Genomic DNA, 72,089 nt, shown 5'->3' on the forward strand with positions numbered 1-72,089 from the left:
TTGCATCAGAACAGCTCCTATACCTTTTCCAAAAGCATGAGTCTCTAATACAAAAGGCTGAGAAAAATCAGGTAGTGCCAAAACTGGAACAGAGATCAATGCTTTTTGTAATTGCGTGAATGTTATATCTTGTGCTGACTGCCAAGAGAATTTCCCCTTTTTAATACATCATGGAGGGGTCTACAGATTAATCCATACCCCTTGATGAACCTCCTGTAGTAACGAGCTAAACCGAGGAAACTTCTGAGCTTTGTGACATTATCAGGCATAGGCCACTCAGTAATAGCACATATTTTCTTTGGATCTGTGGCTACTCCTTCAGCAGATATGATGTGGCCCAAATATTCCACTTGTTGAGCAGCAAAAACACACTTAGATAGTTTGGCAAACAGGCTCTGTGCTTTTAGTGTATCAAGTACAATTTTTATATGTTCCAAATGTTCCTTGAGGTTTTTGGTGAATATCAAGATATCATCAAAAAATACTAGCACAAACTTTCTCAAGTGAGCAAAGATGGTATTCATTAGTTCTTGGAATGTGCCAGGAGCATTTGATAGTCCAAAGGGCATCACCAAATATTCAAAATGGCCTAAGAAAGTTCTGAAAGCAGTTTTGTGTATATCTTCAGGCTTCATTCTGATTTGGTGGTAACCTGATCTCAGATCCAATTTAGAAAAGTATGTAGCTCCATGTAACTCATCTAATAGATCTTCAATCCCATGTATATGGAATTTTTTTTTAACTGTTAGTGCATTGAGCCTTCTGAAATCAGTACACAGTCTCATAGAACCATTCTTTTTCTTAACTAAGATCACAGGGGTTGCATAAGGACTCTGACTATGCCTGATGAAGTGAGCATCTAACAACTTCTTAATTTGATCCTCCATTTCTTGCTTCTGGTGTTGGGGTACTCTGTAAGGTCTAACCTGAGGAGGAGTAGCCCCTGGTACTAAAGGAATAGTATGATCCAATGTTCTATGGGGAGGCAGGGGTTTAGGTTCCTCAAAAAGATCAGCATACTCCAACAGCAACTTTTGAACTTGTGGTGGTGTTTTGCAGCCCTCAAGAGCATTCATCATAATATTCTGAATCTGCACCAAGAAGACTTCCACTCCTTTATCCAGCAACTTATTCATTTTCTCTGATTTCACTTCTTTTACAGTAGCAGAATTTGTAAACATGGCAGTAATGACTGTCTGTTGTTCTTGCACAGTGAAACTGAATTGTTGCTTTGGTATATCAAAATAAACATGACTCACACGTGCAAACCAATCATACCCTAGAATAGCATCATGACTAGGGAGTGAGATGATTCTGAAATTGTGCTGTAGTTTAAGTCTGCCCAACTGAAACTCACAATTTGGTGATACTGCATGAGAAACCAAAGTTCCTCCCCCAGCTACAGATATGGTCCTTGGCTTTACTGGTATTAACTGACAATTAGCTTTGACTACAAAATCTTGATTGAGGAAAGAAGATGTGCTACCAGAATCAAGTAATGCCACAGCCTTTTTCCCATTTATGTGAATCACTACAGTAGGTGTAGGAACAGTCATTTAGTGTCCCATAGCAAAAGCAGAAATAAACATGACTTGTTCTCCTTCTGAAACAGTTTCAAGTTGATCTTGATTGTGAACCTCTTCCACATCTTGTGACATTTGCTCTTCTGTTTCTTGTTGCATCATGTGTACATTAGGCACCAGTTTGCATTTATGTCCATGCATCCACTTATCTCCACATCTCCAACACTCCCCCACTTTTCTGATCTTTTGATAGGTATCACGTTGTTTTGTTGTAGTTTGTGATCCAGTTGTTGTTGACACAGTAGAGAATTGTCTTCCCACATTGCTAGTGTTAGGTTTTTGATAGAAGTTGGAGTAAGATAAACCAGTTCTCTTGGGCACATTAGAAATAGGAGGGTGACAAGGTTCCACATCTTTGGCCAGCTAATAAGCATCAGTGAGAGATTGTGGTCTCAATGATCTAATCTGGAACTTGATTCCCTCTCTCAGACCATTAACATAGCATCTTACAAACCATAATTCATTAAGCTCAGGATTCTCTTCTTGAACATCAACCATTAAGTCCTCAAACAGTTTGGTATACTGCTACTGCAACAAAAGACCTTCCAACGGTGCCAGAAATAGGAGTGTTGCTTGATACTCCTCAGCAACGGCACCAGGAATCCTTCAGCTGCGGCTACGCCTTGAGGGACTTCCTAGGCAAGTATGCAAAGGATTTCCCACGTGGCCTTGGAGCCTTGCGTTGGTGTTCCCTCGAATCGGAAAGGGTGATGTAGCATAGCGGTGGTAAGTACTTCCCTCAGTTTGAGAACCAAGGTATCAATCCAGTGGAGGAGTATCTCAAGATCCTGGACAAACACAAAAACTTGCTCCCAACGCTATGAATGGGTTGTCAATCCCTTATAGATTGTTTGCCAAGCGAGAACTGAAAGCAACAAAGTAACAAACGAAAGTAAAAACGGAGGTGTAAATGATGGATGTGAATAGACCCGGGGGCCGTAGTGTTTACTAGTGGCTTCTCTCATGAAAGCAAGTAGATGGTGGGTGAACAAATTACTGTCGAGCAATTGATAGAACCGCGCAAAGTCGTGACGATATCTATGCAATGATTGTTTCTATAGGCATCACGTCCGAAACAAGTAGACCGATACTTTCTGCATCTACTACTATTACTCCACACGTCGACCGCTATCCAGCATGCATCTAGTGTATTAAGTCCATAAGAACAGAGTAACGCCTTAAGCAAGATGACATGATGTAGAGGGATAATCTCAAATCAATGATAAAACCCCCATCTTTTTACCCTTGATGGCAACTAAATGATGTGTGCCTTGCTTCCCCTACTGTCACTGGGAAAGGTCACCACATGGTAGAACCCAAAACCAAGCACTTCTCCCATTGCAAGAATCATAGATCTAGTTGGCCAAACAAAACCCAAGACTCGAAGAGACTTAGAAGGATATTAAATCATGCATATAAGAAATCATCAAAGACTCAAATATATATCATAGATAATCTGATGACAAATCCACAATTCATCGGATCTCGACAAACACACCGCCAAAGAAGATTACATCGGATAGATCTCCATGAAGATCATGGAGAACTTTGTATTGAAGATCCAAGAGAGAGAAGAAGCCATCTAGCAACTAACTACGAACCCATAGGTATGAAGTGAACTACTCACGAGTCATTGGAGGGGCGATGATGATGATGAAGAAGCCCTCCAACTCCAAAGTCCCCTCCGGCAAGGCGCCGGGAAGGGTCTCCAGATGAGATCTCGCGGAAACGGAAGCTTTCGGCGGCGGAAAAGTATTTTCGAGGCTCCCCTGATTTTTTGCGGAATATTTGGGAATTCATAGGCCAAAGACCTAGGTCAGGGGGCGACCAGGGAGGCCACAAGCCTGCCCACCGCCGCCTCCCCCTGGTGGCGGAGTGGGGGCTTGTGGGCTCCCTGGAGCCCACCTGGCTTGGCCCAAAAGCCCCCTGGTCTTCTTCCGTTCGGGAAAAAATCATTTCGGGGTTTTTCTTCCGTTTGGACTCCGTTCCAAAATCAGATCTGAAAAGAGTCAAAAATACGGAAAAAACAGGAACTGGCACTTGGCACTGAATTAATAAGTTAGTCCCAAAAAAGATATAAAAGGTACATAAAACAACCAAAGAATACAAGATAACAGCGTGAAACCATCAAAAATTATAGATACGTTTGAGACGTATCAAGCATCCCCAAGCTTAACTCCTGCTCGTCCTTGAGTAGGGAAGTGATAAGAATGAATTTTTGATGCTTTCATGCTACCTAGCATAGGTGTCCTTTGTAATTCCTCTTATGTGACGTGAATGTTCAGATCCATTAGATTCAAAACAATAGTTTGCTATTGACGTGGAAACAATAATAATTCAAGCAAACTAGCAAAGTAATCATGAACTTTCAAAATAACAAGGCCAAAAGAAAGTTATCCCTACAAAAGCATATAGTCTGTATATGCTCTATCATCATTGCACAACGAATTTAAATCATGCACAACCCCGGTATTGGCCAAGTAATTGTTTCACACCTTTACTTTCTCAAACATTTTCAACTCTCACGCAATACATGAGCGTGAGCCATGGTATAGCACTATAGATGGTGTGGAATGTAGTGGAGGTTGCAAGACAAAAAAGGAGAAGATAGTCACATTAACTAGGCATATCAATGAGCTGTGGAGATGCTCATCAATAGATATCAATGTGAATGAGTAGGGATTGCTATACAAATGATGCACTAGAGCTACGAGTAAGTGAAAGCTCTTAAAGAAAACTAGTGGGTGTGCATCCAACTTGCTCGCTCACGAAGACCTAAGGCAATTTTGAGGAAGCCTATCATTGGAATATACAAGCCAAGTTATATAACGAAAATTTCCCACTAGCTATATGGTGGTGACAAAACGAGAGACTCTCAATCATGAAGATCATGGTGCTGAATATGCACAAGTGTGGAAAAAATGGTAGCATTGTCCCTTCTCTCTTTTTCTCTCATTTATTATTATTATTTTGGTGGGCTCTTTGGCCTCTTTTTTAATGGGCTTCTTTGGCCTCTTTTATTTCCTCACATGGGACAATGCTCCAATAATGATGATCATCACACTTTCAACTCAAAACTTAGTGTAACGATGACTCTATATGGAATGCCTTCGGTAGTGTGCCGTGGCAATGATCTAGCATGGCATAGACATCAATAGAACATCATGCTAGCTATCTTACGATCGTGCAAAGGCAAAGTAGATGTGGTGGCACATGTCATGGTGGTAGTTGCATGCAGCGTTTTGATTTTCGGTTTGACAATTTTTCCGCCCTAGGCCGAGATGGACGAATTTCGGCCATTTTCAATTTTTTTCGTCCGAAATTTGACCAAAGTTCACCAAATTTGACCACTTTCGGCGGAAAGATAGATCTCGCCCCAGGCCGAGATGGCTGAAATTCGGCCAAAATCCATTTTTTCTGGCCGAATTTCAAAACACAGGTTGCATGGCAATATATCTCGGAATGACTTTGAAAAAGCCAAGTATGGTGGCTGTTTTGAGGGAGGCTAATGGTGGGTTTTGTGCACCGACGAAAGTTGCATGGCACTAAGAAGATAGTGATGGTGGAAGGTGAAAGTGCATCTAAACCATGGACTCAACATTAGTCATGAAGAACTCATATACGTGTTGCAAAAGTTTTATTAGTAATCGAAACAAAGCATTCAACGCATACTCCTAGGGGAAGGGTTGGTAGGTATAAACCATCGCGCGATCCCGACCGCCACGCAAAGGATGACAATCGATATACTAATCATGCTTAGATTTCATCACATAGCGGTTCACCATACGTGCATGCTACGGGAATCACTAACGTCAACACAAGTATTTATAGATCCACAACACCTTACTAGCATGACTTCAATATTACCATAACCACAACTCAAAACTAATTGAGATGAATCAAACTTCTCTAACTATTCAATGCACCTGAAGGTGGAAGTTTTCGTATCCCTTTGGATAACTACCCCTTTTGAGACTACTTTCAAAGCATAGATCAACTACCAAGCCACGCACCGCTGCACTCTAAAAGATATAAGTGAAGCACATAGAGCAAAAGTATCTAGCTCACAAGATATAAGTGAAGCACATGTGAGCTGAATTGTCTACCAAATGATATAAGTGAAGCTCGACAAAATCACGGTGTGTGCATGTCTCTCTCTCTAGGTGTGCAGCAAGGATGATTGTGACACAACAAAAATAAAAGACTCCTACGATACAAGATGCTCCAAGCAAAAACACATAACATGTGGTGAATAAAAATATAGCCCCAAGTAACGTTACCGATGGATTGAAGGCGAGAGAGGGGATGCCTTCCCGGGGCATCCCCAAGCTTAGGCTTTTATGACATACTTGAATCTCTTGGGGTGCCTTGGGCATCCCCAAGCTTGAGCTCTTGCCACTCTTTATCTCTTTGTCCATAAGAACTTCACCCAAAACTTGAAAACTTCACAACACGAAACTTAAACAGAAACTCGTGATAACATTAGTACAAGAAAGCAAACCACCACTTCCTTAGGTACTGTAGCAAACTTAAATTCTACTTGTGCTGATGTTGGGTTACTGTACTTTCAATCTTCCATGGCTAATACCCCCCGATACTATCCATAGTTTCATCAAAATAAGCAACCAACACAACAAAAAACAGAATCTGTTAACAGCAGACCAGTCTGTAGCAATCAGTATGTTTTGTATACCTATGGTACTTCAAAACTTCTGAAAAATTACGAAAGTCTGAAGAATTTGCGTAGAAATCATCAGCAAAAAGAATCAACTCAAAAGATCTTACAGAAAAAAAATTCTTTTCGTGAGCAGAAAGTTTCTGTCTTTTCCAGCATGACCAAACGATCATCCCCAAGACTAATCATAACGGTTTTGCTTGGCACAAACGCAAAAGGAAACACAATCATAACAGAATTACGAAAGTGTGGAAAACACAAAACAGAAAAAAAAGGATAGATTCATTGGGTTGCCTCCCAACAAACGCTTTTGTTTAACGCCCTTAGCTAGGCGAAAGTGATGGAATCACGTATAGTCATCTTTGGTGCTCAAACCATAGGTAGCCCTCATCATAGATTCATAAGGCAATCTTATTTTATTTCTAGGAAAGTGCTCCATGCCCTTCTTTAAAGGAAATTGAAATCTAATATTCCCTTCCTTCATATCGATGATAGCACCAATAGTCCTTAGGAAAGGTCTACCAAGAATAATGGGACATGAAGGATTGCAATCTATGTCAAGTACAATGAAATCCACGGGTACATAGTTCTTATTTGCAACAATAAGAACATCATCGATCCTCCCCATGGGTTTCTTGACAGTAGAATCCGCAAGATGCAAATTAAGAGAACACTCTTCAATCTCATGAAAACCAAGAATATCACAAAAAGACTTTGGAATCGCGGAAACACTAGCTCCCAAATCACACAAAGCATTGCACTCATAGTTTTTTATCTTGATTTTGATAGTAGGTTCCCACTCATCATGAAGTTTCTAGGTATAGAGACTTCTAGTTCAAGCCTCTCTTCAAGAGATTTCATCATAGCATCTACGATATGCGCGGTAAAGGCTTTGCTTTGGCTATAAGCATGTGGAGAGTTTGCAATGGATTGCATCAAAGAAATGCATTCAAACAAGGAGCAATTATCATAATTGAATTCCTTGAAATCCAAAGTGGGAGTTTCATTACTACCCAAAAATTTGACTTCTTCTACTCCACTCTCCACACCTTTATCATCAAGATAGGTGGACTCTGAATCATTGGGGCGTTTTTCAACCAAAGTGGATTCATATCCAGCCCCTCCATAAGTAGGTTTGACACGCGAAAACAAAGATTCAAGAGGAGACACACCAAACACTTTAAGATCTTCGTGATTTGCATCACTAGAACGCACCCTTTTAATCCATTCATGTCTAGCGCGAATTTGGGCGGTTCTTTCTTTGCTCTCATTCATGGAGATACACATAGCTTTCAAAGTTTCATCCAAGTTGATCTTGGGAGGAGCGCATCTAACTTTCAAAGCATCAATATCACAAGACATCCTATCAACGCTCTTAGCCAAATCGTCTATTTTGAGTAGTTTTTCCTCTATGGACGCATTGAAAATCTTTTGAGAGTTGATGAACTCTTTGATATTACTCTCTAGATCAGAGGGTAATTTGTTGTGATTTTCATAAGTGTTGTTGTAGGAATTGCCATAATTGTTAAAGGAGTTACTAGGAAAAGGCCTAGGAACATAGTTTCCTCTAAAAGCATTGTTGTTGCCAAAATTGTTCCTACCAACAAAATTCACGTCCAAACTAGCGTTGCTACTCTCAATCAAAGAAGATAGTGGCATGTCATTAGGATCTACGGTAGCGTTCCTACTAGCAACCAAATTCATCAACTCGTCCATCTTAGCACTAAGCGAGTTAATCTCTTCTATAGCGTGCACCTTTTTGCTAGCACGAGACCTTTCAGTGTGCCACTGAGAGTAGTTGGTCATGATATTGTCTAGGAGTTTTGTAGCGTCTCCTAACATGATTTCCATGAACGTTCCACCTGAGGCGGAGTCCAAGATATTGCGAGAAGCGAAATTCAAGCCAGCGTAAAAGATTTGTATAATCATCCACAAACTCAAGCCATGAGGAGGACAATTTCTAATCATAAGATTCATCCTCTCCCAAGATTGTGCAACGTGTTCATGATCAAGTTGCTTGAAATTCATGATATCGTTACGTAAGGAGATGATCTTAGCTGGCGGAAAATACTTGGATATGTAAGCATCTTTGCATCTATCCCAAGAATCAATACTATTTTTAGGCAAAGAAGAAAACCAAGTTTTTGCGCGACCTCGCAACGAGAAAGGAAAAAGTTTCAACTTAATCACGTCATTATCCACATCTCTTTCCTTCTGCATATCGCAAAGCTCAATGAAGGTATTGAGATGGGATGCGGCATCTTCACTACGAAGGCCAGAGAATTGCTCTTTCATAACAAGATTCGGCAAAGCTGCGTTGATTTCATACGATTCCGCACTAGTGGCGGGAGCAATCGGAGTACTAATAAAATCATTATTATTAGTGCTCGAGAAGTCGCAAAGTTTGGTGTTTCCAGACATGATGTCTTCAACAAACAAACAAGCACACAAGAAAGCAAGAAACCGGCAAAGGAAAACGGCAAAGGCGAAAGGCGAATGAAAACGGCAAATGTGAAGTGGGGGAGAGGAAAACGAGAGGCAACTGGCAACAAAAGTAAATGCAAGAGAAGAGTTTTTGAGACCTACTTGGATAGATCTTGATTTCTCCTCCCCGGCAACGGCGCCAGAAATACTTCTGCTACTGCAACAAAAGACCTTCCAACGGCGCCAGAAATAGGAGTGTTGCGTGATACTCCTCAGCAACGGCACCAGGAATCCTTCAGCTGCGGCTACGCCTTAAGGGACTTCCTAGGAAAGTATGCAAAGGATTCCCCCCGTGGCCTTGGAGCCTTGCGTTCGTTTTCCCTAGAAGCGGAAAGGGTGATGTAGCGTAGCGGTGATAAGTACTTCCCTTAGTTTGAGAACCAAGGTATCAATCCAGTGGAGGAGTATCTCAAGATCCTGCACAAACACAAAAACTTGCTCCCAACGCTATGAAGGGGTTGTCAATCCCTTATAGATTGTTTGCCAAGTGAGAACTGAAAGCAACAAAGTAACAAATCAAAGTAAAAGCGGAGGTGTAAACGATGGATGTGAATAGACCCGGGGGCCGTAGTGTTTACTAGTGGCTTCTCTCATGAAAGCAAGTAGACGGTGGGTGAACAAATTACTGTCGAGCAATTGATAGAACCGCGCAAAGTCGTGACGATATCTATGCAATGATTGTTTCTATTGGCATCACGTCCGAAACAAGTAGACCGATACTTTCTGCATCTACTACTATTACTCCACACGTCGACCGCTATCCAACATGCATCTAGTGTATTAAGTCCATAAGAACAGAGTAACGCCTTAAGCAAGATGACATGATGTAGAGGGATAATCTCAAACCAATGATAAATCCGCCATCTTTTTACCTTTGATGGCAACTACTTGATGTGTGCCTTGCTGCCCCTACTGTCACTGGGAAAGGTCACCACATGGTAGAACCCAAAACCAAGCACTTCTCCCATTGCAAGAATCATAGATCTAGTTGGCCAAACAAAACCCAAGACTCAGAGAGACTTACAAGGATATCAAATCATGCATATAAGAAATCAGCAAAGACTCAAATATATATCATAGATAATCTGATCACAAATCCACAATTCATCGGATCTCGACAAACACACAGCCAAAGAAGATTACATCGGATAGATCTCCATGAAGATCATGGAGAACTTTCTATTGAAGATCCAAGAGAGAGAAGAAGACATCTAGCTACTAACTACGGACCCGTAGGTCTGAAGTGAACTACTCACGAGTCATTGGAGGGACGATGATGATGATGAAGAAGCCCTCCAACTCCAAAGTTGTCACATCCCTAACCCTTAAGCAAGATAGCATTGTGCTCATGTCTTCTTTGCATTTGCATCTAAGAAGTTTCAACAAAAACAACAAAGTGGCAAAGGAAAAACTCAAAACCCTAGCCACCATTTCAAATTAAAGGAAATCTCAAACTAGTTCAAAATCAATGAACCCAAAATGGCCTCAAGAAATGTTCAAACTTTCTGATAAATCATGAAAGTAAATGAGCATTGGAGAAAACTATTTTCTTGACACTTTAAGCTTTTTAAATTAATGCAAAAGCCACTGGTTTCAAATTTAAAATTTGAAATCAGAAACTATAATTTTCCAAAAATGTTGAAAACCTTGGAAATGGTTGGGGATATTATAACAAATATTTCAGGAGGTCTAAAATAGTTTTTACTTTTTGTTTTGGAGCTGAATTAATTAGCAAAACAATAATTAGCAAAACAGAAAAACAAAAACAGAAAAATAAGGAAAAAACCTTACCTGTCGCCTAAGCCTGGCCCGGCCCATCCCTGGCTCGTCCCCTCCCTTGCGCCAGTAGGCAGCAGGAGGTGGCCGCCGCCCCCTCCGGCGCGGCCATGCACCTCCGTGCCTGCCTGGCCGCCGCCTCGCGCTGGCGACGACGGGGATAAGCTCCCCAGAGCCTCCCCTATCCATTCCCCGCCTCGGTTCTCTTCCTCCACCCGGATCTCTTCCTCCTCCCCGCTGCCGCCATTGGAGCCGAGCTCGAGCTCGAGCTGCCCGTGCCCCTAGCCTTAGGATCCCCTCCCAGAGCATGCCATTAGCGCCGCCTCGTCGCCCTGGTCATCTCTACAGAAGCCGAAGCTTCCTCGAGCCCTGCAACGCCCGCAACGCCGTCGTCTTCCACCTCCGGCCGCCGGACCTCTCCCGTCGATTCGCTTCCTCCGGCGCATCCCCGAGCCCCTCTTCAGCACCATCGGAACGGCCGTGAGCTCGTCGTCGTTTCCCCTCTCGCCCCACGCTCTCCCGTGCATCGTATCCTAGTTCCCCACCAAGGCCGAGAGCTTCTCGCCGCCGGCCATGTCGCTGCCGTCGTTGTGATGACTGATCCACGCGCCCGAGCTAGGATTCGAGCTCCTGGAGCCTCCAGGAGCGTGCCGAGCCCTCCAGCTGCCCTCCCCGTGCCCTAGAACCGCCCCTCATAGAAGGCCGAGCTTCGGCCGCCGCTCCGGCTCATCGCCGACGCCTCTTCCGGCGACCCTAGCCTCCCCAGATGGTCCTGCCAGATCGGCCACTTCGCGAGCATGCTGTAGCTGCAAACCGCGTGCGTTTTGGTGTTGTGCAGCGCCGTCTAGGTCGCCTCCGGCGAGCCCTCCGCCGCGGGCCTGGTCGCCGGCGACCACCCTCCGGTGGGGGTCGACGTGGCAAGCTAACCCAGCAGCTTAGGGACCTAATCACTCGCTGACAAGTGGGCCCAAGGCCAAGTCAAACCTCAGTTAGGGCTGGTCAGCGCGGGATTAGTCCCAGAGAGGCTGTCCAGTGGGGCCCCCTGTCAGGTTTGACCTGAACAGGTCGGCTGACCTGTTGATGTCAGCCTGAGGTAATAAATAGAATTTCCAGTATAAAACTAATTCAGGAAATTGCTAAAATTTGTAAAAATCATAGAAATTAATCTGTAACTCCAATGAAAATAATTTATATATGAAAAAGTATCAGAAAAATTCAAGGATTCTGATTATGCTATTTTCAACCATGTTTAAAAAAGTTACAGAACCCTAAATTGTGGAATAAGGAATAATTCAATTCTTTTAATCACTTTATAAATGGAATTTGCAAAAATATTCAAATTTCATTATATATGCAATGATCACACACTGCCCTAATTACAAATCAGTACCATAACATGACATTTCATGCATGTTAACATCAAGTTGATCTGAGCATCAGGTCGAATCAATTAAACCGGTATCCGAGAATACCCCGTTTGAATTGCTATTCGAATGTGATTCAAATCAACTCTAAACCTATTACATGTTGAAACTAATAACTTATCACCCTGCATTCTCATGCCATGCGCATGCATCATTTTGAGTGCATATGATTGTTATTGAATGTTGCCATTCATTTCGGTAGGCTCCGCACCCCCGGATTCCACCGAATATCCGTCTGACGGATATCGTTCCTCCTCTGAGCAACAAGGCAAGCAACCCTTTTGATCATCCCGATAATTCCCATGTTCTTGCTCCTGCATTTATTTATTGCATTAGGATCAAATGCTACAACTGCTTTTGCCACGATAGTTGAACCCACTTCCTTTGCATGACCTAACCTTGTCACAGTAAATAGCCGAACCTTGCAACCTAGCATACCTGGTAGTTGCTTGAGCTATGATGTGCCTTATCCTGCTATGCATGATATGCTTAGAGTTGTGTATGGTCTGTCATCTGGGAGATGAACAGAAATGTGGAATGTTTTCGGTGAGCAAAGGTTGTGTGTTGAACTTGATTTGGTAAAGGTGCCGGTGAAAGGCTGTGTAGGAGTACATGGCGGGTTGTTTCATTGGAACCGTCCTTAGGAACTGAGTTCCGTGTATGTAATCCAAGACTAGATACTACCACATGCTGGGCCCTGAAATATGACCCCGCTCGGCCTATTAATCGCGTAGTACTCGGTCCAGGAGTTGCAAGTAGTTTCTGGTGTTTATAGTAATGCTGGAGGCCGTGCATGGTGCTGACCTGAGAGGTGGGCCGTGATGCGGTAGGCAGTGGCACGGTGTACCAAGTGGCACCTGGATGGTGGGCTTGGGAACCCTGCGCACATCGTTTGAGGCCGTGGCGGAATCCCCGGCCGGACTTTCGTACGGGTTACTCTCAGATAGGCGATAAACCTGGACTAGGTACTGGTGTGGTTAACGGTCGTGGCCGACTCCCTCGCTGGGCTTCCGCTTGAAGGTTGCCGAGGTGCATGACGTGCACATAGCGATAAGTGGCGAGAGCGTGTGTGACGAAGTACACCCCTGCAGGGTTATGATCTATTCGAATAGCCGCGTCCGCGGATATGGACTACTTGGAGACATATGTTGTTCATAGATAACTTCAATGGCTACTCATAAAATGGGCAAGATAAGCGTGAGTGTCGTGGACGGCATTTCCGTATGGAGACGGAATGATTCCACGATAGTGTATTGCTGTGGTGTTAGTGGACTCGTGTGCGAGAAATCAAGTTGTCAAAACTAATTTCAAAATGCAAGTTGTCTAGCCACGAGTCAAATGCTGGCTTCCCGCATGAAACCCCACAATACCTTTTGATACCTTGCATGAGTAGTTAGTTCTCCTAAAGTCTTGCTGAGTACCTTCGTACTCATGTTTGCTTAATAAATGTTGCAGAGGTTGCTAATGACCCTAATGGAGGGTTCTTCGTAGACATCGACGACGACGAGTAGCTGGTGTCCCAGCTACGATCTGGCCCTATGTCGGCTCTGTAGTATAGTCAGGCCATGTGCCTTCTAGTTGCATTGTCTGTACCCAGACAGTCTATAACTCTTCCGCTGGCTTGTATTTGTATGACTGCTATTATGGGTCGAGAGACCTTAATGTGTAATATTATGTGTGTGGCTCTTCCGAGCCTCTTGAATAAAGGTTGTATGTTTATGGTTATGTTGTGATGCCATCGATGAATCTATACATATCGGTATGCCATGCGTACGTGTGTCATACTTGATATGTATGGGGTTCGAATACCTAGTCGTGAACTTTAGTAGCACTCCTTACAAGGAAATGCCCCTTTGTGATCCAACGAGCCTTGGTAGTCCGCTACTGCTCCGGACACATTGGTTGACCGGCATGTGTCCTTCTTAGCTGTTGTGTCCGTCCTCTTTGGGGAAATGTCACGCGACGTAATGGAGTCCTTGTAGCTTGCTACGACTCGTCTACGTTCGCTGATGACCGACACCTGCTTTGTTGGGTCATGTATGCCCGTCCTTGTGCGGAACTGCCACTTTGATTTATGACTAGACATGTCGATGCGGGTTCTTTGACATTGGATTGCTAGCGACACCTATCGCATACGTGAGTCAAAAGACGCAAACGGTCCCGGCTAAGGTAAAGCTGCAGCCGTGGAGTTAACCGTGCGTGAGACCACAAAGAGATGCGATGTGTTACAGGCTGGATTCCTATGGCTTAGGATCGGGGTCCCGACAGCGTTGGTATCAGAGCCTGACTGACTGTAGGATTACTAAGCCAAACTGGTCAAAGTTGAGTCTAGAATTGCTTTAGTTATATATAAGGGAATTGTTTGTGGAAGGGAACGTAAGACTCTTGTTCTCTTCTCAAGTTATTCTATTCTGGTCATCCTCGTCTCTTCTGCGGGAATTAAGGACTAGGTTACTCATCTTCTCCTAGGCTCGTGTTTCCAATCGGTAGCTTATAGGACTACGGGTCGAGAGATATTGGGTTTCTTTTATTCCTAGGAAGCAGGAAGTAAGTTTGGTGACCAGAGAGTTGAACTTGATAGTTGAGTGGTTACGCTATTCCATTTTGGGTTGTCTCAAATTTGTTTTGAGCATTTACAGCCGTTATGCTGCCCAATTTTGCATTCAGAGCTCTAATGCTTTTGCATTACTCTCTATTTACAGATGTCTGGCCGTCCTTCCCGTCAGGTGGTACGTCTGACCAGGTGCATTGATGTACCAGGTCATACGGCCATGCTGGTCAGGGTGATGTCGGTGTGCGGTTACCGCTGGTACCCCGAGTACACAGTGGAGGAACAGTACCGGGACTTCAACCAGAGCCAGTACATCTGCACTGTTAGGGTATTCCTAGACTACCCTGGAGCGGAGAAGCCAATCCATTGGTCCTATGGGTTGGGGGTCACCGTTGACATGGGAGTACAAGATGCTGCCTATTCAATGCTGACTATTATGAGAGCGAGACATGCACTGCTGCAGAATTCAGAGTTCTGCTATGTTCCGGCCTCTCAGTCTGGTGAAGAGGGATACCTCAGTGGAGTCTATTTTGATTCTTCTATGGAGGATCCACTTCTGCAGACCACTGTTGAGATGCTAGAGAACAGAGACAACGATGCTCGTGCTCTCCGCATGGAGCTTTATGCTACTCGTGCCCGTCTGTGGACAGCTTTGACGCAGCTAGCACCGGTAGTCCAGACAGGGTATGGAGAGATGGAGATGCTGAACCCTGTTAGGACCCATCTTCCGGCTCACGTTGACTGGCCAGCTATAGGAGGAGTCACACCTCTTCGGAGACCCCTCTTACCACCAGTCAGGGGACCAAGGCCACATCCGTGTCCTTATGGATCCCAGGGGTCTCAGGCTAGAGTGTTTCCTGATCCGCAGGTTGAGCTTCCAGGTCATGGAGGTAATCTCTATGAGATGTTCTATGCGGATGCCTGAGCTGTGAGCGGAAGGATAGTATGGTAGTAGTCGTACGTTCACAGTCCTGCGTGACTTGTGAAGTATGGTAGTAATGTGAAATGAATTCCAGAGGCCTAGATAAATAATGTATAGGAAGCTTGTAAGCCTCTGATGAGTAGTTCCACCATTTCAGTAGTTTGCTCTTCGGGTAAGTTTGTACTGAACTATGTAAGGGTGTGTATGAACCATGGTGTATATATAGCAGTTGCTTGTTACCATGTTGTTCGGATATTCATTTCCGCATTCCGTGTGTTCAGTACATTCTTAATCCATAGCTAGTATTGATATGATATTGGTCTAAGCTATGAGTTTGTTTGTCAGGATGGTGTTCACCAGGTTGAACCGTGCCCCTGCTCATGAGCAAGGTGAGGGTAGTCAAGCGTCGCAGGAAGACCTGCCTCACCCACCTTCTCTGGTAGAAGTGATGCTTGAGGCAGAAAGAAACAAAAGGGAGACCAACCGACTGCTAGAGCGTATTGAGCAGAATACGGCTCGACAGCCTAGGAATGCTGCAGTGTCCCTCAATTACTTTGGGAAGCTGAATCCTCCAAAGTTTCATCATTCCGTCGATCCCCTCGACGCTGATGACTGGCTGTGCAGCATCTCACGCAAGATTCGCTCGGCGAATGTGTCTGAGGCCGACAAGGTGACCTTTGCGGCGTATTTTCTGGAGGGACCCGCCAATCTGTGGTGGGAGAATTTTGAAGCTATGCGTCCCGCCGAACCAGTGGTCACATGGGCAGACTTCAGTGCAGCTTTTCGTCTGCACCATATTCCAGAGGGCCTGATGGACAGAAAGAGAGAGGAGTTATGTGCCTTCACTCAGGGCAAGTTGTCTGTGGATGCCTATAGCCGCGAGTTCGGTAACCTCGCCCGCTATGCAACAGAGGAGGTGTCTACTGACGCCAAGAAGCAAGCAAGATTCCGTAAGGGTCTGAGCCCTGAGCTCCGTCGAGACCTGCGCCTCCATGAGTGTGCAAGTTTTCAAGCCCTGATCAACAAAGCGATCAGTGCGGAGACTGGTCATACTGACTACGAAGCCACAAGGAAGCACTCCCGTGACTTTGGCTCATCTTCTGGTTCCGCGTTTCCAAAATGCAGGCTGTGGGTTCCAAACAGTTCTCTGCCGCCAAGATACACTCCGAGGCCATCCTACGTGGCGCCTCACATGAATCAGGCCAACCCTCCAGCAAAAGCTTATGGTGGTCCAGCTAGCAATGCTGCACCACGTGCCAACCAGGTGATATGCTACAAGTGTGGAGAACCAGGGCATTATTCCCGTGAGTGTCCTCAGAATGTGGGTGCCAAGCAACCCGCAAAGTCCCTCGGGCAGGCCAACTCGGGCAAACCTTATTATGTGAAGCCAACTCCTGCACGTGGCCGTGTGAACTATGTGTCAGCAGAAGAAGCTGCAGAGGATCCCGACGTCATGCTGGGTACGCTTCTTGTTAATCATCACCCAGCGTCCATTCTCTTTGACACTGGGTCTTCTCATTCCTTCATTTCAGAAAGTTATGCACAGTTGCATAACATGTCGTTTTGTGATATGCCAATCCCATTGGTTGTCCAAACCCCTGGTAGTAAATGGCAAACCTCTAGGATAACCTATGACAATGAAATTCTAGTAGACAGGCTAGTTTTTCTAGCCTCATTGATAGCATTGAAATCTTCGGATATTAATATCATCTTGGGCATGGACTGGATGTCAGCTCACTATGCCAAGATTGACACTCACTCTAGAAATGTCCAGCTTACCCATCCCTCAGGTGAGATAGTAAATGTCTCTACTCGAGTTGCCAAATGCCAGCTCTATTCCCTAAACGCCAACCCTCTTCCGGAACTTGAAGACATTCCGGTAGTCCGTGACTTCCCGGATGTTTTTCCAGAGGAACTGCCAGGAATTCCACCTGACAGAGATGTAGAGTTTGTGATAGATCTTGTTCCGGGAACTGTCCCAATAGCCAGAAGACCTTACAAGATGGCACCCCTAGAGCTAGCCGAACTTAAGAAGCAATTAGATGAGGCCTTGAACAAGGGTTTCATTCGTCCTAGCTCTTCTCCTTGGGCTTGTCCCGTCCTCTTCGTCAAGAAGAAAGACGGAACGGATCGGATGGTTGTAGATTACCGACCAGTTAACCTGGTCACCATAAAGAACAAGTATCCGCTCCCCAGGATCAACGATCTGTACGATCAGCTCGCTGGTTCCTCAGTCTTCTCTAAAATGGATTTGAGGTTGGGATACCATCAAATCAAGATTAAGAACGGGGACATTCCAAAAATGGCTTTTGTTACTCGTTATGGCCAATATGAGTACACCGTTATGTCCTTCGGTTTAACCAATGCCCCAGCCACTTTCTCTCGGCTAATGAACTCAATCTTTATGGAGTATTTGGATAAATTCGTCGTAGTATACCTCGATGATATTCTCATCTACTCAAAGAATGAACAAGAACATGCCGAGCATCTAAGGCTGGTATTGATGAAACTTCGAGAGCATCGCCTTTATGCCAAATTTTCAAAATGTGAATTCTGGTTACCAGAAGTGACCTATCTAGGCCACGTAATCTCTGGTAAGGGTATTGCTGTCAATCCCGAGAGAGTTCAAGTTGTCCTTGATTGGACTCAACCTGAATCGGTTAAGCAAGTTAGGAGTTTTCTTGGTCTAGCGAGCTATTGTCGCCGCTTCGTCGAGAATTTCTCCAAGGTTGCAAAGCCTCTAACTGAACTCCTCAAGAAGGATAAAAGGTTCGAGTGGACACCACAGTGTGAGATAGTTTTCAGGAACTGAAAAGACGCCTGACTTCCGCACCTGTGTTGCTACCACCAGATTTTTCTAAGGACTTTGTTATCTATTGCGACGCCTCGCGACAAGGATTAGGTTGCATTCTCATGCAAGATCGTAATGTGATCGCATACGCATGTCGACAGTTGCGTCCACATGAGGATAATTATCCCACACATGACCTTGAGCTTGCAGCTGTGGTCCATGCACTAAAAACCTGGCGACATTACCTTTTGGGTAATCGCTGCGAAATATTCACTGATCACCAAAGTCTGAAATATATCTTCACCCAGCTGGATTTGAATCTCAGGCAAAGACGGTGGGTTGAGTTGATCTCGGATTACGACTTAGGGATAACTTACACCCCGGGGAAGGCCAATGTTATGGCCGATGCACTAAGTCGTAAATCTTATTGTAACAATTTGATGCTACAACAAGGTCAACCACATCTCCATGAGGACTTTCGGAAGTTGAATCTTCATATTGTCCCTCAAGGATTCCTTTCTACCCTGGTGGCGAAGCCTACTCTTAAGGATCAAATTATAACTGGCCAAAAGCGTGACAAGGGTATATCATGGATCAAGGAGAATATTTTTAGCGGAAACGCTAAAGAATTTTCCATGAATGATCAAGGTGTTGTGTTCTTCCAGAATCGTTTAGTGGTTCCTAAGAACCCACATCTAAGGCAGTTAATCCTTAAGGAGGCTCATGATTCTCCTCTCACCATTCATCCCGGTAGTACTAAGATGTATCAGGACCTACGCCAGAGGTTCTGGTGGACTAGGATGAAGAGAGAAATTGCTGAGTTCGTTGCTAACTGCGACGTTTGTCGCCGAGTTAAGGCAGAACATCAAAGGCCTGCTGGCACCCTTCAACCTTTAGCTATTCCTGAATGGAAATGGGATAAAGTTAGCATGGATTTCATTACCGGATTTCCCAAGACCAAGAAAGGAAATAATGCTATCTTTGTGGTCATTGACCGTCTTTCCAAAGTGGCTCATTTTCTTCCTGTTCGTGAGAGTATAACAGCTAGCCAGCTAGCAGAGTTATATATCTCTCGAATAGTGTATCTTCATGGTGTTCCCCTGGAAATTAACTCGGACCGTGGAAGTATCTTTACTTCTCGCTTCTGGGAAAGTTTTCAGAATGCCATGGGGACTCACTTATCTTTTAGCACTGCTTTCCATCCTCAATCAAGTGGTCAAGTAGAAAGAGTGAATCAAATCCTAGAAGATATGCTCTGAGCCTGTGTTATTTCGTTCGGTATGAATTGGGAGAAGTGCCTTCCATTCGCCGAATTCGCTTATAACAATAGTTATCAATCAAGCTTGGGCAAAGCCCCTTTTGAAGTTCTCTATGGACGAAGATGTCGAACCCCTCTTAATTGGTCAGAAACCGGAGAGAGGCAACTCTTTGGCCCGGACATGATCCAGGATGCAGAAGAGCAGGTTCGCATTATTCGTGAAAAGTTGAAAACAGCCCAGACTCGTCAAAAGAGCCAATATGATCGTCATCATAAGGCTGTGACCTTTGAAGTTGACGAGAAGGCTTACCTTCGGGTTACACCTTTGAAGGGTACCCATCGTTTCGGTATCAAGGGCAAGTTGGCTCCTCGTTACATTGGACCTTTTCGCATTCTTGCCAAACGAGGAGAAGTTGCCTACCAGTTGGAACTTCCTCCGCATGTTTCCAAGGTTCATGATGTTTTCCACGTCTCGCAACTCAGGCGTTGCTTTTCGGATCCTATCCGTGAAGTGGACCACGAAACACTTGATCTACAAGATAACCTTTCTTACCGAGAATACCCCGTGCGTATTCTTGATCAAGCTGAGCGCACCACTCAACGTCGAAACCTTAAGTTTCTTAAAGTTCAATGGTCAAATCATTCTGAAAGGGAGGCAACTTGGGAAAGAGAGGATCGTCTCCGACTTGAATATCCTGCGTTATTCCCGACGACTTCTAAATCTCGGGACGAGATTCTTTTGAGTGGGGATGACTTGTCACATCCCTAACCCTTAAGCAAGATAGCATTGTGCTCATGTCTTATTTGCATTTGCATCTAAGAAGTTTCAACAAAAACAACAAAGTGGCAAAGGAAAAACTCAAAACCCTAGCCACCATTTCCAATTAAAGGAAATCTCAAACTAGTTCAAAATCAATGAACCCAAAATGGCCTCAAGAAATGTTCAAACTTTCTGATAAATCATGAAAGTAAATGAGCATTGGAGAAAACTATTTTCTTGACACTTTAATCTTTTTAAATTAATGCAAAAGCCACTGGTTTCAAATTTAAAATTTGAAATCAGAAACTATAATTTTCCAAAAATGTTGAAAACCTTGGAAATGGTTGGGGATATTATAACAAATATTTCAGGAGGTCTAAAATAGTTTTTACTTTTTGTTTTGGAGCTGAATTAATTAGCAAAACAATAATTAGCAAAACAGAAAAACAAAAACAGAAAAATAAGGAAAAACCTTACCTGTCGCCTAAGCCTGGCCCGGCCCATCCCTGGCTCGTCCCCTCCCTCGCACCAGTAGGCAGCAGGAGGTGGTCGCCGCCCCCTCCGGCGCGGCCACGCACCTGCGTGCCTGCCTGGCCGCCGCCTCGCGCTGGCGACGACGGGGATAAGCTCCCCAGAGCCTCCCCTATCCATTCCCCGCCTCGGTTCTCTTCCTCCACCCGGATCTCTTCCTCCTCCCCGCTGCCGCCATTGGAGCCGAGCTCGAGCTCGAGCTGCCCGTGCCCCTAGCCTTAGGATCCCCTCCCAGAGCACGCCATTAGCTCCGTCTCGTCGCCCTGGTCATCTCTGCAGAAGCCGAAGCTTCCTCGAGCCCCGCAACGCCCGCAACGCCGTCGTCTTCCACCTCCGGCCGCCGGACCTCTCCCGTCGATTCGCTTCCTCCGGCGCATCCCCGAGCCCCTCTTCAGCACCATCGGAACGGCCGTGAGCTCGTCGTCGTTTCCCCTCTCGCCCCACGCTCTCCCGTGCATCGTATCCTAGTTCCCCACCAAGGCCGAGAGCTTCTCGCCGCCGGCCATGTCGCTGTCGTCGTTGTGATGACTGATCCACGCGCCCGAGCTAGGATTCGAGCTCCTGGAGCCTCCAGGAGCGTGCCGAGCCCTCCAGCTGCCCTCCCCGTGCCCTAGAACCGCCCCTCATAGAAGGCCGAGCTTCGGCCGCCGCTCCGGCTCATCGCCGACGCCTCTTCCGGCGACCCTAGCCTCCCCAGATGGTCCTGCCAGATCGGCCACTTCGCGAGCATGCTGTAGCTGCAAACCGCGTGCGTTTTGGTGTTGTGCAGCGCCGTCTAGGTCGCCTCCGGCGAGCCCTCCGCCGCGGGCCTGGTCGCCGGCGACCACCCTCCGGTGGGGGTCGACGTGGCAAGCTAACCCAGCAGCTTAGGGACCTAATCACTCGCTGACAAGTGGGCCCAAGGCCAAGTCAAACCTCAGTTAGGGCTGGTCAGCGTGGGATTAGTCCCAGAGAGGCTGTCCAGTGGGGCCCCCCTGTCAGGTTTGACCTGAACAAGTCGGCTGACCTGCTGATGTGAGCCTGAGGCAATAAATAGAATTTCCAGTATAAAACTAATTCAGGAAATTGCTAAAATTTGTAAAAATCATAGAAATTAATCTGTAACTCCAATGAAAATAATTTATATATCAAAAAGTATCAGAAAAATTCAAGGATTCTGATTATGCTATTTTCAACCATGTTTAAAAAAGTTACAGAACCCTAAATTGTGGAATAAGGAATAATTCAATTCTTTTAATCACTTTATAAATGGAATTTGCAAAAAAATTCAAATTTCATTATATATGCAATGATCACACACTGCCCTAATTACAAATCAGTACCATAACATGACATTTCATGCATGTTAACATCAAGTTGATCTGAGCATCAGGTCGAATCAATTAAACCGGTATCCGAGAATACCCCGTTTGAATTGCTATTCGAATGTGATTCAAATCAACTCTAAACCTATTACATGTTGAAACTAATAACTTATCACCCTGCATTCTCATGCCATGCGCATGCATCATTTTGAGTGCATATGATTGTTATTGAATGTTGCCATTCATTTCGGTAGGCTCCGCACCCCCGGATTCCACCGAATATCCGTCTGACGGATATCGTTCCTCCTCTGAGCAACAAGGCAAGCAACCCTTTTGATCATCCCGATAATTCCCATGTTCTTGCTCCTGCATTTATTTATTGCATTAGGATCAAATGCTACAACTGCTTTTGCCACGATAGTTGAACCCACTTCCTTTGCATGACCTAACCTTGTCACAGTAAATAGCCGAACCTTGCAACCTAGCATACCTGGTAGTTGCTTGAGCTATGATGTGCCTTATCCTGCTATGCATGATATGCTTAGAGTTGTGTATGGTCTGTCATCTGGGAGATGAACAGAAATGTGGAATGTTTTCGGTGAGCAAAGGTTGTGTGTTGAACTTGATTTGGTAAAGGTGCCGGTGAAAGGCTGTGTAGGAGTACATGGCGGGTTGTTTCATTGGAACCGTCCTTAGGAACTGAGTTCCGTGTATGTAATCCAAGACTAGATACTACCACATGCTGGGCCCTGAAATATGACCCCGCTCGGCCTATTAATCGCGTAGTACTCGGTCCAGGAGTTGCAAGTAGTTTCTGGTGTTTATAGTAATGCTGGAGGCCGTGCATGGTGCTGACCTGAGAGGTGGGCCGTGATGCGGTAGGCAGTGGCACGGTGTACCAAGTGGCACCTGGATGGTGGGCTTGGGAACCCTGCGCACATCGTTTGAGGCCGTGGCGGAATCCCCGGCCGGACTTTCGTACGGGTTACTCTCAGATAGGCGATAAACCTGGACTAGGTACTGGTGTGGTTAACGGTCGTGGCCGACTCCCTCGCTGGGCTTCCGCTTGAAGGTTGCCGAGGTGCATGACGTGCACATAGCGATAAGTGGCGAGAGCGTGTGTGACGAAGTACACCCCTGCAGGGTTATGATCTATTCGAATAGCCGCGTCCGCGGATATGGACTACTTGGAGACATATGTTGTTCATAGATAACTTCAATGGCTACTCATAAAATGGGCAAGATAAGCGTGAGTGTCGTGGACGGCATTTCCGTATGGAGACGGAATGATTCCACGATAGTGTATTGCTGTGGTGTTAGTGGACTCGTGTGCGAGAAATCAAGTTGTCAAAACTAATTTCAAAATGCAAGTTGTCTAGCCACGAGTCAAATGCTGGCTTCCCGCATGAAACCCCACAATACCTTTTGATACCTTGCATGAGTAGTTAGTTCTCCTAAAGTCTTGCTGAGTACCTTCGTACTCATGTTTGCTTAATAAATGTTGCAGAGGTTGCTAATGACCCTAATGGAGGGTTCTTCGTAGACATCGACGACGACGAGTAGCTGGTGTCCCAGCTACGATCTGGCCCTATGTCGGCTCTGTAGTATAGTCAGGCCATGTGCCTTCTAGTTGCATTGTCTGTACCCAGACAGTCTATAACTCTTCCGCTGGCTTGTATTTGTATGACTGCTATTATGGGTCGAGAGACCTTAATGTGTAATATTATGTGTGTGGCTCTTCCGAGCCTCTTGAATAAAGGTTGTATGTTTATGGTTATGTTGTGATGCCATCGATGAATCTATACATATCGGTATGCCATGCGTACGTGTGTCATACTTGATATGTATGGGGTTCGAATACCTAGTCGTGAACTTTAGTAGCACTCCTTACAAGGAAATGCCCCTTTGTGATCCAACGAGCCTTGGTAGTCCGCTACTGCTCCGGACACATTGGTTGACCGGCATGTGTCCTTCTTAGCTGTTGTGTCCGTCCTCTTTGGGGAAATGTCACGCGACGTAATGGAGTCCTTGTAGCTTGCTACGACTCGTCTACGTTCGCTGATGACCGACACCTGCTTTGTTGGGTCATGTATGCCCGTCCTTGTGCGGAACTGCCACTTTGATTTATGACTAGACATGTCGATGCGGGTTCTTTGACATTGGATTGCTAGCGACACCTATCGCATACGTGAGTCAAAAGACGCAAACGGTCCCGGCTAAGGTAAAGCTGCAGCCGTGGAGTTAACCGTGCGTGAGACCACAAAGAGATGCGATGTGTTACAGGCTGGATTCCTATGGCTTAGGATCGGGGTCCCGACAGCGTTGGTATCAGAGCCTGACTGACTGTAGGATTACTAAGCCAAACTGGTCAAAGTTGAGTCTAGAATTGCTTTAGTTATATATAAGGGAATTGTTTGTGGAAGGGAACGTAAGACTCTTGTTCTCTTCTCAAGTTATTCTATTCTGGTCATCCTCGTCTCTTCTGCGGGAATTAAGGACTAGGTTACTCATCTTCTCCTAGGCTCGTGTTTCCAATCGGTAGCTTATAGGACTACGGGTCGAGAGATATTGGGTTTCTTTTATTCCTAGGAAGCAGGAAGTAAGTTTGGTGACCAGAGAGTTGAACTTGATAGTTGAGTGGTTACGCTATTCCATTTTGGGTTGTCTCAAATTTGTTTTGAGCATTTACAGCCGTTATGCTGCCCAATTTTGCATTCAGAGCTCTAATGCTTTTGCATTACTCTCTATTTACAGATGTCTGGCCGTCCTTCCCGTCAGGTGGTACGTCTGACCAGGTGCATTGATGTACCGGGTCATACGGCCATGCTGGTCAGGGTGATGTCGGTGTGCGGTTACCGCTGGTACCCCGAGTACACAGTGGAGGAACAGTACCGGGACTTCAACCAGAGCCAGTACATCTGCACTGTTAGGGTATTCCTAGACTACCCTGGAGCGGAGAAGCCAATCCATTGGTCCTATGGGTTGGGGGTCACCGTTGACATGGGAGTACAAGATGCTGCCTATTCAATGCTGACTATTATGAGAGCGAGACATGCACTGCTGCAGAATTCAGAGTTCTGCTATGTTCCGGCCTCTCAGTCTGGTGAAGAGGGATACCTCAGTGGATTCTATTTTGATTCTTCTATGGAGGATCCACTTCTGCAGACCACTGTTGAGATGCTAGAGAACAGAGACAACGATGCTCGTGCTCTCCGCATGGAGCTTTATGCTACTCGTGCCCGTCTGTGGACAGCTTTGACGCAGCTAGCACCGGTAGTCCAGACAGGGTATGGAGAGATGGAGATGCTGAACCCTGTTAGGACCCATCTTCCGGCTCACGTTGACTGGCCAGCTATAGGAGGAGTCACACCTCTTCGGAGACCCCTCTTACCACCAGTCAGGGGACCAAGGCCACATCCGTGTCCTTATGGATCCCAGGGGTCTCAGGCTAGAGTGTTTCCTGATCCGCAGGTTGAGCTTCCAGGTCATGGAGGTAATCTCTATGAGATGTTCTATGCGGATGCCTGAGCTGTGAGCGGAAGGATAGTATGGTAGTAGTCGTACGTTCATAGTCCTGCGTGACTTGTGAAGTATGGTAGTAATGTGAAATGAATTCCAGAGGCCTAGATAAATAATGTATAGGAAGCTTGTAAGCCTCTGATGAGTAGTTCCACCATTTCAGTAGTTTGCTCTTCGGGTAAGTTTGTACTGAACTATGTAAGGGTGTGTATGAACCATGGTGTATATATAGCAGTTGCTTGTTACCATGTTGTTCGGATATTCATTTCCGCATTCCGTGTGTTCAGTACATTCTTAATCCATAGCTAGTATTGATATGATATTGGTCTAAGCTATGAGTTTGTTTGTCAGGATGGTGTTCACCAGGTTGAACCGTGCCCCTGCTCATGAGCAAGGTGAGGGTAGTCAAGCGTCGCAGGAAGACCTGCCTCACCCACCTTCTCTGGTAGAAGTGATGCTTGAGGCAGAAAGAAACAAAAGGGAGACCAACCGACTGCTAGAGCGTATTGAGCAGAATACGGCTCGACAGCCTAGGAATGCTGCAGTGTCCCTCAATGACTTTGTGAAGCTGAATCCTCCAAAGTTTCATCATTCCGTCGATCCCCTCGACGCTGATGACTGGCTGTGCAGCATCTCACGCAAGATTCGCTCGGCGAATGTGTCTGAGGCCGACAAGGTGACCTTTGCGGCGTATTTTCTGGAGGGACCCGCCAATCTGTGGTGGGAGAATTTTGAAGCTATGCGTCCCGCCGAACCAGTGGTCACATGGGCAGACTTCAGTGCAGCCACGAGTCAAATGCTGGCTTCCCGCATGAAACCCCACAATACCTTTTGATACCTTGCATGAGTAGTTAGTTCTCCTAAAGTCTTGATGAGTACCTTCGTACTCATGTTTGCTTAATAAATGTTGCAGAGGTTGCTAATGACCCTAATGGAGGGTTCTTCGTAGACATCGACGACGACGAGTAGCTGGTGTCCCAGCTACGATCTGGCCCTACGTCGGCTCTGTAGTATAGTCACGCCATGTGCCTTCTAGTTGCACTGTCTGTACCCAGACAGTCTATAACTCTTCCGCTGGCTTGTATTTGTATGACTGCTATTATGGGTCGAGAGACCTTAATGTGTAATATTATGTGTGTGGCTCTTCCGAGCCTCTTGAATAAAGGTTGTATGTTTATGGTTATGTTGTGATGCCATCGATGTATCTATACATATCGGTATGCCATGCGTACGTGTGTCATACTTGATATGTATGGGGTTCGAATACCTAGTCGTGAACTTTAGTAGCACTCCTTACAAGGAAATGCCCCTTTGTGATCCAACGAGCCTTGGTAGTCCGCTACTGCTCCGGACACATTGGTTGACTGGCATGTGTCCTTCTTAGCTGTTGTGTCTGTCCTCTTTGGGGAAATGTCACGCGACGTAATGGAGTCCTTGTAGCTTGCTACAACTCGTCTACGTTCGCTGATGACCGACACCTGCTTTGTTGGGTCATGTATGCCTGTCCTTGTGCGGAACTGCCACTTTGATTTATGACTAGACATGTCGATCCGGGTTCTTTGACATTGGATTGCTAGCGACACCTATTGCAGCCGTGGAGTTAACCGTGCGTGAGACCACAAAGAGATGCGATGTGTTACAGGCTGGATTCCTATGGCTTAGGATCGGGGTCCCGACAAAAGTCCCCTCCGGCAGGGTGCCGGGAAGGGTCTCCAGATGAGATCTCGCGGAAACGGAAGCTTGCAACGGCGGAAAAGTATTTTCGAGGCTCCCATGATTTTTTGCGGAATATTTGGGAATTTATAGGCCAAAGACCTAGGTCAGGGGGCGGCCAGGGAGGCCACAAGCGTGCCCACCGCCGCCTCCCCCTGGTGGCGGAGTGGGGACTTGTGGGCTCCCTGGAGCCCACATGGCTTGGCCCAAAAAAACCCTGGTCTTCTTCCGTTCGGGAAAAAATCATTTCGGGGTTTTTCTTCCGTTTGGACTCCGTTCCAAAATCAGATCTGAAAAGAGTCAAAAACACCGAAAAAACAGGAACTGGCACTTGGCACTGAATTAATAAGTTAGTCCTAAAAAAGATATAAAAGGTACATAAAACAACCAAAGAAGACAAGATAACAACGTGAAACCATCAAAAATTATAGATACGTTTGAGACGTCTCATATACTCAGACACAGTGTTGTTTCCTTGCCTAGCAGAGTTAAATTTTTCTGTCAAATCATGAGAACCCTGTTCAGAAAATCTCTTGTTCAGTTCAGCACAAAATTGTTTCCAAGTCAACTATTTCTTGAGGATGCCAGATCTTCTTAACCATGTATTAGCTTCACCAATGATATATAGCTGAGATAGAGATACTTTGTATTCTTCTGGAGCTGCTGACATTTGAAAATACTTGTTACATTGCCTGATCCATCCAACTGGATCTGTTCCCTCAACCTAGGGAAATGTAATTTTGGACCCTTTGTCAAAGACTTCATGAACTGAGCTTGCATGTCTTGTTCATATGTCATGTAATATCCCTGCCACATCTGTCTGTCTCTGTTGGTTTGATAAAACTTGTTGAAAAGAGGAGTCTGACCACCATCTCTTGTTGTCAAAGGTGTTCCTATAGCACTCACATTCTCTGTTCTCTGTTGATTGTCATAACCAGGAGGGACAGTTTGTCTCTGCACCTTAAGAGGTGGCAGATGATGTGTTTGGATATCTTCCATTTGTTTGGTTTTTTCCTTTTCAAGTTCCAATTGTTTTCTCAAAAATTCATTTCTCAGATGTTGTTCTTGCACAGCTTCCTGATGCAGAGTAGGAGAACGAGTTGTCTGACTAGAGCTTGTCAGATTAGTTCCTCCCACATTTTGCCCCGCAGGTGGGATCAAAGTTTGCAGAGCTTGACTGATAGTTGATAGTTGCTTACTCATATCCAATACTGCCTTCTCAATACTGCCAACATGTTTAGATATATCACCTTGTTTGGAATCGATTGAATGCATGTCTTCCTGCAACTTGGATACATCACTGCGCAAACTTGCATTGTCCTTTTGCAGAACACCGAAGTCATCTCGTAGTGACAGTATTTCTTGCACATCGGCCTCATCAAGAGCTGCCTTGCACCCCATCGCCTCGATCTAAGTCACTGGTTAGGAATTTTACCACTGATGAACAACAACCCTTCCTGTAACTCAGATCCTGCCGCCGCCGCGCTCCTCGCCACCCGTAGAAGCATACAGATCAGTGCTCGGATGTGGGATTTTATGAACCGAACAGGGAGTTTGATCAACCACTCCTGCTCTGCGGACCTATGCCCGAACAAATCACCGCCACCAGCGCCACCAGTAACCCGTCGATTTGCCGTACTCCGCCGCCAGCGTCTCCTCGATCTCTCTCTCAAATCAGGGTGGGAAAAGGGTGGGAATCCTAGCTCTTACGAAGAAATTCATCCATGGACCCTCTAACTCCGAGGATCGTTGGCTCTGATTACCAATGTGTGAGGACCCGGTCGATCTATTGGACGATAGCTTGTGGAGAAAGGGGAAAGTTCATCCCAGATGTATAGTATATTCGAAGTATATGCTTGTTCGATGACAAGAGTGCAAAGATTAACGATAACAACTAGCCACAACCCGGCAACTTATATAGGCTAAAGGGTTTTACCGAAAAGGGAAAGCTACAGTAGCGACAATGGTTTTACTACAGTTAATATCCAACGGCCACGACGAAGCGGTACGCGAGGAAGTGATCTCCACCGTTGGCTAACTGAACTTCTGTCTGAACCTGTCTGAACTTCTCTCGATCCTGACAAGTGGCCTGCCTGCTCGCCGGCGCAGCGGCATGTCTGTCCGACGCCCCGGCGGCCTGCGTGCTCGCCGGCGCAGCGGCATGTATGTCCGGCGCCCCGGCGGCCTGCTCGCCGGCGCCGAGCCGGCCTGCCTGCCCGTCGCCGCGACGGCCTGCTCGCTCGACAGCACGGCCTGCCTACTCGTCGGCGCGGCGGCCTGCTGCTCGCCCGGCCAGCTCGAGCGTAGGAAGAGGCTGCTCAAGAAGGCCTCCGAGCTCTCCGTGCTCTCCGACAAGATGTACAGAACCTGTTTGATGTAATGCACATGAGGGTGGAGAGAGGTGGAAGAACTTGGTTGACGTGTGGGCTCTATTTGTAATAACGGTCAAAGTTAACGTTCAACCTGACTTGTGGCCCAACATGTTAGAAAGGCGTTTAGAAGAAGTAAATGAAGCAGTTTTCATAGTTGGTAGTTTTTAGCAACAGATTAGAAAAAATGATAATTTTCAGCACAAATGTGTAAATCGGTAGTTACTGGACACGTTTTCATGAAATATGGTAGTTTTTGGTTAAATACCTCACATGCGAAGGGCCGAAAAATGGGGCAGTCTACCAAACACATCATACGTGGCTAATGGACGAGCGTGCCAAGGACATCCGGTCTATTCATTCTGGTTTGGCATGATCTTGGAATAGGTTAAAGAGGAGGTGTTCTTCCAGGCATATGACTCAAGACATGGCGTAGTGCATTGAAGTGGCACTCTGCTATGTATCAGGGCAATCGTAATGCTACACTGTGTTATATATCATGGACGCCAATGTTGCATGACATCAGCTCCTACTGGCCATTCGAACGAACGGTCATTCGCGCTGGAGGGAGGAACCCAACAAAGGCATGCGAACCCCATGCTCCTTCCGAGACAACCCCGGTTCACCTCCTCTCTTGAGTGGCCATGGGAAATCTGCCCGCATAACACTTGATTTGAGTGTATCAATCGGTTGATCACGCAATCGAGATAATGACCTGCCAGCGTATCGTCCCCAGCCCTCTCAAATTCCACTGATTTCAAGTGAAAAATAAGAAAGAATACAAACCACTAGATTTTCCATGGTGGAAAAAGTAGTTGATTTGCCATGTACCAAACAGGGGAGGGGGCGGAGGAAAAAATGCACGATAGGAGATTTTTGCCATGAGAATTGGCATATATTCTTCATCACATTGCAGTAAATGACTGGGACTAGTGTGATTTGGTAGGGAAAATATAGCATAAATTTTCCCACCACACTATAGCAGCCCCCCACCTCACCCCACCCCAACACCCACATGTGTAGTACACATGGATGGGAATTAACTGAAATGTGTGAAATTGCCATGAGGGAGATAACAAGGAAAGATGTTAATCTTAAAGCACACTAAGGCATAGCCTAGTGGTGGAAAGGGGCCGGGTGTCTTCTCACTCATCAAGGATCAAGATATGGTCTTCCGCAAAAAAAAAAAAAAAAAAAAAAAAAGATCAAGACATGGTACTTGCGGTTTAGATTTGTTGCACCCATTATACTATTGGGTCCACCTTACGGTCTTTCTGTCAAAAAAAGTGACTGGTAGAATTATGTTGGTGTAACAAGATGTAGTGGTCAAAATTTGTAGTGGCAGTACAAACAAAGTTGCCATGAGTTTGTAACGGCATTTTTCATCTGGGATAGTGCATGAGGATTGGAACCCCTCCTTTGTGAATAAAAATGGTGTTTGTGTTGTTGCAAAAAAATCATTTGCCATGCAAATTGAATGGGATTTGCCATGTAAATGAGCATAAACTTGCATGTAGTAAAGAAAGAAAAATATGTTTGTTAAGATTTTGCTGAGAAACCAAGATGGTTATGATATGTGGGTCATAAGAGCAATTCCAACGCGGTGACCCAAGCGGGTACGGGTTTTGTCTGGATTTTGTTCGTTTGGGTCGTCCGTCCGTCTAGCGAACATGAGACAGACACACGTGGGCGGTGGACGAATCCAACACACAAGATGCAAAAAGCGGACAAGTGAGGCTGCCGGCGTGGAAGACATGGCTTTCCTCTCGCGTCGCCGTGCTCCTCCGCGGTCATGGCCTGCACGACGCTTTCCTCATGTTTCCCCTCCCATCATGGCCGACGACCCCGCCTCCGCCGCACCCTCCTGCTCCTCCGACGAAGATGAGGAGGGCACCGACAGCGACGCCTTCAACGATTCCCACCCGGCCGCTGACCAGGAGGCCCCGCTTCCCGACTGCCCGCCCCCGCCTCCTCTAGTGCCCGCTGCCACTGCCTTCCTCGAACCAGTCGGTCTAGTTTCGCCGCCTCCGCCACAGGCCCGCAAGGGGCGAGTGTCGCGACTGCGGCGGAGGACTCGAGGGGGTTGTTCCAGCGGCTGTGGACGGACAAGGAGGAGCTGCTCATCCTGCGTGGCTTCCTCAAGTTCACGAGGGTGCCATCTACGACGTCGCATGCTACATCCTGCGCCGGTGGCCTCGCCGGTGAGTACCGCGGCGGCCTGCGCCGGTGGCCTCGTCGGTGAGCTCCACGACGGCCTGCATCGGTGGCTTGGTCGTTACAGTTTTGGAGGAAATGCGACGCGGCGGTTATGAAGGAAGTGCGGGTCGCTGATAGATAGGACCAGGGCAGACACGAGAGGGGAGGAGCGGACGACGGGAGCGCCCAGTTTTGTCCGTCACGGACCCATTTGTGGCCCATTTTTGTGTCTAGTTTGGGTCGGAACGGACAACAAACGGATATCATGTGGACGCTTCGGCCGTTTGGGTCGTCCGGTTGGGCCAAGTTTTCTATCCAAATGACCCAAACGGATGATTGAAGTTGCTCTAAAGTAAATGATTTGCCATGACAAAAAAAGATAGTACTTCGTATTTATAAGTTGTAGCGTAACAAATTTTCATGAGAACATGAGTACAAAATCAGATACCTTTATTTATGGCCATTGTCCCTGTACACCCTTTGATGAGTACTCTGACTTGCAGCTGTTCGTACTTTAAATCATGGACTCACTCAACTTGCCCAGCGCTACCCTGCTGCAAAATGTTGTGAATGAAGGTACGATGCGTGTGTATAGGGCTCAACTTTGACCTAGGGAAACGGAAGTTGTTGAAAGTATACAATAACTTTTGTGTAGCATGATAATTTACGCAGGGCAGAACTGATAACTTACGTATAAATACCATAATAATTTTTAAACCGAGATTTTTCTTGTTAAAAATACAACCTCGTAACTTTCTTTGTACTACCTCCGTTGGGGTTTATAGAACCGAAAAACCAGCACAGCAAGACAAAGACACTTACTTTTTCAAATGCGTGACCCATTGATTTTTTTCAAAGATTGCATCGGTTATCCTGCCCTACATACATGCATCCAATGAATAGCCTGCATGCAACGAAGTACTGTTTTTTCATGGCTGCATGCAGCGGCTTTGACCAATCTTTTCACAAACCAACAGTTCTAGCACCTGGCCTTCTAATCGTAGCGGGTCATGTAAACTCGAACGGATGTACTCCTCCGTTTCAAAATAAGTATCGCAAATTTATAACTAAACTAGCATAATATTTATACTAAGTCATCGTATTTTAGGACGGAAGGAGTAGTATACAGCATGATAATATACACACCATAGTTACTTATCTAATTTGTAACTGATAATTTTTTATTTAAAAAAAGTTGTCGGAACGTATTAACATGAGATCTAGTTTTAAAGGTCTTGTGACAGATTTTTCTAATTTATTTTAATGATGATATATTTTGAATCAAACCTACTGTTTAAGCTACAAAAAAATTTAAAATTAGAAGGATCTGGAGTTCATCATCTTTTTGTTCTTTAATGTATGCATGCATGTGAATGTGTGAAGAAGATTGGGGGAACCATTTTTTATGCCTCATTAACCTCTATACAATTTATATATCACAAACGTGATAACTTACATAGCTCATACATAATAACTTTGGACCCGAAAAAAAGACATAGAAACGTATCAATACCATCAAAACATATCAATATAGACATGAAATCTAGTTTCAAAGACCTCGTCACAGCAAATTTAATGATGGAAATAGATTTTTAATTTGGCTTTTCGTTTAAGGGATAAGACATTTTGAATTTTGAGAAAATGATGTTTACATCATCTACATTTGTTTTCACTTGCATGTATGCATGGATGCCATTCCGCACTTTCCCTCGTCAGGGACTGTTCGCCCATTATTACAGTCGAAAACTAAAACAATGATATGTACTCCCTCTGTTCCTAAATATAAGTTTTTTAAGAGATTTCAAAACTAAAACAATGATATGTAATTACATACTCTTAAAAATAATAATTAAATAAAAAGACAATCCTTGGAAATTACCAGTCTAGTCTTATTCTAAGACCTGACGAAACATTATTGAGTACCCGTCATATACAAGAGGATTCGCTAGCAAAGGACTATCAGAAAGGTTCAGGCAATCTGCTGCCCAGGTCATACACGATTATTCATCAGGTTGGACACAAGCTAAGCTGCTTTCCTTCTGGAGAGTAATTTGAAAAACTGTTCAAAGGCAGGGTAGAATGATCATCCTTCGTGATACACTAAACTGGAAACAAAAAACTCAGCTCGATGCATTTACATGGACAGAAATCGAAGTATGTAACGGGTGAAGCTACCATCATGCCTCCAGGTCGTTCAGGTTTCTCGGAACTTTGACAAAAAGTTTTGAAACGAAGAGAAACCTTCCATCGCATCGTGCGGCATGTTAAGCGTGAAAGGGGGAAGAACACTCGGACCAGCCTTCAGGTTCTTCGGGCCAGCGGCTGACGGTAGCGCAAGTGCAGGCTGCTGTCTGTTGAGCTTTTCTATGATGTACGAGAAAGTTCCAAAAGCCAGGCAGCTCTGAATCAGAGTTTGCGGTGCACCTGCAACAGACAGCAGAAAATATGGTACTGAGGTGATCGATACATATGAAGCAGTTTATTTATGCTACAGGAGCAAAAATAGAAACATTAACTCCTGCCCCACTCCCTACAAAAAGCAAAGAGAGAAGTTGTATTCTCAGCACAAATGATGATCCAAACTAACCCCTTTGATTATACGATTTTGGTTAGTAGAATCTACATTTCTACGATCCTAATAGTTAAGATTCTACCACTGGTGATCACTGGTGGAGCTACAGTGGATTTCTTGGGCGGCCCAACCTGAAGAAGAAACCATAAGAGATGGGCCAGGCCACTTGGCAAGCTAGTTAGGCAGTTTTTCAGCTAGGCAGGGCGGGCCAGAGCACAGGTTCGCCCCAACGTAGCTCTGATCCGATTCAAAATAACGATTTTGACAACCTTGTCGAGCGACCAAGCGGAACGCTCGTTTCAGCATCTCTCCCTCTCTCGATCCGCGACGACGGCAAAGCACTCCCACCTCTCCCTCTCCGGCAACGGCTGTCCTAGCCTCCCCCCACTTCTGTCCTCTGATGGCATGCAGCAGCAGCGGGCAGCCAGGTACAAGCTGGGTGACGATCAAGCAGCTGGACGGCGGCTGTAGCGGACAGCTTGGGCAGAGCGGAGGCAGTAGAAGGAGCAGAAGGAGCAGCAGCTCATGGGCTGTGGCTGGTAGTTGCAGGTGGCGGCCTCACATGCTGGGCGGCGGCCAGGCGCTGCACGTCTCGATTTGTTGAGCGACACAACATGAGGAATTGGCAGGCGGTGGCTACACCACAGAAGAGCAGGCTCTGCTCCATTGTCCACTCTCCCTTGTGCGTTTGCTAGACTAGTGATAATCACCTAAATGGAAATTGTACATGCTTTTTCTTGCCTTTTGCAACTACAGAAAATTTGTGCATGTTGTGGACCATTTATTGATGATTCTTTCTAAATTTGTTAGTAAAATATGATTGTGTAAGACTATTGATGTTATTTATTTGACATGATTGTGATGCAAAATATAAATTATTGGTGAACAAAAAATAAATAAAACATTGTTTTGAAATTAAATAAAGTGATTCCGAAAATACAATTAATGTTGCATATATAGCCAGAAAAGCAAAACACTAATCTGAACATTTCTCATTATTCCATTCCATCAACCAAACACTGAGATGTAACTGTTTCATTCCACCTCATTATTCATACGAAACACAAAGATGGAACCATTACATTCCATTCCACTTGGTTCTTCAACCAAACACACCCTCAGTGTCTTTGGCGGCACGGCTGGCTTCTGGGCGATAGGGCATGCTCGTGGTGGCCATGGCGGCGACCTATGTTCCACCCAGATATGGCGTCCAGCGGAGGCTAGCGGCGCGTGTCGATGGCTTCTGTTGTGCCTAAGACGGCAATGGCTGGCGACAATGGTGGCCCAACAGTGCTCGGTCACGACAGCTGCCAAGGCTTCGCCTTTCTCTATGGGCACGTAGGGCGTGTGAGATGGTGGCCCTAGGCAGGTTACGGTGGGGGTGGCGACAGTGTGGGGTCCTAAAGGAGGATGCGGCCGGCGATGCCGAGGCTGCCCGAAGACCGAAAGTGTCGGTTCCTGGGCAGCTCCCTATTGAGATCTGGAGGAGCCAAATCTTGAAGGAGCACTAGCTGCCGATCCGTCCAGAGGTTTTGCAGGCAGGTGGCTGGCGCGCGAGCCGAGGTGCAGGGTTTGGGTATCCCACCCCCCTCATGGACGGGCAGTTCGTTGGGCAGCCATGGCGGCGGTGCTGCCCGGCTATGGCCGTTGGCCTTGTGGTGGGACCCCGAGGGCAGGTGTCTTCTTCCCTTCGGTCGGCGACGGCCACATGCTATGCCGTCGGTGAGAGGTTCGGATAGGGATGTCGAGGCGGTGGCCTCAGGTGGCGGGCTACTCGATAGGCTCTCGACGGGTGTACGGGTGTACGGGTGGCACAGTGGTGGTTGTGCTTCTTGGTCATGTGGGTGGCGAGAGGTGTTGTGGTGGGTGGCATTGGTGTCTTCTCTGTTGTGGCAGCGAAGGTGCGCAGATCTGGTCATGGAGATCCCGGCTTCGTAGCAGCGGTTGACTTCGTTACTTCTTTGTGGCTCAGGGTAACAACCGGGTGAAAGCTCTGCGCTTCGTCCCCGGCAGAGACGGCGTCCATGGGTGCTACTTTCCTCTTGAGGATGTTGTCGCAGTTTCCCCTACCAGGTTTCTGAGTGAAAACATTTGTTTGTTCCGTCGGCAACGGCGATGAATTGTGCCATTTCCCTCTTGAGAGTGCCTTATCTTTGGTTGTGGCGTGGTGTTGTCTTCACGCCCTTTTGTATTCTTGCTCATCTTCGTCGTGTCTTCCCATCCGATGTGTGTTGTCCATTTTTTTTTCTATTTTCTACTTTGTTTGAGGGCTTCCTCACCATCATGTATCGTTCAACCATGTACTTGTGGTTCGTGCTTTACCATCCATGCCAGCAATTGTGCATCCATAAATGGAACCAAGGGGGTAAGGCAAATCAAGGAGACAAAATAAAAATCTATGACATCAAAACTGTAAGAACTAAGAAAATGTGTCATGTAACACCAAACTAATTCGGAAATCATTAGCAATATGCGGTAAACCACAAGAGAGTACAGAAGCAAGTGTACAACTGATGGAGAACTCAAAACGATCAACTTTTTAGCCATAAAACTTGCAACTGATGCCAGATATCTAACCATGACCTAAAAGGCTATGCGTGCTTTCAAAACAAATCACAAGTCCAGAAACCACCATGACACTAGCACACGTTTGCAGCCAACACTGGGGTTGCCAACCAGGTAAATTTTTTATCCAAATAACCTACACTAGGCAACTAGAATAATACAGGCAAATCATTTTCACTCTTACTGTTAAACTACATTAAACTATGTCAAAACCATGGTCTTTGGGCAAGGTATCCAGGAACAACGTTAAATTTAGATAGTTCCAGCTATTAATTGCATTGCTATAACTTTACCTGGAAAACTCAAAGCAAGGCCAGTGCAACAGCCTGCAACTCCTGCATTAATAACTGTAGACAAAAGATCCACAAGTCAATGGTCATCCTTGTCATTTTATACACCCTAAGTACTTCAAAAAAGGTAGCAGAATAGCAGCACAATCTTAAAGGGGGCATCAAAGACAGACCGTCATCTTTTCCACGTAGCTTTCTCAAAGAGCAAGAAACCAAACTTTGAACGCCGGCAAGAACAGCAAATATCTAGAACAACAGACAAAATTCTCAATGTGATGGTTAACAGAGAAAAGTCTATTCCAAACGAAATGAACATTGGTATCCAATTAATGAAATATGTATCATCATACCTTAGCAGAAGAGGCAGCGTCAGCAAATGAGCCTTTAAACCCTTTTGTGGTAACCAAACCTTTTCCTAAAAAATCACCAGATATAGTTAACATAACAAAGAGATAATTGTTGTGTTTTGAATAGAAGGATGACACACAGCAGGGCAGCCTGACATAACGTATACCAAACAAAAATATTGTGCACAATGAACACACAAGGCTGAACCAATTCAAATTTACAGGTAGCATTAAATGATTGAATTGATTTGACATGACCACCAGATCCACTACCATATTCCATAAAAGATCTACATTGTTATATTCAAGGTGGTAATGGACGTAACCAGATAGGCTATTTTTGTTATCCGCAAATTAAGGTGGCATTTAGTTGGTGATTGGTTCACTTTGCCTCAGCCTGACTGTCAGTGGTGGAGTGCACAAAGCAGCAATTGGTTTCTTTATACAAAATTAGAGCAGTGATTAAGTATCACCCATGCATGTTGAGCAACTTAACATGATAACAGACACCGCGAAGCTCCATACGTGCCTCCTTTACTAAGAAAGACCCTGCATGAGAATGCAATGTCGGGAGCATCTAATCTACCAATTAATCACCAGGTCTAGGTAAAACAGATTTGACAATTGACATGCTTTGGATTTTGGGCATCCAAAAACTTCTTTGGATGACAATGAGACGCAAAATCCAAAAATTGGATTCTAAAATTAGGCGTATGCTTGAACCTATTTCTGTGCCAAACCACTGGTAACAGATTAGCAACCAAGAACGGAGCTAGGTGTGTAACTCCATTGTCTCTTTGTGTGTTGCTTTTACTTTAGTTCTTAGTCCACAACAGGTTGTATGAACACACCACAAACACACAGTAAACATACGAGTTGAGTATGTTTGTATGAGCCAAAAGAAAGTTCTCTACCAAATTTTCTGAGAAAACCCGCACATGTTCTGTAACATTTTCTTTCATTTGGCAGCATTAGCAAGTAATTTTATTTTATCCTTTTGCAAGGAATAAACACACACTGCAGCTTCCAGATAGGTACGTATGCATGCAGTCAGGCCTTGAATCAAGTAAACGGAGCAAAAACAATTTGGTTTTACCAACATTTCTGAGAAACTTCGCACATGTTTCAATCTCAGTAAGCACGTGCTTTTTCACGAGGAATAATTATGCGGTTAACTGTAAAATCCATCAATAATCTGCTCCATAATCCTTGGTGCCAGTGTCACACAAATTAAACAAAATTGCTACAAGTTCAACTATCCTGAATATGTAACTGTAATCAGCTGCATGAAACCCAAACAACACACCATGTGCTGCAATTGAGCCTTATCTCCTAAATGTCCTCAACACTGGCACAGTATACTGCGAATCTAACAAAGAAAAACCATAATCAATGCCTTATGAATGACACTACCCATAGACCGTGTGAACAATCAGTACTAAGAGCTCAATTGCACACCTCAGATTAGACGAACACCTTAAGACACAACCTTATGGAATATAATCAAATCTGATCTCCTGCCAGTCAAAAACCTTATCAAATTACGAGAGGCCTAAAATAGAAAGGGAGCCAGCCAGGACCAAAGATCGCAGAGCCCTAACCCTAACGGACGTGTCGAGCCGAACGAGGAGGTGGAGGGGACGGCGGTGTTACCATATCCAACGACGGCTCCGACGAGGGAACCGGCGGCCGACTCCCAGGCGAAGCGGAGGAGGCAGACCCCAGGCGCCGCGGTGGCGGCGGAGAGTGGGCTCGGATTCCGCGACACGGAGAGGCGCGTCAGGATGGGGTTGGCGCGGGGGGGGCTCCGCGGCTGACGTGGGGACTCGTCGGAGGACTCGGCGTCGGTGGTGTCGCCGCCATCGGAGGAGTAGTTTTCGTCCGGCTTTGGGTCGCCGCTCGCCATGGCCGTCGGTCGTGCTCGTGACACTGCTGTTCGCGTGTACGCGCACGCGCGTGTCCTTAGCAGCAGCAGCTCGTCACGGGTACAAGTTGCGGTGGGACTTCGTATTCGTAAGATTCAGCTTTTACCGTTCTTTGCCCGTGCAATGGGAGCAATGCAAATACCGATGCATGCTAAAAAAAACAGTTTGGTCTATTGAAATAATGATTTTTAGCGCGTCGGAAAACACTGACTTCAATGATTGCCGTAAAAGATAGCGCGTGAGAGCCCCATACCTGACCAAACGAGCCGGCCCGACACGGCCCATGGTAATCGGGCCTGGCACGGCACGGCCCGTCCAGGCACGTTTATTAATCGGGTCGTGTCGTGTCAGCCCGTGGGCTGCGCCTCTAGGCCTGTAAGATTTGAGAGAGAGAGGTTTTGGATCAGCACACTTTATTCAATCTAAACCATGATGTCTAACAGAAAACCCTAAGGAGGTAGTCAGCGGCAGCAATCGTGCGAGGTGGGTTAGTGCTGGGTTATCGATTCCGAGGCATGCGGACGTGCATGCGTGCTGGGTCATCGCCATGCATGGGCTTGCTTGAGGGCCAAGTCGGCCGACGCCATGGGCTGTAGTGAGGTCTATTCCAAAACCACCCCTCCCCCCCCCCCCCGCCCGCAGTCGATGCCTCGCTGTCGGAGATGCATAGACCGGAGCGGAATTCCCGAAACATCGACGGTGGAAGCCCCTTGGTCATGACGTCGGCGAACTGTTGAGCCGTAGGTACGTGAAGAACACGGACATGCCCCAGCGCCACCTTCTCGCGGACGAAATGGATGTCGAGCTCGATGTGCTTGGTGCGACGGTGATGGATGGCAGAGAGGTACACCGCCGAGACATTGTCGCAGTAGACTACCGTGGCTTTGGCGACGCCGCATTGTAGCTCAGTTAAGAGCTGACGCAGCCACGAGCACTCGGCAACCGCATTGGCAACGGCAGGGTACTCGGCCTCCGCGCTAGAGCGGGACACGGTGGGTTGCCGTTTGGACGACCACGACACCAGCGAAGGCCCCATGTAGATGCAGTAGCCAGAGGTGGAGCGGCGAGTGTCGGGGCAGCCGACCCAGTCGGCGTCGGAGTAGGCGACGATGTCGAGCGACGAGGAGGCGCAGAGAGAGAGCCCAAGCGAGGGCGACCCGTGGATGTACCTCAAGATGCGCTTCACCAATGTCCGGTGAACGTCACACGGAGCATGCATTGTGGAGGCAGACTTGTTGCACCGCGTACTCGAGATCGGGCCTCGTCAGTGTCAGGTACTGGAGGGCGCCGACGATGCTGCGGTAGAAGGAGGCATCGGAGAAGGGGACGCCAGCCTGCCCTAAGACCTTGCCCGAGGTGTCGATGGGGGTAGATGCTGGCTTACAGTTGATCATGCCGGCGCAGTCCAGCAGTTCGAGGGCGTACTTCTTCTGGCAGAGGAAGAAGCCATCGGAGCGGCGCGTGACCTCCACGCCCAGGAAGTAATGGAGCGCGCCAAGGTCCTTCAGGGCGAACTCGCATTGAAGGAGACCGACGACGCGACGGAGGAGAGCGTCGGTGGAGGCCGTCAAGACAATGTCATCGACGTACAGCAGAAGGTACACCATGTCAGTGCCACGGCGGTAGACGAACAACGATGCGTCGGACCTGGTGATGACGAAGCCGACACGGACCAGGAACGCGGTAATGCGTTGGTACCAGGCGCAGGGAGCGTGCTTGATGCCGTAGAGGGACCGAGAGAGCAGGCAGACGTCGTCGGGGCGCGCAGGGTCGACGAAGCCAGCCGGCTGCTGGCAGAAAACTTGCTCCGTCAGGTGCCCGTGCAAGAAGGCGTTGGAGACGTCGAGTTGATGGACGACCCAGCGGCGCGAGTAGGCGAGCTGAAGGACACAATGACTCGTGCCCGGCTTCACGACGGGGGCGAAAGTCTCGGTGAAGTCGTGTCACGCCCAAGATGCGACCCTATCCTCAATTTGGCACGAGGGCCTCGTCAGGGATAGAAGCGCATCTCGTCGTGTCGCAAGAATGGATATCGTTACAAGTACATGTACTAAAAGGAAGAGATATATAATAGAATTGGCTTACACTTGCCACAAGCTACATCAGAGTCACATCAGTACATTACATATTCATCATGAAGAAGAGCAGGGTCCGACTACGGACGAAAACAAACGAGAAAAGAAGAACGGCGTCCATCCTTGCTACCCCAGGTTGCCGGCCTGGAACCCATCCTAGATCGATGAAGAAGAAGAAGAAGAAGAAGCAACTCCAAATGAACAATCAACGCGCTCGCGTCAAATAACCTTTACCTGTATCTGCAACTGGTGTTGTAGTAATCTGTGAGCCACATGGGACTCAGCAATCTCATTTCCAAAGGTATCAAGACTAGCAAAGCTTAATGGGTGAGGTAAGGTTAAGTGGTGAGGTTGCAGCAGCGGATAAGCATATATTTGGTGCCTAAACTTACGAGTACAAGAAATAAGAGGGGGAAGATCTACGCATAACGGACGTGAACTACTGGTGATCAAAGGAATGATCCTGAGCACCTACCTACGTCAGACATAACCCCACCGTGTCCTCGATCGGAGTAAGAACTCACGAAAGAGACAGTCACGGTTACGCACCTAGTTGGCATGTTTTAATTAAGTTATCTTCAAGTTATCTAGAACCAGTGTTAAACAAAGCTTCCACGTTGCCACATAACCGCGGGCACGGCTTTCGGAAAGATTCAACCCTGCAGGGGTGCTCCAACTAGTCCATCACAAATTACCACAAGCCGCATAGAAATCCTCAATCACGAAGCTCGCGATCTCGTCGGATTTCCTAGTGGAAAACCTCAACTCTGAGATTACCCAAAGCATCACCGGAATCCCGATGCACAAGATATCTCGTCAAAGGTAAAACTAATCCAGCAAGGCCACCCGCGCGTGTCGACGATCCCGATAGGAGCCGCGTATCTCGTTCTCAGGACACGATGGATGAGCGACGCGTACGGTGGCCTGATAGAAATCACCCAAGTTTCCCTGGGTTGGCCCCGCACAGTGCTCTGTTTTGGACCAGCACCATCAGCACTGGCCCTCCCTGTATTATGTAGAATTACTCCTCGGGTTCATGACGCCCTATGCTTTCAGTATTAACAAAATTATTATGTTGGGAAAATGTAGTACCAATGTTGGGCCTTGCCAGACCAGCTTTAATCTAAAACGAATTATCAAGGGGGTCCCCATAACAACCCCCATCGTGTTAGGAGCGCTCAATTATGGAACATAACACCGGTAGCCGAAACTAAGGGGGCAAAGGTGGAACAAAACACCAGGCTAGAAAGGCCGAGCCTTCCACCTTTTACCAAGTATATAGGTCCATTAAATTAAATAGCATTAATATGGTGATATGACAAGGAACTCATGTTTTCACATGGAAGCAACTACACCTGCAACTAGCAACGCTAACAACATGGTTAAGCAAGCAGTAGCATAGCCAATCAGTGGTTTGCTAGGTTGAACAAGTTGAAGGTTTCATGGCATTGTTGAGAGGCTGATATTTAACATGTGGTAGGCAACGAGACATAATCGATAGAAGCGGTAAAACTAGCATGGCAATGATAGTAATGGTATCCGGGGAAATGGTCATCTTGCCTGAGATCCCACTTGGAAGAAGAACAACTCCGTGAAGTCGGCGAACCAATGTGGTCAGACGGGTCCTCACATTCCGACACGCTTGCGGAACTCTATTGAGACGGAGCAAACCGGAAACAAACATCAACACAGATATTCACCACACGATGCACAACATGATGCATACCCAATATGATGCATGGACGCCCAACCCCTAATGATGCACTTAAACCATCCTACATCGGTAAACAGGTGCCACATCATCATGAAGTGACACCTCAGCAGGACTGCCCAAAACTGGAAACTACTAACTCCATTGGATTCCTTGGGTTCTCCTCCCCCAAATCTATATACTACACTCCTATATATGCATGCAGAAAAACACCAGAAACAGCAAAGGAAAAACTACACAAGATCAAACTCTGCTAACAACAAGAACAGGGGTTGTTCTTGATATGCCAGATTTGGCATATACCTCTTCTGAAATATCCAGATATGGAAATACATCACAACACCAATCAACAAAATTATATAATCGTCAGGGGGTCCCACTGGTCATACTCACCAGGGCCCCTAGTAAGGCATGTGGGCTCTGGACCCACTGACAGAGGCACACTACAACAAGCAACTAAAAACACAAGGGAAAAAACTAACATGGGAGTAGGGGGACTCGAACCCACTACCTTCTTGCAAGACAACAGGGCAATCACCACTGAGCTAGGCTCGGATCACTGCCCTAACAAGGGGAGTAACCCACCTATGCTACACGTGCAGACAACGCAACAAATTGAAACAAAAACCCAAATAAGAGGACGCGCGAGGGGCTCGAACCCTCGACCTACTGGCGCTGCAGTGGCTCGGTTGCCACTACGATGGTGAAGTATAACTGCTAGAACAAGGGAAGAAATGCACATATGCAGGCTCTGCTAGCTAGCACAGGAGAACAAAAATCGTAGAGAATAAAAGGGGGGCGCTGGGTCTCGAACCCGAGACGTTGAGAACGAAAACATGCTCGATGCCACTGCGCTACCGTGGGGATTCTGCCTAAGAAGGGAGCAAAGCAGATCTAAAAGAAAACATGGGGCGTCGCTGGAGCAGGGAGACGCCGGCGACGACGACGCGCGCCAGAGCCACTCGCCTGCAGGCGCATACGACGCACAACCACGCGATGCGCTACGTCCCTCGCGTCACTACATAGCAGGCGCGGAACCTACGCCTATAAGACGCATGCACGCAGAGCTGCGGAAACTAGCGCATCCTGCCGGTGCAACTCCGACAGGGCGGCGCCCACGCGCAACATCGGCGACCTACTGCAGAGAGGGAAACGAAGGGGGGATAGAGCTGCGCTCACCCAGGGTGCAGAGAGAGGGCTCGCGGGAGGGGAGACACGCCGCGCGACGACGTCCTGCTGCAGAGAACTCGTCGGAGAGGAAGAAGGACCATCCGCCGAGGAGGTCGAGGCCGTCGTCCTTGGCGCTAGCTGCCCGTGGGAATGGAACTCCATGGGCGCCCGCGAGCTCCTGGTCCAGGAGGGGGAAGAAGGGGGCGTCGGGCTACCACGCATCAGGCACTTGCCCGAGCCGGCCATGGTGCGGTGGAGCTCGGGAACTCGCCCCGACGGCGCTAGGAGGGAGAGGAGGAGGGGAAAACGACGAGGGTTAGGGTTTCAGAGAGTCCGAGGCTGCTAAGTATCTCGCACCACCCGCTCGGGGCCGTCTGATCGAGGGAAGAAACGATCTATGGTGGTCAGGGGGTTCGTACGTGCTGACATGATCGAGGAGGAAGAAGCTGCCGCCAGCCAGGCCTGGGCTGATTGCACTCACCTGGGCCTGGTGCTCCCTCTCTCACTGAGAAGGCCTACCTAATAAAACATTACAGCGAAAATCAAACCACACGGGCTAAAGGAAAATAGTTTTGGTGGAAACAAAAATATAACTGGGCTTTTAAAATGTTGCCACTGTTTATAAAAATAAGTGGAACATTTTTAGAAGTCCAAAATTATATTCATCTAATTTAAATGGGCTTTGATTTTTTAAATAAGATAAGAAGGAAAGTAAAGTAGAAACCAGAGGGGTTGCCTCCACAAAATGAAAAGGATTTTTTTTAGGGAAAGATGAACATTTTTTTAAATGGAGAAACAAAGCCTTTTAAACCTGCCACAAATTAACATAGAGAGAGAAGGGTTTTCTCCTTATGGAGCAACATGTGGGTTTTGACATGCACTTGTTGCCCCCACACCTAAACAATCACTAAGGACATCAACACAACACTTGCACATCACAACAAGGACACCCACATCAACACAACCACAACAAAAGGGAAAGAATGCAATGCAAGAAGGCATGATGCACATGAAATGATGACACAAAGTTAGGCTCACCCCACATCACACCAACATGCCAAGGTTGCCATACAAGGAGGATACAAAAGGGGAGGGGAGATTGCACTTGGGCTGTCACAAGTCGAGACCAGCCCGTTGCCGGAAGCCGCGAACGACCCAGCTGCCAGGTGCGATTCCTCAGTAGCGCGTCGTACTCGTCTTGCATGACGGCGCGCCAGTGAGGGTCCCGGAGCGCCGAGTGGACGGACGCAGGGAGCGGCGAAGGAGCCGTCGTGGTGGCAGTGCAGACGTACTCGTTGGAGGAGTACCTCTGGCTGGGTCGATGGACACCCGCGCGCGCACGGGTAAGCACTCCGAAGTGTACGGGGGCAGCAGGTGGGGCAGTTGAGGGAGAGGCCGGCCCCGTACTGGGCACGGGGGCAGCAGGTGGTGGAGGCGTCGTGCCGACAGGAGCGGGGCCCGGTGGTGCAGGAGACGGGGCCGAGACGCCCGGGGCAACTAGCGGAGAAGCCTCCGGGATCGGCGATTCCCCCGTTGCGGGGGAGGCCGGTGCGGGCGGCTCCACAGCTGGAGCAGTACGACGATGCCCACGGGGCGCGCCGCGTGGGGGAGCCGTTGGGGCAGGCAGGAACAACACGGGAGGACGTTGTAGTGCACGCGGCGTAACGGACGGCGGTGGAGGCGAGCTGGAGACCTGTTGAAAGGGAAAAACATACTCGTCAAAGTACACGTACCTGGAGATGAGAACTCGCCCAGATGCCGGATCGAAGCAACGGAAACCCTTGGTATTGGGGGGGGGGGTAGCCGAAGAATACGCAGAGAATAGACTGGGGGCGAGTTTATGTGGAGAAGTAGCGAGAAGATTAGGATAACAGAGGCAACCAAACACCCGGAGGTTGTCGTAGGAGGGTTGGTGACCAAAGAAGAGGTGATCGGGAGTGAATTGGCCACGAGCACGGTAGGGGCGCAGGTTGAGGGTGTGGGTGGCGCTGGAGAGAGCCTCGGTCCAGAACCGGGGCGGAACGGCGGCGTGAAGGAGCAGCGCACGAACAACGTCGTTGAGGGTACGAAGAGCACGTTCGGCACGCCCATTTTGCTGGGATGTATACGGGCATGTAAGGCGGAGGATGGAACCGTGCGCGGAAAGCAAAGAGTGGATGCCATGGTTGTCGAATTCGCGCCCGTTGTCGGTTTGGAGGCCGAGTATAGGGCGGGAAAACTACGTTTGAACAAAGGCGAAGAACGAAGTGAGCGTGGGGAGGACATCCGACTTGCGATGCAACGGAAAAGTCCATACAAAGTGCGAGAAATCATCGAGAAGCACCAAGTAGTATTGAAACCCTGAATTGCTTATTATTGGAGAGCACCATACATCACAATGCAACAATTCAAATGGAAAACGAGAGATGTGAGAAGAAGAAAAAGGAAGGCGAGTGCTCTTGCCCAAACGGCAAGCAGAGCACGAGTGAGGCGCACTTTTAATACATTGAAAAAGATTGCTACGGAGGAGCTGGTGCATGGTCGAGGCACCGGGGTGCCCCAAGCGGGCATGCCAGATATCGACGCCCGCGCGAGGAGGGCGACGCCGGAGCGGATAGAGATCACCAGGGCTATCACATCGGAGCAGCACCGTCTTGGTCCGCAGGTCCTTGATGGAGAAACCAAAGGGGTCAAATTCAACCAAAACAAAATTCTGACGAGTGAGTGCACGAACAGAAATGAGATTAGTGATAAGCTGAGGAGAAACGAGCACATCATAGAGTTTAATGGGAGAATGAGGGGAGAGAGAGATCACCGTGGTGTGTGATGGGGAGAGAGGAACCATCACCCACCACGATGCGAGTAGATGTAGGGAAGGGTTTAGACTGGGAGAGGATACCAGGGTGGGAGGCCATGTGGGAGGATGCGCCAGTGTCCATGAACCAGTCGTCGTTGCCGGAGTAGGCGGCCGACGAGGGAGCCTGATGCAGGGCCGCCAGGAGCGCTGGATCGTAGGGGGAGGACGCCCCGCCGGAGTTGCTGAGCCAGTGCCCAGGGGGCGTGGGCAGCCATGCATTGGGAGGCGGCATGGGGTAGCCGCCAGTTGGAGATGCAGCCAACAGGGCCTGGTGGCTTGTGGGGCGTGAGCCGAGGATGCTGGGGTGGGGTGAGCGCGCCGGCGGCAAGGCCCACGCGTGGACAACACCCGTCCAAGGATTGACGCCCCCGAACCAGGGTGCAGGAGCGGGACTGGAGGGCGTGGAGGGACGCCCAACGGGAGCCTGGCCGGCGGCTCGGGGACGACCATCAGAGCCCCGCTTTTTCTTGCGGGCGTGGCCAGGCAGAGAGGTGCCAGTCGCAGGAGGCGCTGCGGGAGGAGCCGCGGGAGGCGCGGGGGAGGCAGTGCGTGCGGCGAGGGCAGCCTGAGTTCGCTGCAGAGAGGACTGCTGCATCCTCCGCTCCTTGAGGCGCAAGTAGTTGATGGCGCGGGCGAACGTCGGCTCGGTGAGAAGGTTGAGATTAGAAGCAGCGTTGGCGTAGTCTGAACCGAGCCCACGGATCAGGTTCGTGAGCATGGTGGCGTCAGAGACCGGGGCGCCCACGTCGCGGAGCTCGTCGGCGAGCACCTTGAGGCGGAGGCAGTAGTCGAAGAGCCCCATGCCTTCCTGGGAGAGGCTGTAGAACTCGGTCGTGAGAAGCACATGACGCTGGAGCTGATTGTCGAGGAAGAGCTGGCAGATGGAGGTCCAAATGCCGAGGGCCGAGTCATCGTCGCGGATGACGTGCGAGAGGATCTCGTTGCTGACGGTGCGATAGAGCCACTTGATGGTAGTGGCGTCAACCCTCATCCAGTTGGCATCGTCGCGCATGGCGCGGGCGTCAACCGATCTGTCGACATGATCCCGAATTTGGAATTCGCGGAAGGTCAACGAGACGTAGGTGCGCGAGGTGGAGAAGGAGGGTGTGTGGATATCCAGGACGACGGGGACGTGATCCTGGATGTGGATGAGCCGAAGGCTGGCGGCAGAGGCAGGCTCGAGAACGGCAAAGGGGTTGACCTCGCCGGCGAGGGAGGAGCGAGGGGAGGCCATCGCGGCGGTGGGTAGCGGAAGCGAGGAGAGGATCAGAAGAAAACTAATACCATGTAAGATTTGAGAGAGAGAGGTTTTGGATCTGCACACTTTATTCAATCTAAACCATGAGTATTTATACAGGTAGATGATCAGTGTCTAACAGAAAACCCTAAGGAGCTAGTTAGCGGCAGTGACCGTGCGAGGTGGGTTAGCATTGGGTTATCGATTCCCAAGCATGCGGACGTGCATGCGTGTTGGGTCATCGCCATGCATGGGCTTGCTTGAGGACCAAGTCGGGCCGACGACATGGGCTATAGTGAGGCCTGTTTCAACACCAGGCACGACCCGATTATTAAACGGGTCGGCATGTTGGCCCGATTAGCACGCTGCGTCGCATATTTTTAGCCTTATGGGTTTATTTTTGGGCCTATTGAGCCATATTTTTGTATATATATATATATATTAAACAAATCAAAAAATATATATATAAAAAAAACGGGTCGTGTCATGCCGGCCCACGTGCCCAGCCTCCAGGCCCAGGCACGGTCCGAGGCGTGCTTCGTGTCGAGCCCGAGCACGATTAGCCCGTGCCGGGCCGGGCCGGGCCCGTGTCGTGCCAGACACGCGGGCTGTCGGGCAAGCCCATTTACCCGGCCCCCATTTGGCGAGATCTGGTTCCAGCAGACACTGTAACAAAATCGATGCACGTGTGGTAGTGGTGGAAAGGCACGTGGAGAAGGCGTTGAATTTATAATGTGCGCCGAGCACCATGCGCCAAATCTAACACGTGTCGGGCCGCCTTTTCCCGTGCTTAAACTTTTCCCGCGCGTCAGAATCTTTCGCGTGCGCTGGAGTGCACGCTAAAATTCAATTTTCCCTTGTGCCCACGTTTTTTAAGTCACTGTTGGAGATGCTCTCGGGGGAACCAACTTGAGGGAGCGTGGTATTCTTAGTCGGCCAGGTTTAAATCTTGTGCTCGTATTATTTTTGAAATTATTTTAGGATTTTCAGCAATGCGCATTTAGTGAAAAGAATCATTTTTGTCGACGACGAGGCGCCTAGAGTGATTTAGTAAATCTTAAGATGATATGGTGGCTCAGTCTCTCGAATGTGATCATAAGGATAGGGTGTACGTATATGAGTTCATAGGGATGATTATATACACGTGTATATGAGCGCTTACGTATGTACTGTGTTAGAAAAATACCGTCGCATAGAAGAACACGGTTTTTTATTTTAGAGGAATGACCATGTGTCTATTAAACAAACAATTACAATGAATACATACATATATACATATATATATATATATATACATATATACACATATATATACATATATATATATATATATATGGGGGGGGGGTCTCTTCATGACTCAAGTGAATGACAAGGACAAGGTTGAGATGCCATCTTTATATCAAAATTTGTATCAATCATTTCATGACTCAAATGGTCTGCTACAATAATTTCAAAGGTATGGCACCCTCAATCCATCTCCCAATATCGTTCAATTGCTCTTGGCACGGTGATGTATAAGATTGTTGTTAAGGTAGTAGCTAATCGTATGAGGGGCAATATGAAGGTGATCATTAGTGAAGAGCAAAGTATTTTTGTGCCTCGGTATTTAATTAATGACAACATTGTATTTGCATATGAAAGTGTGGACACTAGGAGGCGACAAAAGAAGGGCAAGAGTTTCTCATGCATTGTTAAATTGGTGATGAAAGCCTACAACTGAATTGAGTGGCATTACTTGGAAGCCATCTTGATGAAGTTGGGTTTTAGCATCGATTTCGTAAGACTTATTACGAAATATGTTTCGTCGGTCAGATTCTCGGTAAGGGTGAATCAAGATCTTCTACCATACTTCACTCCTACAGGGGGATTGCGACATGGCGTCCCAATGTCATTATACCTATTTCTGCTATGTGTGGAAAGTTTTTCCTCGCTACTCAAATACTATGATGGTGGCTATGTGGACAAGGGGACCAGAGTCAATTATAGATCACCGCGGGTGAGCCATTTATTATTTGTCGATGATAGCCTCATCTTCCTCAATGCAACAAGGTTGAACTCCATTATTGAGATATGTGGAAGTGCTTCAGGGCAGAGTGTGAATATAGATAAGCGGGCCATCTATTTTAGTCCTAACACACCGGATCCGGTTCGACAATTGCTGAAAACATCCTTGGATATTCATGTCGAGGCTTTCATTGTAAAGTATCTTGGTCTTCCAACAGCTGTGGGGCGCATTACAATTGAACTTTTGTACACATGGAGATAGGGCTCGAGGGAAGATGCAAGAGTAGTTGGAAAAGTTAATAGCTTGCGCCGGGAGAGATGCAGTATTGAAGTTCGTTGTTCAAGCGCTCCCGTTGTACAGTATGACCACTTTTATCTTGAACAAGAAAGTCTATAAGAGCATCACTTCACCAATGGCAGAGAAATTATGGAGTATCTCTTTGGACAAGAAATCTATGCATTGGGTTTCATGGTATAAACTTGCGACTCCAAAGCGCAAAGAGGGCATGGGATATTGAGACATGCACCCCTTTAATTTGGCTTTGCTAGGGAAGCATGGTTGGCATTTATGACCTAGCCTATATTCCTATATGCAAGGGTTTTGAAGGGTCGCTACTTCCCGCACATTGATTTCATGAATGTTGTTCTTCCTCGCTCGGTATCAGCTACATGGCATGCTACAATTGCAGGAATGGAATCACTAAAGTTTGTTATGATAAAGCGAGCTGGTGATGGATCACCAATTTCGTTTTGGGATGATAAATGGACCGCGGGAAGTATTTCCATGACACCGATGCTGAAACCGGAGAACGGGTGATTGAAAAGGTCCCTGAGTTGATTGATTAGGACAAATGTACAAGGAATCAACATGTGGTCATAGATACTTTTATCCCGTCTCATGCAGATGCCATTCTAAACGTTCCAATTCGGCAAGGTGGATGCAATGATTTTCTTGCTTGCGCATTTGAAAAGCCAGGAAACTACAGTGTTAAATCAGCGTACCATATCTCATGACTTAAAAAGAGTGTTTGACTCTGGAAAAAGGAACGGCTACCGAGACCTCAAAGAGTGGTCAACAATTATGGAGTGCACTTCAGAAGTTGAATGTTTTGCCAAGGGTTAGGGTGTTCTAGTGGAGGGTCTTGCATGGAATCATGCTGGATATGCTTTAGGAGGGGCGCACATTCCTGATCTTCCCCATGCCTGTCAGGCGAGCGAGGGCTGGGTGCGGTGCATGTGCTCGGGTTAGCCCCAATAGAGCAGAAAAATCCAAGCGATTGAGCTCTAGCTCACGGGCCTGCTCTCGTGTACATCACCTCACCAGGTCCTTGATGCTCTTGTCTCCTCGCGTAACATCCAAAGGCAACCCCACGAGCGCCCTCGCTGCACTACTCTTGGCAATTTCCCTGGTGCAAGATATCGAAGGCCTCATGAGCCCCTGATACGTCCATTTTGCATCATGCTTTCATGTTGATATTTATCGCTTCTTGGGGTGTTATTTCATTTCACGGTACAATACTTATGCCTTTTCTCTCTTATTTTGCAAGGTTTACATGAAGAGGGAGAATGCCGGCAACTGGAATTCTGGCCTGAAAAAGGAGCAAGTTTGAGATGCCTATTCTGCGCAACTCCAAAAGCCATGAAAATCAACGTGGATTTTTTTGGGAATTTATAAAAAATACTGGGATGAAGAAGTGCCAGAGGAGCGCAACCAGGGGGCCACAAGCCTCGTAGGCGCGACCACCCCCCTGGCCGCGCCTAGGGGGCTTGTGGGCTCCCTACTGGCCCACTGGCTCCCCTCTTCTGCTATATGAAGGGTTTCGTTCCGAAAAAAAATCAAGAGGAGGCTTTTCGGAGGATTCGCCGCCGCCACGAGGCGGAAGTTGAGCAGAACCAATCTAGAGCTCCGGCAGGACGATCCTGCCGGGGAAACTTCCCTCCTGGAGGGGGAAATCGTCGCCATCGTCATCACGAACACTCCTCTCATCGGAAGGGACTCATCACCATCAACATCTTCATTAGCACCATCTCATCTCCGAACCTTAGTTCATCACTTGTAACCAATCTCCGTCTCCCGACTCCGATTGGTACTTGTAAGGTTGTTAGTAGTGTTAATTACTATTTGTAGTTGATGCTAGTTGGATTATTTGGTGAAAGAGTTTATGTTCAGATCCTTGATGCTACTCATTACCTCTCTGGTCATGAATATGATTATGCTTTGTGAGTAGTTACTTTTGTTCCTGAGGACATGGGATAAGTCATGCTAATAGTAGTCATGTGAATTTGGTATTCGTTCGATATTTTGATGTGTTGTATGTTGTTTTTACTCTAGTGGTGTTATGTGAACGTCGACTACATAAAATTTCACCACTATTTGGGCTATAGGAAGGAATTGGGAAGTAGTAAGTAGATGATGGGTTGCTAGATTGACAGAAGCTTAAACCCTAGTTTATGCGTTGCTTCGTAAGGGGCGGATTTGGATCCACTAGTTTAATGCTATGGTTAGACTTTGTCTTAATTCTTCTTTCGTAGTTGCGGATGCTTGCGAGAGGGGTTAATCATAAGTGGGATGCTTGTCCAAGTAAGGGCAGTACCCAAATGCCGGTCCACCCACATATCAAACTATCAAAGTAACGAAAGCGAATCATATGAACATGATGAAAACTAGCATGACAGAAATTCCCGTGTGTCCTCGGGAGCGTTTTTCCTCCTATAAGACTTTGTCCAGGCTTGTCCCTTGCTACAAAAGGGATTGTGCCACTTTGCTGCACCATTGCTACTTTTGTTACTTGTTGCTTGTTGCGAATCATCTCACCACACAACCACTTGTTACCGATAATTTCAGTGCCTGCAGATATTACCTTGCTGAAAACCACTTGTCAGATCCTTCTGCTCCTCATTGGGTTCGACACTCTTACTTGTAGAAAGGACTACGATAGATCCCCTATACTTGTGGGTCATCAGCCCCCCATCACGAGGCCTCGCAAGCTGCTCCCTATGGAGGACTCACTCCAAGCTGCACACCTCAAAGGAGCTAAGTCTAAAACACCCCTCGGGTTTTATACCTCTCATTCACCTCTCAAGGCATCTTGATTTCCTTGGCACGAGACGCCTACACGTCAAGGGGGACCCTGAGCATCGTGCCTTAGGGACTCCTACCATCCCTAAGATCCCTACACCATGTGGCCTTGTTGAGCGCATGCTCTACACATACCAGCAACGGTTGTAGCCCGTCCCGGGGGCTGGGTCCAAGCGACACAAGGCACAAAGGCAACCTAAAAGGGAAATAAAGGCCTCGAGAGGAAAACAAAAACACATAAAACATCAACTACTTAAGACAAAAGTGCCATAAGAATGTTTTCACACACCCACGAGGCTGCATATACTTTATTACAGCAATGCGCCAAGGGGAGTCTAGGCGGACGAGGCACCACTGTCGTTACTCTCGCCATCATTGTGAGGGGTCTCTCTACCACAACCGATGTGATCCCTCGCAACCTCTCGTCTGAAACCAAAGTGACTATCGAGGCAGAGAAGGTTGTCGAAAAGTCGCATCGTCGCCAGGGTCAACAAGTCACGACACGCCTCCTCGACGATGGCGTCCACATCAAGCAGTTGCTTCTTGAGGTCGTCGACCTCGGCCTAGAGCTTGCCCCGCTGGCCCGTGAGGCCCTTCTGTTCATCGAGAGTAGCCTGGGCGGAAACCAACTTGCACTCCTTCGCCAATAGGCGCTCCCGCTCTGCCTCCCACGCAGACGGGAAAGACGATAACTCGCGCTCCCGGGTCTCGATGTTCGCCTCGCGGGAGGCGACCGCCCTGGGGCGCCTCAAGACCTCCTCCTCATGTTTTGTGAGCTCGACTTAGCAGGGCGTGGGACAGCTCTCGGAGGCCTCCATAGCCTCCTCCCGCATTTTGAGCGGACGCTCGCATAAAGCAGGTGGTTCCTAGAGCATCTTCTCGTCGGCATGAGGCCCCCTCCCGTTGTCGCTTGGCCTCCTGGCATTATCGAGGGCCTTCATGAGGGACACATGGGCATCTTTGGCGAGCTAATCGTGATATGCTTGCGCCTCCTCACCCTGCTGACGGTCTAGCTTCATCGCCTTCTCAAGCCGGCTCTTCCCCTTCTCCAAGCGTCGCCGCTCCTCCGCGTAGAGCTTTGCCTCTGTGCGCCCCTGGGAGAGTGCCTCCCGATCCTCGACAGCCTCGCCCTCACCCTCAAGCCGAAGCTCGCCCTCCTCCTTGCCTCCCACCAGTTTTTTCTCCAGGCACGTCGGGGCGACGGGCGAGACGACCGACTCCTTGCTGATTGCGTTGGGTTCCCTCCAGGCTCAAATGGTGATGTAGCACATCGAAGACAAGTATTTCCCTCAGTTATGAAACAAAGGTATCAATCTAGTAGGAAGATCCACAAGACTATGTAAGCGACACATGCACACAAATAGCAAATCCTTGCAAGCCAACGCGTGGAGAGGTCATCAATCCCTCGTGGGTAAAGTAAGGATAGATTGATATATGCAAATAAGAATGATAGCAAATAAAATGCAGCATGGTATTTTTGTTTTTTTATAATATAGATCTGAAAATAAAAGAGAAAACAAAATAGAAACATGAATAGCAAATTAGAGGTTGCAAATAGATGATGTGAAGTAGATCCGATGGCCGTAGGTTTCACTAGTGGCTTCTCTTGAGAAAATAGCAAACGGTGGGTAGACAAATTATTGTTGGGCAATTGATAGAAGAGCAGAAAATTAAGACGATATTCAAGACAATGATCATGTGTATGTTGGAAATATGCCCTAGAGGCAATAATAAAATAGTTATTATTATATTTCCTGTTTCAAGATAATCGTTTATTATCCATGCTATAATTGTATTGAATGAAAGCATAGATACATGTGTGGATATATAGACAAAACAATGTCCCTAGTAAGCCTCTAGTTGGCTAGCCAGTTGATCAAGCATGGTTAAGGTTTTTTGACCATATGCAAGTGTTGTCACTTGATGACCGGATCACATCATTAGGAGAATGATGTGATGGACAAGACCCAAACTTTGAACGTAGCATGTGATCGTGTCATTTTGTTGCTATTGTTTTCTGCGTGTCAAGTATTCATTCCTATGACCATGAGATCATGTAACTCACTGACACCAGAGGGATACCTTGTGTGTATCAAACGTCGCAACGTTACTGGGTGACTATAAAGGTGCTCTATAGGTATCTCCGAAGGTGTCCGTTGAGTTAGCATGGATCAAGACTGGGATCTGTCACTCCGTGTGACGGAGAGGTATCTCGGGGCCCACTCGGTGATACAACATCACATATAAGCCTTGCAAGCAATGTGACTCAAGTGTTAGTCACGGGATCTTGTATTACTGAACGAGTAAAGAGACTTGCCGGTAACGAGATTGAAATAGGTATAGGGATACCGACGATCAAATCTCGGGCAAGTAACATAGCGAAGGACAAAGGTAATGGTATACGCTATTATATGAATCCTTGGCACAGAGGTTCAACCGATAAGATCTTCATAGAATACGTAGGATCCAATATGGGCATCCAGGTCCCGCTATTGGATATTGAACGGGGAGTGTCTCAGGTCATGTCTGCATAGTTCTCGAACCCGCAGGGTCTGCACACTTAAGGTTCGGTGACGTTTCGGTATAGTTGAGTTATAGGTGTTGGTGAACGAAGGTTGTTCGGAGTCCCGGATGAGATCACGGACGTCAGGAGGGTTTCCGTAATGGTCTGGTAACGAAGATTGATATATAGGATGGTTTCATTTGGTCTCTGGAAAGATTTCGGGCATTACCGACAGTGTACCGAGAGTGACGAATGCATTTCAGGTTTTCACCGGGAGGGGCCCACCCACCCGGGAGAGAGCCTAATAGCCCAAGGGTGGCGCACCAGCCCTTAGTGGGCTGGTGAGGCCAGCCCAAGTGGGCTATGGCGGCTAAGGAGAAAAAACCAAAGAGAAAGAAAAAAAGGGGAGGTGGGAAGGAAGAGGAGGAATCCTCCTTCCCCAAACCGAATCGGAGTTGGAGTCCTCCTCTCCTCTCTCGGTCGGCGCCCTAGGGGCTCCCTTGAGCCCCAAGGCTAGCCCCTCCCCTCCTCCTATATATACTAGAGGTTTTAGGGTTTTTGAGACACAACTTTGCCACGTGCAACTCAAACCTCTACTTCATAGTTCTTCCTCTAGATCGGTTTTCTGCGTAGCTCAGGTGGAGCCCTGCAGGAATAGATCATCACCATCACCGGCGCACCATCACGCTGCCGAAGAACTCATCTACTTACCCGTCTATCTTGTTGGATCAAGAAGGCGGAGATCGTCATCGAGCTGTACGTGTGCTGAACGCGGAGGTGCCGTCCGTTCGGCGCTAGATCGGAACGGATCGTGGGACGACGGTGATATGAATCACGAAGCTGTACCACTACATCAACCGCGTTTCTTAACGCTTCCCGCTTAGCGATCTACAAGGGTATGTGGATCCGATCTCCCTCTCGTAGATGAACATCATCATGATAGGTCTTCGTGTGCGTAGGGATTTTTTTGTTTCCCATGCAACGTTCCCCAACAGTGGCATCATGAGCTAGGTTCATGCGTAGATGTAATTTCGAGTAGAACACAAAAATTTTTGTGGGCGTTGATGTTCAATTTGCTGCCCTCCTTAGTCTTTTCTCGATTCGACGGTATTGTTGGATTGAAGCGGCCCGGACCAACATTACTCGTACGCTTACGAGAGACCGGTTTCATCGACTAACATGCAACTTGTTGCATAAAGATGACTGGCGGGTGCCTGTTTCTTCAACTTTAGTTGAATTGGATTTGACCGAGGCGGTCCTTGGATAGAGGTTAAATAGAAATTTGCATATCTCCGTTGTGGTTTTTGCGTAAGTAAGATGCGATCATACTAGATACCAGTAGCATCCACGTAAAACATGCAACAACAAATTAGAGGACGTCTAACTTGTTTTTGTAGGGTATGCTTGTGATGTGATATGGCCAAAGACATGATGTGATATATTGGATGTATGAGATGATCATGTTGTAATAGTTAATATCGACTTACACGTCGATGCTACGGCAACCGACAGGAGCCATAGGGTTGTCTTCAAACTAACGTTTGTGTTTGCAGATGCATTTACTATATTGCTAGGTTGTAGCTTTAGTCGTAATAGCATAGATAGCACGACAACCGCGATGGCGGCACGATGATGGAGATCATGGTGTGGCGCCGGTGACGATGAAGATCATGCCGATGCTTTGGTGATGGAGATCAAGAAGCACAAGATCATGGCCATATCATGTCACTTATGAACTGCATGTGATGTTAATCCTTTTATGCACCTTATCTTGCTTAGAATGACGGTAGCATTATAAGGTGATCCCTCACTAAATTTCAAGATAAAATTGTGTTCTCCCCGACTGTGCACCGTTGCGACAGTTCATTGTTTTGAGACACCACGTGATGATCGGGTGTGATAGACTCAACGTTCACATACAACGGGTGCAAAACAGTTGCACACGTAGAACACTCGGGTCAAACTTGACGAGCCTAGCATGTGCAGACATGGCCTCAGAACACAAGAGACCGAAATGTCGAGCATGAATCGTATAGTTGATATGATTAGCACAGATATGTTTACCACTGAAACTACACTCAACTCACGTGATGATCGGACTTGAGTTAGTGAATTTGGATCATGCCACACTCAAGTAACTAGAGGGATCTCTATTTGAGTGGGAGTTTATTAGTAATTTGATTAGTTAAACTCTAATTGTCTTGAACATAGTCTAAGTCCACTTTGCAATATTTTATGTTGTAGATCAATGGCTCACGCAGTAGCAACCCTGAATTTCAATACGTTCCTGGAGAAAGCTAAGCTGAAAGATGATGGTAGCAACTTTGTAGACTGGGCTCGTAATCTTAGGATCATCCTACAAGCTGGGAAAAAGAATTATGTCCTTGATGCTGCACTAGGAGATGAACCACCCACTACGTCTGATCAAGATGTTTTGAACGCTTGGCAATCACATAAGGAGGACTACTCAGTAGTTCAATGTGCAGTCTTGTATGGCTTGGAACCGGGACTTCAACGATGCTTTAAACGTCATGGAGCATATGAGATGTTCCAGGAGTTGAAGTTTATCTTTCAGAAGAACGCCCGGATCGAGAGGTATGGGACCTCCGATAAATTCTATGCTTGCAAAATGGAGGAGAATTCGTCTGTTAGTGAACATGTGCTCAAAATGTCTGGGTATTCAAATCATCTAGCCGAGTTGGGGATTGAACTCCCGCAAGAGGCTATCATTGACAGAATTGTTCAATCACTGCCACCTAGCTATAAGAGCTTTGTGTTGAACTATAATATGCAAGGGATGAACAAGTCACCCCGCGAGTTATTCACGATGCTGAAAGTCGCAGAGTCAGAACTCCGGAAAGAACATCAAGTGTCGATGGTCAATAAGACCACTGGTTTCAAGAGAAACAACAAAGGCAAGAAGGGTAACTCCAAGAAGAGCGGCAAAACAGTTGCCAATCCGACGAAGAAACCCAAGGCTGGACCTAAGCCGGAAACATGGTTCTATTATTGCAAGGGGATGGGTCACTGGAAGCGCAACTGCCCCAAGTATTTGGCTGATAAGAAGTCGGCCAACGCCAAACCAGGTATATGTGATATACATGTTATTGATGTGTACTTAACCAACTCTCGTAGTAGTGCCTGGGTATTTGATACCGGTTCTGTTGCTCATATTTGCAACTCAAAGCAGGAACTGCGGAATAAACGAAGGTTGGCGAAGGATGAAGTGACGATGCGCGTGGGAAATGGTTCCAAGGTTGATGCAATCGCCGTCGGCACAGTCTCACTTCAGTTACCATCAAGATTAGTTATGAACTTAAATAATTGTTATTTAGTGCCTGCGTTAAGGATGAACATTATATCTGGATCTTTTTTATTACGAGACGGATACTCATTTAAGTCAGAGAATAATGGTTGTTCTATTTTTATGAGTAATATCTTTTATGGTCATGCACCCAATGTGAGGGGTTTGTTCATATTGAATGTTGATTGTGAGTTAACAATGATAGCGCCACCTTTTTGTGGCACTTCTGCTTAGGTCATATTGGTGTAAAGCGCATGAAGAAACTCCATGCTGATGGGCTTTTGGAGTCACTTTATTTTGAATCACTTGACATGTGCGAACCATGCCTCATGGGAAAGATGACTAAGACCCCGTTCTCTGGAACAATGGAACATGCAAGTGACTTGTTGGAGATCATACATAATGATGTGTGCGGTCCAATGAGTGTGGAGGCGCGTGGCGGATATCGTTATTTTCTCACCTTCACTGATGATTTGAGTAGGTATGGATATATCTACTTGATGAAGCACAAGTCTGAAATGTTTGAAAAGTTCAAGCAATTTCAGAGTGAAGTGAAAATCATCGTAACAAGAATATCAAGTTCCTACGATCTGATCGAGGGGGTGAGTATCTGAGTTTCGAGTTCGATGCTCACTTAAGACAATGTGGAATCGTTTCACTGTTGACACTTCCTAGAACACCACAGTGTAATGGTGTGTCCGAACGTCATAATCGTACTTTGTTAGATATGGTGCGATCTATGATGTCTCTTACCGATTTGCCATTATCGTTTTGGGGTTATGCATTAGAGACAGCTGCATTCACTTTAAATAGGGCACCATCAAAATCCGTTGAGATGACACCATATGAGCTATGGCATGGCAAGAGGCCAAAGTTGTCGTTTCTTAAAGTTTGGGGATGCGATGCTTATGTCAAAAAGCTTTAGCCTGAAAAGTTGGAACCCAAAGCGGAAACGTGTTTCTTCATAGGTTACCCAAAAGAGACAGTTGCGTACACCTTCTATCTCAGATCCGAGGGCAAAGTGTTTGTTGCTAAGAATGGATCTTTTCTTGAGAAGGAGTTTCTCTCGAAAGAATTGAGTGGGAGGAAGATATAACTTGATGAGGTTGTGGAACCTTTGCTCCCTCTAGATGGTGGCGTAGGGCAGAGAGAAATCTCTGTCGAGGCAACACCGGTTGAGGAAGAAGCTAATGATGATGATCATGAAGCTTTGGATCAAGTTACTATCGGACCTCGCAGGTCGACAAGATCACGTACTGCTCCTGAGTGGTACAGGAATCATGTCTTATCGATCATGTTGTTAGACAACAATGAACCTGTGAATTATGAAGAAGCAATGGTGGGCCCGGATTCCAACGAATGGCTGGAGGCCATGAAGTCCGAGATAGGATCTATGTATGAAAACAAAGTATGGACTTTGGAAGTATTACCTGAAGGTCATAAGGCTATTCAGAACAAATGGATCTTTAAGAAGAAGACGAACGCGGACGGTAATGTGACCGTTTATAAAGCTCGACTTGTGGCAAAGGGTTTTTCACAAGTTCAAGGAGTTGACTACGATGAGACGTTCTCACTGGTAGAAATGCTTAAGTCCGTCCGAATCATGTTAGCAATAGCTGCATTTTTCGATTATGAAATCTGGCAGATGGATGTCAAAACGGCGTTCCTTAATGGTTTTCTTAAGGAAGAGTTGTATATGATGCAACCCGAAGGTTTTGTCGATCCAAAGAATGCTAACAAAGTACGCAAGCTCCAGCGATCCATTTATGGACTGGTGCAAGCATCTCGGAGTTGGAATAAGTGCTTTGATGAGGTGATGAAGTGTAAGGACTAAGATGCGGTCCTTTTCGGTTTAGGGGAACGAGGCCCCAAAGAGGAAAGAAGCGCATCTAAGCGTTTCGCAAACACGGTAACATAGCACATACATAATAATAGAATGACAATTAGGGATTCAACTGCCATATCATAAATAATATTAGAGTTTACATCACGCATCCAAGCAAGGTAGTTCCGCTATGGACTACAAAACATGAGAAATGACTATGTTACCCTGCATGCTTGCCCACGATCACGACCACGCCTCAGTCTTTTGGACAGTTCACGTACAGGCGGTCGTTCTCCTCATCGTACTGCCACGCCAGCTACGTGTCGTCGGGATCACCTGTCTCGGGGGTACCTGAACCTATTGGTGCGTTGAAGTAATATGTGAGCCACGGGGACTCAACAATCTATGACCTCGGTGCTAGAACTAGTCAAGTTAATAGGTAAGGAAGGTGGAGTATTTAGGTTGCAACATCCTAAGCATATATGGTGGCTAACTTACGTAGAGCAAGTATTGAAGATGGTCTATACTAGCAATCGATGATTAGCTGATCACTAAGTGATCCTGAACACCTACTTATGTCAATCATAACCCCACCGTGTTCCCGATCGAAGAGAAGTCTTCGAAGGGGACAATCACGGTTACACAAACAGTTGGCAATTTTATTAGCTTATGTTTAAGTTATCTATAAGCGGATGTTAACAAATATTCCAAGTTGCCACATAACCGCGGGCACGACTTTCCGAAATATTAAACCCTGCAGGCGTGCTCCAACTAGTCCATCACAAATGGTCACGGGCCGCAAAGTAATCCTCTATCACGAATCTCGTGATCTCGTCGGATTCCTTAGAGGAAAACCTCAACTCTGGGGAGAACCAAAGCTTCACCGGGATTCCTATACACAAGATATATCGCTAAGGTAAGACAAGATTAGCAGGACCTCCCGTCGTGTCGACGACCCCGATAAGAGCCGCGTATCTCAGTCTCAGGACACGACGGATGAGCTACGCGCACGATGGCCTGATAGAAATCACTCAAGTTGCCCTGAGTTGGCCCCGAACAGTGCTCATTTTGGACCAACACTCATGAGGAGCACTGGCCCGGGTTGTTGATTAACTCCTCGGGGTGATCATTCCCTATGCAGATTATTATTAAGTGATTAGCAAATTAACACCAATGTTGGGTCCCTCCGGACAAGTCTTAACACTACACGATTTATCAAGGGGGTCCCCATAACAACCCCGAACGTGTTAGGAGCGAACAGTTATGGAATCAAACACTCGTAGCCGGAAACTATGGCGGCAATAACGGAACAAAACACCCGGAAAAAGGCTAAGCCTTCCGTTATTTACCAAGTATATAGGTGCATTAATTAAATAATAGATTAACATAATGATATCAACTGATGTTATCACATGAGACAAAGCACCTGCAACTAGCAACGCTGACATTAGTAGCTGAGCAAAGCCTACTTAGCCGTTCAAGATTTGCTAGGAGGGGAAAGTGTTTGGTTTTCATGGCAATATTCAGGAGGCAATTATTTCAGTGGTAGGCAGCGAGCATATGACAAGGAAACGTGAATCTAGCATAACAAGTCTAGAGATGGAATCAAGATCATATCATCTTGCGTGTGATGTCCTCAGCTTGGAATTGCTCTGGTTCGTCCTGCACGTACTCTCCCGGATCCACGTACTCATTCTCTGATCCCGGTGCTACCCAACATAAAAATAACATCCAATGAATAACAACACTTCAAGATGCAACAAGCACATGATGCATGAGATGAAAATGAACATGCACCTCTATTGTACTCACTTGAACATGCTTGAGAAGGAGATACAAGTTCCTGGACAAAACTGCACTCTAAGCTATCTTGTCATGTATGAGGATGACATGAACAGAAGCGTCACGCGAAAATGATGCAAAAACATATAAAGAACGTTACGTTCGGAGCTACGGATCAACCGGAAACAATGAAACAAGAAATAGAGTCCTACGTGTCAAATTCGTCACCACACACTCCAATGGCATACTTCTGCTATTCCCAGGTTGCCATATCACAAAACAAACAAGAATGGATGGGGTGGTGCAAAGAATACCACCACACCATCAACTATGCACTCCCAAGCATCAAACATCAAAACTATACAATCTGCCATAAGCAACATCATAGCAGTTTGAGAGCTACATGCAAAGCACCTACAGCTGCCCAAATATGCCAAATAGGATATGTGGCAGAAGCTATCCAAGAGTACTAGAAGCATGAGCAAAAATCTAATTCGAAGGAGTTTCATACGGAAAGTTACACAGCTGCTAACTTGGCCAAAAATATTAGTTTCCAGGGACTTAGTGAAAATCTCAGATTCTCACTAGCTGTTTATGCTCTGAAGCATTTTGACAGCACCCAAAACAATATCTACAGGATTCCAAATGGAATGAAAATTGACAGATAGCTATACAAATACAAAATCTACAACTTCCCAGTTGATAGCTAGGGCTGATTCCCAACACATGGTCTTCTACAAGCACAACAACAGGAGAAGAAAATATAAGCAGATTCCCAGACTTAGTGAAAATCTGTGATTTTCACTAAACTGGAATTTTTAGTCACATGCCTACTTTGACTAGGCACAACTTGCACACATGAACTCCTAAGCATGAAACAAAACCAACATGTGGTAGAAGGGTTCACCCTCTACCGCCACAACAAAGAATCAACCTCTTGGGCTCATCACATCACATGGAACCAAGCTCTAAACATGGAACAAAACTGAAATATGACATTCCCAGAAAGTGTTCCAAAGGCAAAACTTACTTCACCAATGGATTCATGGGATGATTCTACCCCAAAAACATATATAATACATATGCACTTGCATAGAATAATTGGGCACAAGGCTAAGAAGAAGATAAGCATGGATTCACAAGGTGTGAATAGTGCATCATCACATGTGCTATTCAGTAAAACAACACCTACATATCCACTTGCACACTATCAACACTACAATGGTGCACATGAGGGTTATCCCTCATGCTCATGTGCCTTAGCAAACCACCACACACACACACACACAAGCATCAAGCACAACATAATATAAACACCTACACATGCTAATGGGAACACCCACACTAGATTACACCACAACATCTATACACCTTCACATATAAACATGCTCATGTGCTCATCAAGGCACTCCATGCCTTGAGCATGTGTGGGACACACACACACCATCTCACACAACAACACAAGAGCACCTACATATACACAAGGTAGGTGAGGGCGGAAACCCACACACACACTCACATCACATACTTGCACAAGATAGGACATAAGTCCATCAACATGCACATGGTAAACAAACACACATGCATATCTATAGCCTAGTGCAACACACAACTAAACACACCCACACATACATGTCATCTAGCTCACAATGCACATACATACATATCACTACACATGCATATTTACATAGCTAGAGAAATACTAGGAACCTGCTAGAATAAATCCAGCAACCAAAACTTGCCTCACAAGCATGCTGCAGTACAATATAGCAAGCAAACAAAACAAACAGGGAAGAAATGCACAAAAAAAGGACAGGGGAGGGATCGAACCCTAGAGCCCCTGATCACCACCTGCACCTCATACCACTGCGCTATGGAACAGTCACTTGACAGATAAGGAAAGCCTAGCAGGATAAGGTGATACACGCTGCTCTGTTACTGTGCCGAGAGAAAAATAGCACAAAAAGGGGGGTTTGGCGCCGCGGGGATTCGATCCCACAACCACCTGATCCACAACAAACACTGCACCACTATGCCGCGCTACTATACTTGACAGAGAGGAGGAACTCTCCAAGGTAAGACATCGAAGCCGGCCTGCTCTGCTACTCACAGAGACGCCGACGGCAGCAAGCCACCGGAGCAAACCTACTTGCTCTACTGCTGCTCTACGCGCGGGGATCCATCTACACTACAACTACTACGCTGTTGGAGGCCCCGAGCCACGACGAGCCAAGCACAACAACACAAGAACGACACACCACCTGCACCTGCCCTCGTGCTCTTCTCTGAACAGAGAGGCACGACCTCGATCTCCTACGCGCAACTACCGAGGAAGAAAAGAGGAAGATACTAGCTCTCACCTAGGGGAAGGAGGAGAGGTTGCCGATCGGGGAAGAGGCCTGCCTGGAGAAGAACGAAGACGACCTGAAGCGCCTGACGAAGAACTCTGCAGAACCAAAGCAGGGAGGAACAGGCCGCCGGGAACACGCCGTTGACGTGGTCCTGCCCGTCGCTGTGGTCGCGCTTTGACCTCAACAACAACGGGAATGGAACGCGGGGCCTACCCCCGAGCCCCCTGACATGATGGCCGACACCGAAGGCGGCGGATGCACGGGATCGACGACGGCGCACTACTGCCCTCTATGTGTACCTGGATCTACAGGAGCTTACCTTGGGGAAGGAGGAGAAGGATGGAGACGGCAGCGCTAGATGGGGGAAGCATGGAACCCTAGGGCAAGGGGGCACGAACGCCGAGGGTTATAAGAGGGCCTCGACGTCTGTGAGCCCTCACGGCATGCTCGCTCCCTCTCTGCTGCGTGACGGAAAGCGACGCACGGGGAGACGCCGTCTGAAGAAGGAGAAGGAACGCGTGCCTGGGCTGCCGCGGGGGGGGGGGGAGAGAAGCTAGGCCTGCTAGTGGGAGGAGGCCCACTAGTTGGCGCCAGGTAGAAGGAAATAAACCCATGGGGTTTATTAATTAAGCCAAGACCAGACAAACAAAACAAATGCACATGCTAAACAGATAAAGCTAAAATTAAATCAAAAATACCCCTGGTCATAAGAAATTATGACCTATTTAAATAAAATAGAAAAGAAATATTTGGAGCAATTAAATATTTACAAAACAACATTTATATGATATGTTTTGGGAATATTTGCACCTTTAAAATATAGATTCAAAACAACCAATTCACATCTTCACATCCACCACAAAGTATACTAAATCATGGACATTTTTTAAAACAAGGATGGGACAAGTGAAGCTTGACCTTGAGATAAATAAAGAGGAAGATGGTTTTGAAGCCTATGCAAACCACATAGTTTCCTACTAGCAATTGCACCACTCCATTACTCACATACACTATCATCACATGACATATTCAACACACCACATACCCACATGGATTCACAAAGGCACAAACACAAGACATGGGTGAATGATAGATGCATGCAAGCAAAGGAAGAACAAAACAATGTGACATCACATGAAATCATATGCATTGAGCTCTCATATCAATGACAAGGTGGACCCACATAGAGAAGGTTCCAGATATGGCAAGATACACTCTTGGGGCATTACATGAAGGCATTTGGGTTTATACAAGTTATTGGAGAATCTTGTATTTACAAGAGAGTGAGTGGGAGCTTTGTAGAGTTTCTTATATTATATGTGGATGACATATTGCTGATTGGAAATAATGTGGAGTTTTTAGAGAGCGTAAAGGATTACTTGAACAAATGTTTTTCAATGAAAGACCTAGGAGAAGCTGCTTACATATTAGGCATTAATATCTATAGGGATAGATCGAGGTGCCTAATAGGACTTTGACAAAGCACATACCTTGATAAAGTTTTGAAGAAGTTCAAAACGGAGCAGTCCAAGAAGGGGTTCTTGCCAGTGTTACAAGGTATAAAGTTGAGTAAGACTCAGTGTCCGGTAACCGCGGAAGATAGAGAAAAGATGAGTAGCGTCCCCTATGCTTCAACCATCGGGTCTATCTTGTATGCAATGTTATGCACAAGACCGGACGTCAGCCTGGACATAAGTATGGCACGCAGGTTTCAAAGTAATCCAGGAGTGGATCACTGGACGACGGTCAAGAATATTCTGAAATACCTGAAAAGGACTAAGGAAATTTTTCTCGTTTATGGAGGTGACGAAGAACTCGTCGTAAAGGGTTACGTCGATGCAAGCTTTCACATTGATCCGGATGACTCTAAGTCTCAATCCGGATACATATTTGTTCTTAATGAGGGTGCGGTAAGCTGGTGCAGTTCCTAGCAAAGCGTCGTAGCAGATTCTACATGTCAAGTGGAGTACATGGCTTCCTCGAAGGCAGCTAAGGAGGGTGTCTCGATGAAGCAATTCATGACGGATTTTGGAGTTGTGTCGAGTGCACTAAATCCAATAACTCTGTTCTGTGACAACACTGGTGCCATTGCTCTAGCCAAGGAACCAAGGTTTCACAAGAAGACCACACACATCAAAGGACGCTTGATACGTCTCCAACGTATCTATAATTTTTGATGGTTCCATGCTATTATATTGTCTTCTTTGGATGTTTTGCATGCCTTTTATATATTTTTTGGGACTAACTTATTAACTCAGTGCCAAGTGGTAGTTCCTGTTTTTTCCATGTTTTTGACCCTTTTTCAGACGGAGTCCAAATGGAATGAAACTTTACGATGATTTTTTTGGACCAAAAGATACCCCCAAAGCTTTGGAAGAAGGCCAGAAGAGCCACGAGGGAGTCACAAGCCCATGTTATGCGGCCTACCCCCCTGGTCGCACCGTGCAGGCTTCTGACCTCCTTGTGGGCCCAACTGACTCAATTCCACCGCCATAAATTCCTATAAATTCAGAAACCCCCAGAAAGAAACCTAGATCGGGAGTTCCGCCGCCGCAAGCCTCTGTAGCCACCAAAAACCAATCTGGAGCCCGTTCCGGCACCCTGCCGAAGGGGGAATCCATCTCCAGTGGCCATCTTCATCATCCCGGCGATCTCCATGACGAGGAGGGAGTAGTTCTCCCTCGGGGCTGAGGGTATGTACCAGTAGCTATGTGTTTGATCTCTCTCTCTCTCGTGTTCTTGAGATGTCTTGATCTCGATGTACCGTGGGCTTTGCTACTATAGTTGGATCTTACGATGTTCTTCCCCCTCTCCCTTCTTGTAATGAATCGAGTTTCCCCTTTGGAGTTATCTTATCGGTTTGAGTCTTTGAGAGCACTTGATGTATGTCTTGAACCTGTCTATCTACTTTGATCAACCTGCGGGTTTGTGACAATTGGGAACCTATGCATATGGTTGGCACACGTGGATTCATGTGAGTACTCGATGTATGTTTTGGTGATCAACTTGTGGGTTCGTGACATTGGGAACCTATGCATAGGGGTTGGCACACGTTTTGACTCTCCGGTAGAAACTTTGGGGCACTCTTTGAAGTTCTATGTGTTGCTTGAATAGATGATTCTGAGATTGTGTGATGCATATCGTATAATCATGCACACGGATACTTGAGGTGACAATGGAGTATTGATACGTCCATTTTGCATCATGCTTTCATGTTGATATTTATTGCTTTTTGGGCTGTTATATTACTTGTGGTACCATATTTATGCCTTTTCTCTCTTATTTTGCAAGGTTTATTTGAAGAGGGAGAATTCAGGCAGCTGGAATTCTGGACTGGAAAAGGAGCAAATCCTAGTCCACTATTCTGCACATCTCCAAATGCCCTAAAAAGTTACGTGGATTTTTTTGGGATTATATAAAAAATATGGGGCGAAAGAACTACGGGAGGGGGGCTACCAGGGCGCCACAAGCCCTGACACCGCCACCCCCTGGTGGCGGAGTGGGGGCTTGCGGGTTCCCTGACGGCCCACTAGCCCCCCTCTTTTGCTATATGAAGCGTCCTGGTCCAGAAAAAAATCAATTAGGAGCTTTTTCGTGGTTTCGCCGCCGCCATGAGGCGGAACTTGAGAAGATCCAATCTAGAGCTCCGGCAGGACGATCCTGCCTGGGAAACTTCCCTCCCGGAGGGGGAAATCGTCGCCATTGTCATCACCAACACTCCTCTAATCGGAGGGGATGCATCTTCATCAACATCTTCATCAGCACCATCTCCTCTCCAATCCCTAGTTCATCTCTTGTAACCAATCTTCGTCTCGCTACTCCGATTGGTACTTGTAAGGTTTCTAGTAGTGTTGATTACTCTTTGTAGTTGATGCTAGTTGGATTACTTGGTGGAAGAGTTTATGTTCAGATCCTTGATGCTATTCATTACACCTCTGATCATGATTATGATTATGTTTTGTGAGTAGTTACTTTTGTTCCTGAGGACATGGGATAAGTCATGTTAATAATAGTCATGTGAATTTGATATTCGTTCGGTATTTTGATATGTTGTATGTTGTCTTTTCCTCTAGTGGTGTTATGTGAACGTCGATTACATAACACTTCACACCATATTTGGGCCTAGAGGAAAGCATTAGGAAGTAGTAAGTAGATGATGGGTTGCTGGAGTGACAGAAGCTTAAACCCCAGTCTATGCGTTGCTTCGTGAGGGGCTGATTTGGATCCACTAGTTTAATGCTATGGTTAGACTTTGTATTAATTATTTTTTTGGAGTTGCAGATGCTTGCGAGAGAGGTTAATCATAAGTGGGATGCTTGTCCAAGTAAGGGCAGTACCCAAGCGCCGGTCCACCCACATATCAAACTATCAAAGTAACGAACGCGAATCATATGAACATGATGAAACTAGCATGACAGAAATTCCCGTGTGTCCTCGGGAGAATTTTTCCTCCTATAAGACTTTGTTCAGGCTTGTCCCTTGCTACAAAAGGGATTGGGCCACTTGCTGCACCTTTGCTACTACTTGTTACTTGTTACTTTTTGCTCGCTACATTTGACCTCACTACACCATCACTTGTTACCGCTACTTTCAGTGCTTGCAATTATTACCTTGCTGAAATCCGCTTATCAGAGCCTTCTGCTCCTCGTTGGGTTCGACACTCTTACTTATCGAAAGGACTACGATTGATCCCCTATACTTGTGGGTCATCGAGACTCTTTTCTGGCGCCGTTGCCGGGGAGTGAAGTGCCTTTGGTAAGTGGAAATTGGTAAGGAAACATTTTTATATTGTGCTGAAATTTATTGTCACTTGTCACTATGGAAACTGTTCCTTTGAGGAGTTTGTTCGTGGTATATTCACCACGAACGGAAGCACGAGGAGTTTCTCCTCAACCTGAGGTACCTACTGAAAATATCTTTTATGAAATTCCTTCGGGTATGCTTGAGAAACTGCTGGCTAATCCTTTCACAGGAGATGGATCTTCACATCCAGACTTGCATCTGATCTTTGTAGATGAAGTTTGTGGTTTATTTAAGCTTGCAGGTTTGCCCGAGGATGTGGTAAAGAAGAAAGTCTTTCCTTTATCTTTGAAGGATAAGGCATTGACATGGTATATGCTATGTGATGATACTGGATCATGGGGCTACAATCGGTTGAAATTGGAATTTCATCAAAAGTTCTATCCTATGCATTTAGTACATCGTGATCGGAACTTTATTTATAACTTTTGGCCTCGTGACAGGGAAAGCATAGCTCAAGCTTGGGGGAGGCTTAAATCAATGCTATATTCATGCCCCAATCATGAGCTCTCGAGAGAAATCATCACTCAAAACTTTTATGCTCGATTTTCTCATGAAGATGTACCATGCTTGACACTTCTTGTGCCGGTTCTTTTATGAAGAAGGATATTGATCACAAGTGGAATTTATTGGAGAGAATCAAACGCAATTCTGAAGATTGGGAGCTGGAGGAAGGTAAGGAGTCAAGTATGAATTTCCAGTTTGATTGCGTTAAATCTTTTGTTGAGACAAACACTTCTAGAGATTTTAGCACAAAGTATGGACTTGAGTCTGAGATAGTAGCTTCTCTATGTGAATATTTTGCTGCTCATGTTGATCTTCCCAAAGAGAAGTGGTTTAAATATCATCCTCCTGTAGAAAGCAACATAGCTAAAACCAATCTAGTTGAGGAGAAAGTCATTGCTTTTAGTGATCATGTTGTTCCTTGTGCTTACACTGAGAAACCACCATACCCTCCTAGGATAAAGGATTATTCTAAAGCTCCAACTATGATACGTAGGGGTTACATTAGACCACTTGCACCCCCTGAGGAGATTAGAGTTGAACCTAGTGTTGCTATTATCAAAGATCTCTTAGCCGAAGACATAAATGGGCATGTTATCAAATTCTGCGAGGACTCTGCTAGAATTGCTAAACCTCACGCGAAAGACAAACACGGACCTGTAGTTGGCCTGCCCGTTGTTTCTGTTAAGATAGGAGATCACTGTTACCATGGTTTATGTGATATGGGAGCTAGTGTTAGTGCAATACCCCGTTCTATATATGATGAAATCAAAGATGAGATTGCACCTGCTGAGTTAGAACCCATTGATGTTACTATTACGCTAGCTAATAGAGACACTATCTGCCCTCTGGGAATTGTGAGAGACGTAGAAGTCCTATGTGGTAAGACGAAGTATCCTACTGATTTCCTCGTCCTTGGTACTGCACAAGATAGCTTTTGTCCCATCATATTTGGTAGACCCTTTCTCAACACTATCAACGCTCACATTGATTGCATTAAGCAGACTGTCACAGTTAGTTTCGAGGGTGTGTCTCATGAATTTAACTTCTCCAAGTTTGGAAGACAACCCCATGAAAGAGAGTCGTCCGGTAGGGATGAAATCATTGCTCTTGCCTCTATTGCCGTACCTCCTACAGATCCTTTAGAGCAATATCTGCTTGAGCATGAAAATGATATGCATATGGAGGAGAGAGATGAGATAGATAAAATTGTCTTAGAACAATATCCTATTCTCAAGAATAATCTGCCTGTTGAACTGCTTGGGGATCCTCCCCCACCAAAGGGTGATCCTGTGTTCGAGCTTAAATAGTTGCCTGATACTCTTAAGTATGCCTATCTTGATGAGAAGGAGA

At 46.6% G+C, this 72,089-nt stretch overlaps 1 protein-coding gene and 1 long non-coding RNA gene across 2 annotated transcripts; both read right to left on the reverse strand.

Moving 5' to 3' along the window:
- Window positions 1–33,724: 33,724 nt before the first annotated feature.
- Window positions 33,725–39,620, reverse strand: LOC123395516 (mitochondrial import inner membrane translocase subunit TIM22-3-like). Its single transcript, XM_045090517.1, has 5 exons — window positions 39,284–39,620; window positions 37,634–37,698; window positions 37,457–37,529; window positions 37,287–37,340; window positions 33,725–34,280 (listed from the first exon to the last, which is right to left on the reverse strand). The coding sequence occupies exons 1-5, from the start codon at window positions 39,534–39,536 to the stop codon at window positions 34,051–34,053; spliced, it is 675 nt and encodes a 224-aa protein (XP_044946452.1). The 5' UTR covers window positions 39,537–39,620; the 3' UTR covers window positions 33,725–34,050.
- Window positions 38,812–39,277, reverse strand: LOC123395517. Its single transcript, XR_006609782.1, has 2 exons — window positions 39,089–39,277; window positions 38,812–38,999 (listed from the first exon to the last, which is right to left on the reverse strand). It is a non-coding gene; the product is annotated as an uncharacterized LOC123395517 (long non-coding RNA).
- Window positions 39,621–72,089: the final 32,469 nt, after the last annotated feature.

This window comes from Hordeum vulgare, chromosome 5H, assembly GCF_904849725.1.
Source record: "Hordeum vulgare subsp. vulgare chromosome 5H, MorexV3_pseudomolecules_assembly, whole genome shotgun sequence".
NCBI lineage: Eukaryota > Viridiplantae > Streptophyta > Magnoliopsida > Poales > Poaceae > Hordeum > Hordeum vulgare.

Excerpts from the sequence above, each read along its gene's own strand:
- LOC123395516 (XM_045090517.1), bottom strand. The coding sequence starts at position 39,536 with ATGGCGAGCGGCGACCCAAAGCCGGACGAAAACTACTCCTCCGATGGC. Across the intron at positions 37,699-39,283 it reads CGGAGCCGTCGTTGGATATG|GAAAAGGTTTGGTTACCACA; the intron begins GTAACACCGCCG and ends GTGATTTTTTAG. Across the intron at positions 34,281-37,286 it reads CCTTGCTTTGAGTTTTCCAG|GTGCACCGCAAACTCTGATT; the intron begins GTAAAGTTATAG and ends TGTCTGTTGCAG.